The following is a 72,089-nucleotide window of genomic DNA, read 5'->3' as shown; positions in this document are numbered from 1 at the left end:
AACAGTAAGATATTTGTATAGATTTAAAAATTGGATTCACAAAAAAGGTCTATTAAATTACTGGCCCAAAACTTCCTCACATGCAATGTTTCCAAACAAGTTTTCAGTCTTCACATGATCTTCTGAACACTGTGGGTGCATACGCTACAATAGACGATATTAATTAATTACTCAGTGGAAGATGTAGCTTGTAAATATCAATTGAATACTTCAATGGCTTTGAATTTCATTTTACTTTATGGCAAATACTTTAGAAAGCTGATTTTTAAGATCTGTTTTTTTATGTATACTAATCTGTTTTTTATGTATGCTAAGTACAGCATGCATTTCAGCAGGACTATCCAGTAGATAGCTTTCAGAACTGAGCAAAAAATGATTGATTTGAAGGGAGGCAGGAATGTAAAAGAGCTCTTTTTTTTTTAATTTTCTTTTTTTTCTTTTCATTTTCATTTATTTATTTAATTTTTTTTTCTCAGTTTGTCAGAACTGAAGTGATAATTCTGGTAGAAATGACATTTTCCGTCTTCAACCTTTTGACTCTCAAAGTTGGTCTAAACCCCTAAATCACTCTATTCTATATATTTGTCTCATTCTGTAATCTTGGACTATCAGCGAACTTTAGTGCTGAGCAAAATCTGTGTACCATCAACAAGCATTCTGCCAATGTTATTAAACTGCTATCAGGAAAATGCCACAAAGTTTCACAGTGGAAAATAATTGGGTTTTTTTTGTTCACATTCATGCAATTCTACCATAAAATACGTATCATAATACAGTGAGAAAAGGGCATTAAAATCAGCAGATTAGATCTGGAATGCATTCTGTATGTATGTCTCTCAAGTCAGAAAATACCCTAGTTTTTATCAGCTTTATGATCAGGCTCTGTACCACAAACACTTAAAATCTGTGTGTGTATATATATATAAATCAGTGTTTCGATGTGTACTTCTGTTAGAACTTATCTAACAATAGAAGGAAATAGTGAGTTAAGTCATGTAGAGAAGGGGTGAAGATCTCTTGCTGTCAGAATTACTTTTTTGGTGGAATGTTGTCAGTCTAGTTCTACACACCAACATATGATGGTGATTGTACATTTATATCAGTTAAAAATTGTTCAACTAAAAGTAAACAAAAAGTTCAAGTAATATCAAAGAAAGGGATGGTACACAAGATTAATAGAAACTACTGGAGGTTGCCATTTACTGGGATGTCTAAGGCAGATGTTTATTTTCCAAGTCATTAGAGTAGTAATTAAGCTAATATGTATTTCTGAGGTATTTGGTTTCTCAAATGATATATAAATTATAACAGTCAGATTGACTCTAACTTCTTATTTTTGAGCAACTTAGAATGTTTATATCTTGAAAAAGCAGGAGTCTGTAGTCAAAATACCTTTTTTTTCTGAACACATTTAACCTAGTATCCTCCTCATGCTGTGTTTCTATAAAGACTAGCAGTATCCTATGCCCATTAATATGTTAGACATTTTTTACAACAAATAATCACTTATGGTTATTGAATCAAGAACTACAGCAACAGCAGATGAAAAAATATTTTATATAGTTATCAAAGTCAGAACAGCATGATAATTTAGCTTCAGTAGCTGCGTGTTAGAGATGACATATGGAGCGTTTTCCTTACCATCAAAAAAGCATTTGGGAACTGCATGAATGCAGTGCTCTCCAGACCTACCATGAATCTTCTCCATTCTTACACCTCCAAAGAATGATGGCAACTTCAGTCATTTTCTGAATCAAAACTGGATGAATTAAATCAGATGCAATACTTTTATACTAAGACAGCGTACTGAGGTATGCATTTCACTTGCTTTATGTGAATATCAGCTGAGCTCCAAGGCAAACTGCATAACAAAACACCACAACCTTTTAAATCTCTTCATTGATCTTACTGTAGTATTTACAGAAGAGAAAAAAGTTTGTGGATTGTAAATGATAGGTAAAAATGTTATGTAAACATATTTAAAATAACTGATTATTCACAGTTCATACACCTCTTGTGCGTGTATTTTATTTACAGTTTACCTTTCTACTTCTAGTGAAATTGGGTTTGGTTGTACTGTAAGCAGAATTTTATTTTATTTTTGATCATTTCTACTGCTCTTAAAAAGATAGATTGCCATAGATATATCACCCTTCTTCCTGTCTCTCAGAAGTGTGCTTCTACCTTTGATCTCTATTTGAAAAAATTATTTTTGATAACAACTATGATTTCACCTCCCTTTCAGACAAATCCTGGCTATTTTTATTCATTCTAGCTGCTAAACTTGATGGGAAAATCCACAAAATGAAATCCTTAGAAATATCATAGTATTCCTAGAGGGGTTAACTAATTGGTGCATTAGATAAACGATGAAAAATTTCCTTGTTATTGGTAGAGAATTGGGGTTTGATCTGATCACATGAATTGTAGTCTTGACAGTATTATTAAATTTCATTAATGCAACTTTTTTTGTATGAAAGCCTCTCAGCAGGTTTTAAAAGGCTGCTGTCAGCAGCTCTTAAAAAAAAAAAGAAGCCTGGAATGCAAATGTAGATGTTAAAATGAGACTGGCAGCAGTGAAAAATTTCATGGACTAAATTGCTGTTGTTTAAACAGATCACATTAACCTGATCTGTATGTGATTTTATAGAGAACAGTAGCCAGTTTTTAAATGCTGACTGAGATAAATTCAGAAATGTTTAGAATCTAAATTAAAATCAAGATGACATTTTACTGCCTTGCCTTTAATTTTTTAAGTGTCAATTCAGGGAGAGAAGATGAATTTTTATGCACGTATTCTTTGGAGAGCATGTTCTTTCAAGCAGAGAATATATTATGTGTGCAATGATTGGGGAAGTGAAGTTTTTTGTTTTTGTAGTACTGCCTCAGAAAAAGGTTAGAAAAGATTACTGATTTCTTACCTCTAAACAGGAACATTTCGGCCAGAACTGTATGAAAAATCATATTTTCAATGTAGATACTTAGTGCCTGCATATACAGTAGACAGAAAACATCAAGCTATAAATTTAGACAGTCTTTACAAGTAGTGCTAGTATGACTCAGTCTCTTGGTTTTTTTTTTTTTTACAAGAATGCTTAAAGATGTTTTCCTTAAAGCATCTAGCCTTGTTTGCATTATTGCTATATAACCTCATTCTTGTACTAATAAATTTGGCTGACAGAGATAATGATGAAATGATGACTTGTTTTCAGCAACAAGTTGGTGCTGGAGCTGTCCCTGTGAGACATAGCACCCATGGAGATACAGGAGGATGCTCTCAAATGTGTTTGTTAGAAGCCAGATTTGATCTGATTTTCATAGAAATGTTGATAAATATTGCTCCCCATTTTAATTTTTACCGAAATCAAGCAAGAAATGCCAAAGTGGAAAGGCAGTGGCTGTGAAGTAAGAATCAATTGAGGGTTAGTGGGGTATATCTCTACTATTTGCCCAGGGATAGTTACCACCCCAGCCATTCACCTTTTGTTTTAATAAGAAAAAGTTCTCCCAGTGTGTCATTCATTACTTGATAGAGGAAAAGCAAAAGACTATTTAAGGAATATTTCTAAAACATTTTCATGGCTGGTTGTTTGATGTGGTAGTCCTTGGATTGCTCTGAACAATCATAACAAATACTCTTGTGAATTTGCCCCTTAAATCCCTTTGTATTATGTATCAGAAATTGCATATTACATTTTATACTCAACACATTAGGATTTTGTTACATATTATATACAATACATCAAATACTGTATATTGTTACATGTATATTGTGATATACATTGTTACGATTCTATGATATATTCAATATTGTATATTATGTCCCTGCATATTATAATTCAAAAGAATAAAATATATAATAGGAAGAGGGAAGTTGGTGTCTCTGATTTTTGACAGACTTTAGCTCAAACTCTGACTTTTGTACATCCCTGAGTATCTTCAAAAATTACTGATCTGTGTCAGTCCTGCTTCTTCACTGAAGCCTGTATGCTAGTTTTAAGGAGGTGAATTAGGGCTGGTAAGGTAGCTCTTCTTAAATAAATCAATATTTCTTTAGCAATTGAACTACAAAATTCAGATTGAAGTTATTGCAATGCTTTATTTCAGTGTGGATTTAGAATGTTTTGGTTCGTAATGAAATTAATATATGAAAATTAATAACAGATTTTTTTTCATAGTAAGGATAATTTTGTTTTAATAGTGATTAAATGGCAACAGAAGTTCTACTACAAAACTTTATTTTACTGTATTTCTAACAATAATTAATTAAAAATATTTTTGCTGTCCAGTGGCAAGTAACTTCATCAAAATTCACGGTTTCTCCAGCTGTTTATGAACCAGTAGTATGAGATGAATCTAAAAGAAAAATATGAATTTCTAACTATTTGGTACTCGATTGTTACTACTTATTCAGTTTTCAGCATCTGCTTGTTACATGTATAAGAATCATGGGAAATCTTAATAAGAGTAAAATGTTGGAGTCTTTTTTTTCTTTCTTATATACTAAATGAGAAAGGAGTAGCTGAAACAAATAAGGAAAGGGAAGGTATTGAGAACATGGGAAAGAAAGTAAAATGACAAAGGAAAGCAAAAGAAAGGAAAAGGAAATTATTAGAATTGTGTTGAGCAGTAAGACTGCCAGCATGCATTTGAGACACATTAAAGATGGTAGGATGGCGTTGGTGAGGTAGTCATGAAGTAGCTGCTTTTTAAACGTGTATTCCCCTAGGTACTGCTGAAGGAATGATGAAGAACACTTGAAGGGCAGATCCCTTAATAAGGATCTCTGAATGTTCCATGTGGATGTTTGTTGCTGTGCTATCTGTCAGAGTTACATAAGCATCTGCATAGCGCTAAATACCTCACTTGCTTGCTCCAGGATTTTAATTCATTCATTTCCTGCAACTACTGATCTGGAAAATGCTGCTGGATGTTAGTAACTTTTCACATAACTTTAAATTGGAGACAAAGAGATGGATAATCAAGAATCAAAAACTAGATATCTGCAGGTGTGGGGGATTTTGGCAAAACAGAGAAATTTGGAGATATGTATATTCTTGGGAAAAAAAACACAAGAAGTTGCCTTACAGACCTAGTGACTCTAAGAGGAATCAATGATGTGTTTTACTCATAAGAGAGCTTTCTCTAATCTAGTTTTAACTGAAGACACTGATGGAGTCGTCACAACCTCCTACATGATCCATTCTGATGTTTTTCAAATCTTGATAGAAAAAATCACAGTAATATTCCTGACTGCAATTCATGCTTGTTATCTCATTGAGATCTCATTGAGTACAGATTATTCTCTCTTTCTTTGTATCAACCTTTTATGTTTTAGAATATCAGTTTTATGTCATATTATGCTCCTAAAATTTTCTTTTTTAGGCTAAATGACCTTAACTGATCCAAATTCTCCTTGATCTGCACCTCCTTTTTCTATCACTTTCCTCTCAATGTCTGTTCTAAAAAATCCAGTAAATTCTTAACTGGGTAGTGAAATCGCAGCTGAGGTTTTCCAGTATTGTGAATTACAAGAACTAATTCACTTGTCTTGACTGTACTTTCACTTTTTCTTCCTGGAATGAGTTTTACCTCTATATATTTATATATCTTCTATAAAATTTAAAATTCTCCTAAATTATCAGATTTTTTTGCTGTTTTCATTATTCCTGTATTTGGGTAATTTAATCCTGATCAATTTCTAAATTAGCTACAATAACTTTCCTAAGCTTCTACAGAATTGCATATTTTTTTCAGGAATTTTTTTTCCTATTTTTAATTCCATTCTCCAGCCTATTTACCATACTATTCAGTTTATTTTAGTCTGCAATCTATATGTATGTGGTCTATTTCTTCATTGCAATTTTAATGATGAAAGTATTGAACAAAACTGACAAAATACAGAATATACTGTGCAAGAGAAGACTTCATCATCCTTTAAATAGTATGATTCATTATTATTTTCTTTTTGTAAGAATATTCAGCCACTCACCTTATAGTTAGGTGATTTTTCACTATATTGATTGTCACAATTGTGGTAAAAGTCGTGATAAATGGCAGTTACTGTTTCTTTTCTATTCACAAGTCATGCTGACTCACAATAGAACTAAATCAGTCTTATTTAAGACAATTTATTTTTACACAGATCGTTACTCTTCACTATTGATATTTTTCTTCATGTTCCTTTCTCTAATCTTAATTATTTCATTATTTAAATTATGGACACTGTCTTGGTGCAATCCATTCTCTAGCGCCTCAGTTTCTTTCATGAATTCATACAAATGTAATGTGAAATGGCAGTAAGAATCATGTGGAGAATTTTTCAGCTACTTGAAAAGAAGTTTTTCTGGCCTCAGCAACTTAATTTTTTTTTCAAATTTCCCAACCTGTTCTTTTCCAATTGTACTATGTGATTTTTTGCTTTTGATGCTGATTCTGAATTGTTTGTTTTTTTTCCTCCTGTAAACTGTGCTACTTCCCTATCTACTAAAGTCAGGGAGAAACATGCCTTGAATACTTCTGCTCACCATTTCCTGTTTAGTTTTGTTATTTAGTAGCAGCATCCCTGCTGCTACAGAGGATAATCTCTTTTACTGTTAACATACTAGTTCTTGTTTACTTGGTTGTAATTTGCAGATCATGTTATTGCTTTTCCAACTTAGCATTTATACATTCTAATCATTTCTATGTGTCTTCCATAATCTAACCTTATTTCCTCTTTAGCATTCTTCTGTTCCTGTGCTGAGGTTGCAGTTCAGCCATGCTTCCATGCCTTTCTCTGCACTGGGACAGCCTGTACCAATTGTTTCATCTCCTCAAGAAAATGACAGATCTCTTTAGAACTTTTTCATTTTAGACTTCCCTCACATTAATTCTTACATACCAAATTTCCGAGTTCAGTTTTTAAATTCATTATTTTTACTTTTCTGTTCTTTTATTTTTTCTTTTAGCCAGCAACATTTTCAGTACGTAGTCATTCTCAGTTAAGCAGCTTTCTATGCTGAATTTTTCACAGATCTTAAGACTCAAACTCAAAATATTAGTGCTCAAGTGACATACTGCCCCAGTCTATCAGATGCTATTTTACATAGGATATAATTACACATTTTATATTGCAGGCATTAAGGGTAACTTCATATGGGAGCAAATTCTGCTATTGTAATATCTTTATTTGCTACTAGCATTAGGCTTTTTATATACAGATTTTTCAATATTTTGACTGCTTTTTGATTTCTTGGGAAGATAGTCCACAGTGATTACTCCCCTTGAAGGGATGCTGTGATTTTTCTGAAATAAAAAGTTTCATTTAATTCATTTTTCTCCCTCCCTTCCCACTGATATCACTAATGAGTCTCCAGCTTACCACTGAACTGCACAAAATTGTCCTGCCATGTAGGATGCCTCCCATACTACCCTGATTAAATTTAGCATTCAGTTCCCCTTCAGTAATATCCTTTGGCTTAAATTCAAGTCTTGTTTACAGTGAGAGGTGAAAATATCTTAGAATCATAAAATAATTTGAATTGGAAGAGATCTTAAAGGCCATCTAGTTCCAAACCCATCCTTTAAGGGTAGAGACAACTTTGACGAGATTTTATCTACCAGGGCCTCATCCAACCTGGCCTTGAACACCTCCAGGGATCAAGCATTCACAGCTTCTCAGGGCAACCTGTTCCAATGCCTCACCATTTTACCATTTTCATTGTGAAGAATCCCTTCTTTATCTAAACTGTTTCTACCCACCTCTAGTTTGAAATCTCTCAGCCTAGCACTGTACTCACTGATAAAATATCCATCCCCATTGTCTCTTTAAGTACCAGAAAGCTATGATAAGCTCTTCCTGGAGCCTTCTCCTTCTCTAGGTCAAGCATCCCCAGCTGTCTTCTCCTCTCTTCATAGGAGATATGCTTGAGGTCTCTGATCACCCTTGTAGCTCTTTGCTGTACTCTCTCCAACAGTCTGTGCCCTCATACTTTGAGGGCTCCAGAATGAATGCAGTACTGCAAAGTGGGGACTCACAAGAATGGAATAGATGGAAATAATCACCTCCCTTGACCTACTGGTCATGCTTATTTTGATTCAGCTTTGATACTACTCACTTTCCAGGTTGCAAGTGCACACTTCTGATTCACATTGAACTTTTCATGTGTCAGTACCCCACATCTTTCTCTCCAGGGATGTACTCAAATATGGCAAGAATTAATCAGGTGGTCATGTATCTGATTCAAAATGAAAGAAGAGATTGTAAACTTGTCTGTGGTCTGTTATTCTGAGGCTATTCTGGAAATGGTTTAAAATATTCATTGTTTACAAAAATTCTGTCAGTTATTCTATTGAAGAAACAGCCTGTTTCATAGTTTGCATTCAGTGACTGTTTTTGATGAAGGCTGCAGCTACTTTGACTGCCTGAGAGTATTCACTCTCAGCAGCCAGAAAGACAATATGCAGAATAAAACCCGTGGAGTCTAACAGTGCTTGACTTAATAGTACGTACTCATTTCTCTATGCATTTCATTTTTTCTAGTAATGTGCAGCTGAATGCCTACTGTTTCCTACAGTCATAATCCCAAATCACTAGATCAGTCAACTTCATGTGTCTCTAAAAACTTTATGGTTTGAATATTTATGTTTTGGGGTACAGATAATTGAAGCTGATGATGGTTTAATCATGAAGAGTTTGTGTTTGTATGGGAACAAAAAAGTGTACTTGCTCTGAGATTTCTCTCTAGTAGAAATCAATTTCCATAATATACAGGAAATGTGAGTTAAGAGGTTAGGAGTATATGCTTCCAAATTCACCAAATCCCCAAGTCAAGAATTTTATCTAGAGCTGTAAGTTAATATAGTTAAGTGATTTTTCCAACTTCAATCTCCAAGGCATAGCAGATATGCAGAATGAAATAACTTTTTCCATACTCTGCCCCTTGGCAGGTTTGAAATGATACTTTTTAACATAGTAAAATATAATGAAAAAAAAATGTTGTAAAGAAACTGCATGTTCATTTACTTGACAAACTTCAAAAATTCAGCTAGGTTGTGTACTATACAGCTTGGGGCACAATTAGGAAGTCAAAAGAAGTAAAAAAAAAAAAAAATAATTATGATCCTCTGAACACAAATTTGTAATTTATTTATTTAAAGTTTCTGTGAGTTTAGCATATTTTACTAGATAATAATACAAAACTTTCATTCAGCCGTATATAAACGTGGAGGATAGAGAATTATAATTAAATACCTACCAAAAACCAAAAAACCCAAGAATGATTTTGAATGAGCTTACATTAAGATTCCTCATCACTGTTATTTCAGACAGCCGCAGTATGGCTCTGAAATACCTGAAAATGCATTACAAATATGTTCATGTACACGGCATATTTCCTAACACATTGCATTGTAAGGAGTAATTATACATTAAGTATTTCTATGAAAAATTTCAACTTATTCTCCAGCTGACTTTAAATCTGTAAGATATGTGGAAGAATATACTTCTCATTTCTATTATTTCCATTATATAATGTTTTCAGTGCTGATAATTAAGTGTAATGCTGTTGCACTGAGCAATGATGACACAATGACAAATATTCACATAAAAAATTCTTGATGCAAAACATGATGCAACTATATAATAAGGAAATATTTTTATTTCATCTTGTTTAAATAAAGACAGATACAAAACAAAAATACTTAAAAATTAGAAAAGAAACTGGATTTCTGGTTAAACAAAAATGCCAGAATGAATATGAAAATATTGCCTGGAGATTGATACAAAATCTATTTCCTGGCTGAAGTTTTGCTATTGTGATTAAAAAAAAACAACAGTGTTTGACTTATTTTGTATGGAAAGAAATGACAATAAATAGAAGAAACCTTGTCTATATAATGGAGGTATCAAGCAAAGAATTGAAGTATAGAAGTTAATATAACGTGTTCTTTTTTCCTTTTGTTCCCTGATGAAGGTTTGGTTGGAGAAATCTAACTTCTAGAAAAATCAAGTATGATATTTATATTTGGTAAATATTATGGCATGAGAAGGAAAGAAATGTTAAGGATCATTGACATCACTTTGTATAATTCCTCCCTAAGGCTGAAAAATATTTTTGTACAGAGATTTCCAAATTTGTGACAAAGTCACAAACTCGTGCACACACACACATGCACATAAAAAAAAAAGGCAGGAGGGCTGCTCTGAAAGTAATGCCTCCTCTTTTATTCAGTCCTACGTGTCAGAGGCAGAAGTAGTACGATGATAGTGGCTGAACCTTCCCATCAGTATTCGATTACCTTATGTTGCTGTGTGACAGATTGGCAGCAGAGGGGTGGTCTGACAGAATGGTGTCTGTCATGGAAGTCCTTATGAAGCTAAGGTGTGCCACTGAATTCCTCTCTGCAGAAAAAAATGGTGCCTGGGGACATTCACTGATACTTACTGAATGTTACTGGAGATCAAACAGTGGAAGTGAGTACAGTGAGGCAGTGGTTGGGCAAATCTCAGCAGTGGTGACAATAAGAAAGACAACCCACGTTTTGAATAGCCATGAAGATTTTTACAAGCACAGTATGCAGGTACTTGTTCACTGCTAGTGGAAGTACGTAAACAATGGTGGTGTCTGGGCTAAAAATGTGCTTTGTAGCTGAGAATTTTCTTTGTCAATGTTAACTGTGCTCTTTATACCTGTTGTGGATTCCATAGAAACAAATAGAAGGCATTATTTTCAGACTAAATTATTTGTTGCACAGCTATGTGCTTTGGGCTGCATTCCAGTAACAAGACATTGTCTTTCCATTTGAAGAAACTCTCTTTTTTATGTTTCTTTCATTCTGTTGTGTCTTTTGGATTCAGATTTATATAACTGATTTAATTAAGCACATTTAGGCATATGGAGTCTCATAGGAGTTTCTGGATAAGAATGGTTACTGTTTCCTTGAATAAAGATTTAAATGCTTAGTCTGTGAGGCTTTTCTTAGAAGAAGTTGTCACTGTTCTTCAGCTTAGTGGTGACTTCATAAACCCTCTAACTCCATGTGCTCTCTGCAGCACTAACTGACTGCTCTTAGATTTGAAAGAAAGACTCTAATGCATATTGTGTATCTCTTCTAATGTATATGTTGTTTTGTAATACATACAGTAATTTTTCTACTGCACTGTTATGTGTTTGCATATCTCAAAAGACATAAGATTACTGTTTGCGTATGCTTCTGTTAAACTATATTCATTGTAAAAAGGAAGTAAAACATAGGAAACATTTATTTTCCTGATAGAGGCAATTCTTTTTTATCAGCAGTATAATTATTTACCCTTCTTGTGTTGTTCTATGCTCTTTAAAATTTGAGATAAAGACAGCTTTGTCTTTGGAGCAACTGTAAAATGATATCATTCAGAGACTGTGAGGTTGTTTACTAAGCTCTGCTGTACTAAAATCTGTTCAGAAAAAAAAACAACTAATTTTTGATGACTAAGAGAGAAGAGTGTGGAAGTTACTAGGGAAGTAAGGTACTTCTTGATAGCTTTGCGAATTCAAAAAGTATTGGGCCATGGTTATTTGCACTATCAGTGAGTTCTTGGCATGGTGTTGATTTCAGCACTTCATGAATGTGTAGCTTTTATGACACAATTTATCATCTTTACTTTGTAGTTCATGTCATAGTGTTAGATAGCTTAGAGGTACTTATTACAGAATATTCACAATTAAATTTTTCAAAGGCTTATTTATTTTAAATTGTAATTGACCATGATAATCTATCTTTAAAATGTTTAATGGTCTCTGTCTGTAAAATTATTCATCATGAGAGGATACTATCCACTAAAATCTTGGATATGGCTTTAAAATTCACAGAAAACTTTTCCTTGACAGTAAAATTCTGCAGATAAACTTGAAAAATGTCAGGAGAAACTACTTCTTCCTTCTTTCATTTCTTGTTTTCTGTGAGGTTAAAAAAATGACTCACTAATTATTTTGATAAGAGACAATTATAATTTTCTGTCCTACTTGTGTGTAACACTACATATATTGTATGCAAATAAGATCTTACTAATATATAGTACACAAGATCTCTGTTTTTATTTCAGTGGAAGGTAATGGTACTTTACCCAACATCTAATGTTTTTGCCAATATCATGGAAGGAAGATGTCCACAAAAAAGAATCAGTTTTCATATAATAATCTGTTATACTTCTTTAATATGGGTTAATCCTTGATGTCATTTTTTGTACTTATCACAATGTCAAGAACAGGAGAGATCATTCCTACTGCTTTGCATGGTCTCTTTAGCATAAGCTTTTGCTCGATTCTGCTTTTCCAATGGGTCATCCTGCTCTTTTGATAAAAGCAATCCAAAACAGTGCTGTCTTGGTTTCATATGGGATAGAGCGACTTTCTTCCTAGTGGCTGGCATGGTACTGTGTTTTGGATTTAGGATGAGAATAATGTTGATAACTCATCAATGTTTTAATTCTTCCATGGCAGTGCTTATGCAGAGTTAGGGACTCTTCTACATGTGATGGCCTGCCAGGCATGGGAGTGCACAGGGAGATGGGAAGGGATAGAACCTGGACAATTGACCCAAACTGACCAAAGGGTTATATAATCCAATATGGTGTCATACTGAACAGTAAAATCTGGGGAAAAAAGGAGAAAGGGAATGATGTTTGGAATGATAGTGTTCATCTTCCTGAGCAGCCATTACAAATGATGAGCCCTGCTTTGTCTGGAAGTGGGTGGACACCTTCCTGCCAGTGGAAGGTAGTGAGTGAATTCCTTGCTGACTCATGTAGCTTTTGTTCTCATACTTCTGCCTTTACAGTTCTCTCCCTCATCCAATCTGGGGAAAGTGAGCGAGCAGCTGGGTAGTGTTAAGCTGCCTGCTGTGCAGTCCTATACTCAGGACTAGAAATGTAATCCTGTGTTAGTAGGATGAGTGAGACTCTTCTGAGGTTTCGATTAGATACCTAAAAAACTGAGCCAGCAAAACTCACTGGTCATGTTTTAAATTCTGAGTGTATCTACAAATGTTTTCCTTATTTCCAGAAAGCTTTCCTTCCTCCTTGAAAAAATATCAGAGTTGCAAAGTCTGTTTTGACTTCAAAGGATATATAAGGTAACACATAACATGGAGCTGTTTCTGTAGTAGCTCGACAAGCATGTAAGTTATGTCTGAAAAAACCATTATTAGTATTGCTTTTACAGCCTGACTAAAACTTCCACTCGTCCTATGTCTTTTTACAACCTTGAGGTTTAGTGAACACTTCAAGTTCATTTTTCATCAGTAACTTAGCTCAAAATATTTCAGGTATCAAAATGTTTCAATTAATTACAGTGGCAGTTCATCTTCTCTGAGGAATGTTACTGTCACACCCTCAGTTTACTTTAAAGGCTGGAAAAATTACTTTGAATTGTATGTGCTTGGGCAAGCACAGAAGCAGTTTTTCAGCTGGAGATGTGATATATCTATCAAGCTGCATAAGTGAAATGTTTGGCTGGAGGTTTAAATGTACATATTTAAGACTGAGACAGTATTGTAATTATTAAGGATCATGTACTGTTTTACTTGATAGGAAAAAAAAAAGAACAAATACAAACCCTTCTAGTAATAAATTCATAGTATTTTGATATATTGCACAGATCAAAAGAATCAAGACATGGATAAAAAAATCATTTCAATATCTGCTATCTGGGAGAGATTAGGTCTTTACATAGTATTATATTTTTATTATATATTAATTAAATCATACAATTGGAAGGAAACTTTGAGATTTCTTTGCTTTTCTCCAGTTAAAGCACCATTAATGTAATTAATTCTACTTGCCTAAGCTGCTTTTAAAACTTTTTAGTGCTTACAGCTCTACATCACCTATAGCTTATTTACTCAAATGCTCTGTCCCTAACTCCATTAGAAGGGTTTTCTTATCTTGCTTTCTACCATTTAAGGCTATTATTTCTGTTTATGATCACACTGTTAAGACAGATAATTTTCTTCCTGTTTGACGCAGTGTTTTTCAGTCTTTGTCAGGCTTAAAAGGCTACACTTGCTTAGATTTCCCTATTCCTTGGTTGCAGTCTTTCCCCAGAGGTCATGGTTTTTAAGCTTCTGATCTCTCTTTTTGCTCTCTTCTGAATCATCTCCAGTTGGTAACTGTTCTTAAAGAGCAACAGCAAAACTGAACAGATTTCTCAAGAAGAGACCTTGCTGATTCTGCATCTAGTATTCACTATCATGAATCACTTCATGTAATGTAAATTACACTTCTGTTTGCACTCTGAGATGATATTTGTCCTTTCTACTTTGTCACTATTGATGTGTTTAACTTGTGGTTTGACATTACAAATGATCTTTACTTTTGAATTGCTTGCTTTATTTTTTTTTCACCTCTCATTGATGTGGCTGACTATTCCTCCAAAGGCACTTTACATGTACCTGCTGAACTGTTTTACTTAGGCTATTTTTCCAATTTCTTATGAGTAAACTATCTCTTAGTATAGATTTAGTGTTTCCTAGAAACATGTGGTCTTCTAACTCAGTAACTTCTATTTATTCTATCCTTCACAATAATAATGAATATCTTGAAGATACCAGAGCTCACAGAACTCTGTACACACTTACTTGATATGACCTTCCATTTTGCTAAAGAACTATGTATGACAGTTTTTCCAACATGTTTATTAAATTTATTTTTCAAGCTTCCTGTTTTAATGGGAATTTAGTACTATGAGAAAGTTAGGAAAGTCTTTGACAGATATTTAAGACAAAATACACATTTTTCCCATTAGTTCTCTTACAAAAGCTGTTTTCCTGTTGATAAAAATAACAGATTTGTCAGAAATTATTTGTATTTCACTTTTACCTTGACTTATATCCTTGAAGTTTTCTTCTTCTTATCCTCAATATTTAATTTTTATATTTCCATGAGCTTCAATATTTACCAATCTGTAATTCTCCAGTCCCCCTTGCTGTGAATTAAGAATACTTTCTATAGAACTGCCTAAAAAAGACTTCAATTTTCATCAAATTATTTTGGATACCTGTTCTTTTGTGTTGGGTGACCTTTAGTTTATGCAACTATTTCTTGATATCCTAGATGTCACCTGTGAGATGTGCTTCAGTTTGTATCCTGACCTGATTTCTCTCTATATGCATACAGAACTTATCTGTAGTTCTTAGGTGATCATCTATTCTACTTCCCACTTTCTTTATGCTTCCTAGAATTAAAAACATGGAGTAGGATATTCAGACCTAAATCAGTTTGTACGTTCCAGCTCTTCTCTAAGGTTCTTTCTAACTTCTGGCTTTTTTTCCTTGGAGGAAATGCTGACTTAAAAACTTCCTTCATTAAGCATGTCTAGCAATTCCCTGAGTTTATTGCTAATTATTTTCTAATAAATGTTTAGTTCTCTTTGTAAGGAGTAGGAGCTCTGACTTTATTTTAGTTGTTTCTGTTAAAATAGTTTTTATATTCATGCTGTACATTGCAATTAGGCTTCAGTATGGAATATCAGATAGGTTGCTAATCACGTATTATTTTTCTTCATCTCTGTATCAAAAGTTATCCTAGGATCTTGAGGTACAAGTTTTATCTGGCTCTGCAGGTACTAATAAAAATCTCTTTCATTAATACAGTCCCTTTGTAGGATGATTATTCTGGTTATTCAAGAGAATTCCTGCTTGTGTAAGGTCACAGCTGTCATAGCACTTATACATTTTTCATGTACTCTCATCACTCCTGTGATTCCTACAATCTCTACTTTAACAGAGACCTATTCTTGTTATATATTTACACCCTTACAGACATTCCCATTTCCTGTGGGAGGTGATCTTCTAAGGCAAAAAAGATAAATAATGCTTGATGTTGCTGCCATGCAAATTGCACATAATTTTTAAGTCAGCTATCTTTTCTATCCACGTTATTTACCTTTTGTACATTTCTAAGTATCTACAAATCCTTAAGAATTCTGTCCAATCTATTTTATTAATCCTTCTATAAAACTTTTATGAGCAATATAAAATCTCACTCTTTCTTATAATCTGTTAAATCAATATCAGTAGTCATATATTTGGGGAGTTTGCCATGAGTTCAGACTTCTTAGCATGATTAGTATAATAAAATCACTGATACTGTCAAGGATTTCATAGCATAATTTATACTTGAAATAGTAAACTATTTGAGGCTTTCTTCCTATCTTCTCTTCAGTGAGATATGGGATTGAACCATTTTAATTCTAGTATCAGCCTAGATTTTCAAAAAGTCAGTGGGCAAGGTAGTAAACACCAGTTTTAACTTCTTAACACTTTAATGTGAAACTAAAGAAAGAATTTATTTACTAGGAGTAAATACAGAATTTACATTTAAAAAAAATTCTTGAACACAAAACACCTTAGCTCTCTACAAATCAATACTGATTATTTTTGTAGCTCTCAGAACAAGAGCAATGATGTTTCCTTCCAAGAGCTTCTGTACATTTTTTTCTTTCTCTCAATTACTAACAGTGTTAATGTTATATTTATTGTTTCTTAATTTTACTGTTATCTTGTTGGCACTGACTAATCATCCAAAAGCTCTTTGCCACTGTGTCAGAGCCACCTGGCTAATAACAGAGTCAGTGCTTGATAAGTGTCTGCCAAATAAAATGCATTTTGGTTCATAAAAAGCTGTGCATAAATAAATGAATCTAGTTGGCAAAACAGGATTAAAAATTGCTTTAAGTTTTTAATCTTGAAAGTATTTATGCTAGTCATATTTCAGGAGTTAGTAGGAAGAGCAGCTAACAAAATGTTGTTTTTCTATATATTAAGCACTCTGTTGGGATCTATAGTAATTAAGTCTTGCAACTGATAAGTTAGTAATAGAAGACCATTTATGTGTGAAAGAAAGTATACATCATTTAAAACATTTAAATAAAACCAATAAAGAATATGGAGTCTGAATTGAAATTTTTATATTAGTGTGGTGTTTAATCAGAAATAAATGTGGTGCGATAAGTAGTCAGATTAGCATACATTTATATTAAATATATCCTTGAGAGGGAGAAAGGATACAAAAAGAAGCAGTGAATTGGATTCTGTACACATGCAGAAGATAACTGCAACCACTGAACTTAATTAATTTTTTTTTTTTCCTGACAGCTTTTTATAGATTTAATGAGGAATAAGTAGCTTAGGAGTACTTTCTAATTCAATATATTTATCTCTGTCAGAAAAGATCCATGAATCTAAAGCACATTATGTCCATAAGAGTCACTTTGTTCAGGATGTATGTGCAGGGCATATACAAAATGTCTCCTGTATGACAGATGAGGAAATATTCACCATAGGTACAATCTAAACCAGTTATGGTAATCTATGAGTCCATAAATTACTGAGTAACATGCATGTTTAAATTGAAGCAAGTTGTTATGACCAGCAGAACTGTGCTTAAAAAAGGATGGCAGCAGTGATATCTGAGAGCAAGTAGCAAGGAGAAGTTGGGAATGATAGATGCAAAAGAGAAAAATAGTTTTTAAATATTCACATTTTAAATTCACATTACTATTCACTTCATGTGAAAACTATTCACATAGATTTTACAGTACAGTTTTACAGCTCTTGAAACATATCAAGGCAGACTAGCCTTTTAACAGTTGCTGTGCCTTTAAGAAAAGGAAGAGAGAACAAAGTTCCTGCTGTAAAGAGGTGTTACAATTTATTCACAGCAGGAAACTAGTTCCAAGACAGCATTTAATGTAGAAAGATGATGAGGCCTTTGAGTGAGAGCTTCTGCGGAGTCCATCTAGTTTTTAGCTAGACAAAACTATCAAAACTCGTTTTGCGAATGTGTTCTCATCTTTTCTTGTCTGATTTTAAATCAGCAAATGGTGAAGATGGTGCACTGGGATGAATCAGATCTAAATCAGATCTACCTTTTTAAGAGCATGGAAATATACCAAGAGCAGCATCTACTTCATCTTTTCCATTGCTTTTTGTTCAAAACGATGATTTTGCTATGAGATGTTACAAACTCATTTTGCCTAATCCAAGTTTTCTACAAGTTTGCCATTTTGATTTTTTTTATTAACAGGTAGATGGGGTAAAAGTTAGGTTGGCCAAGCCACTGAAAGGCAGAGAAAAACACAATAAACACAAATGTCTGTCATTAGATATTTTATTACTGTGTTGAAGCATTTGATTTGCTTGCTTGTGAGGATAGACTCTCCTCTTGGGACTCTCCTCTTGGCTTAGCAGTTTTAATTCAAGTGTGTCTGCGGTCAAGTGTCATGATGAAGTTTAGCTGCTCTGTGAAATCATCTAGTTCTCATCAGTCATTCTGACAGCATGCAACTCCCTCCACTGCCACTTTTCATTTGTAACTTCTGTGAATATATTATCTCCTCCCTTTCTAGGAATTTTCAGTACTCCACTGAAATGAGATTAGAACTTTGTATTTGCTTTGATTTTCTCTGAGTTTCCCAGGAATCCTATCAAAAACTTAGGACAAGGGGGAGTAACACATCTACCTTTAGCCATTTTTTCTTGAAGATATCATTATTCCTTAATGTACAATTAAGGAAACTTTCCAAAGTCACATATTTAAAAAACCTCTGAACCCTACTCTTAATGGATTCTGAACATCCATTGAACTAGGTAGGCTAGATTAAGGATAGCAAAAGGGCCCAGAATGAGTATCTTGCCTTAGTGAGGACTTTTATATGGACATTCATATTCATAACATACCATGGTTCTTTTAAGATAGTACCAAAATATATTCAAAGTCTTTTTAATTAATACAAAAACTGAAGTCAACATCAGACTATATTAGCTCTACCCACTTCAGTATAGAATGACAATTTTCGCTGCAGTGGGAGGTTATTGGCAGGAAACCTTAAAAATTGTATTAATATAGTTTTAAGCATGCTTTTGAATTGTCTTGAAAAATGGAGGGAAGATGTAATGACTTAATATATATTATCTACAAATATTTTTCTGTTAGTCTGTCTAAAATGGACAGTGAAGAGAGATATGAGTTACTTTCAGGACTCTGCTGAAATGGCTGACAAAATGCAATGACAAAAAATGAAAAGATTATGAAGCACTATACAGTGACCTCTTCATACATATGAGTGTACATGTACATTACATAACACAGTTTTATCACTGTGATCGTGTTGCTCCTCTGTGCTGTGAAGAACAATTTCAAAGTATTCTTTTTGAACTGAGTAGCTTTTCAACTAGCTTCATCCTATCACATTTCAGAGACTGTTTCTATTTAACTATTGTGAGTACAACATTTTATTTTGCTGATGAGAAGAGACCAATGTTATTTAGTCTGGCAAATAAGAAAGAGTCTTTTCCTTTTTTGTCCTTACAGACATGATAAAACCAGTGCTATCTGATTAATCACTAACCAATGCTGGAATAATGTTATATCTCTTTATATTGATCCTTGGTATTAGTTTTTGGGACTTTGAAAGTTACAGGAGTATAGAACAGCAGGAGAAATGTAGCAAACCAAAATGTTTTTATGTTTTATGTGAAAATTAACAAATATCAAGTGTCTTTCTTCTTTCTGCATTTTTTTTTTTATTTGAATGCTGAAAACTCTCATAAGTTCGGAAACTCGCTCACCTCAGACAAAGTTACTCCACTGACAAGTAGGTGTATTTCAACTTGTGTTTTCAAGAAAAGCTCAATTTCTGTTTGTAATAGAGCTCATGTGGCAGGACCCTCAGTCACAGAATAGTTGAGGTTTGAAGAAGCCTTTTTTTTTTTTCTGAATAACTACAGCAGCTGGAGAAAAACAGCAGTTAGTTTCATACTAAGTTCACAAACCTGGCTAAAATCCATATCTCATTTAGATAAGCACTTGAAATGTTTTAGATTTTAGGAGTGCCAAGCCACCACTAATTTCATTTATATGAGTGAGATAAAAGGTTATAAAAGTTGCATTAGAGAATCCCTTTCTTAATAGAGAATGTTTTGAGAACTGAAGCATCATAATTCTTGGCTTGTTTTTCTATGTTGACCTTATTTAGCCAGGATCCAACCCAAAATACCAGCTGTGCTAACTTATTAACACATAGTATTGTTTATGGTGACTCATTACACAAGGGCATCATATGAACAGTTATCCATATCAAAGGAAGTGCCATTTTGATTTGATGTAGAATGATTATTGCTGCAAAAAAAACCCCAACAGCCACTTTGCTGAATGTTAAGGACATTTATGTATTGTTTTACATATGCATTGTCTGCCTCAAAAACAATGTAACTTTAGCTAGTGGTCTATGGGAGCCATTGGAATATAACAGACAACGTGCTCTTCTGTGTCGAACTTGAGTTTAAAAACTAAATTGTGGATTGCCAAGGTAACCAATTGAGATTCAGCAATTTCTTTTTCAAGAGCTGACTAAGAGTAGGCAAGCTATGCTTACATTGTCAGTCTAATTACAGGAATTCACTGCAGATTTTGCCATGTAAGAGTGGAAAAATTAAGAATCCCATCTAACTTTTGGCACCAGATAACGCCTTATGCTCTGACTGGAGGCAAACACAAATATATAAATAAGTAAATGCCCTGCCAGGCAAACTTATCTCTGATCAGGAAAACTTATCCTTTCCCAAAGGATACTCTACATGAATATCTACTTGAGTCTTTTATCAGCTGAGATATTCACCAGATCATCCAAATTCTTCATCAGAAATCTACCTGTTGACCGGGTTACCTTTGTCTCCTGGCTAGCTAAGTAGGCCCTTCTAATGGCACACTGCTGAGATAAGGCAGGGATCTGGTCTAATTTCTTGGTTTCTAGCACTTTGAACTAAAAAATATCAGGATATTTTCTCTTCTTTTTTACTTGCTCTGTGTTGCAGTAAGGAACATTCAGATGATGAGGAGTGACGACATTTGCTTCTAATATACAGGTTTGTTTAGAGATAAAGAACAGATAGCTGTTCCAATGGATTTCTTTGTACATGAATAAGAGTTCAAATGAAACCTCTGTCTGCTTGAAATACTGAATTAAGAAAAAATGTGTTGTATTTTTAATTTTCTGAATTTTAAAACGTCTGGGTATTAGAACATAGAAGTTCATTACCATATACATTCTTAGATGAATAGAATTATATGAGATGTCTTTAGCCTTCTATCAATTCAAAGTCTGAGTTATTTTGAGGAGCGTCTGCTACTATGAAGCCAGTACAGGGGATACTAACCAGACAGCATATCAGAGAAAAATGAACTTTTCTCCATACTACAAACCAATTAGGAATAGGGGTAGAAGATCAAATATAGTATACCATTATAAAGAAATAAACTCCAAAAAGCTGAGTAGTGCTCAGATACTCTTTACACGTTTCACATCACACACTTCCTTCTGCTTGCTGCTTTCTTTTTCATCTGTCATTCTATTATTAAAATTTATATATTCTTGTTCTAAGTTAGACTTGTGTAAGTCTACATAAGCCCTTTATCCATACACATCATTGTGTTTCACTAATTCTATTGAACACTGTGTTTAAAGTAGTACTGTTGCATGTAGGGCAATTCTGTCTTTGAGCCTAAGGAAATCTTTATATTAAATATTATTATTTTTATCTGAACCTCATATCAATTTGATAAGGTAATCCAGTTTAAAACCTTTGTTCAGGTACCCCCTTAATTTCTGTAGTAAGAAGAAGTATGAAACTTTTTTTGGGTCAAAATTCAGGAAATAGTTACTGTGGTACTTGAAGAAACCATATTAAAAGAAGGCCTTTTAGGCAAAAGGACTGTCCATCTCTTTGTTTAGGGTCAACTAATTCCTATTAAATTGGTAATAAACCATTTGAAAAATTTCACAAATTCCCTATCACGCTGCAAAATAAACTGTAGCTCTGTGACTATCTGAAAGTATGGTAGTGTTAGTATGCAAGTTGGGTTTCACTGGAATAATACGAGATGTGACAGCATGACATTAAACACAGCACCATAATACGCTGACATGAAATATTACAGGCTGCATAATTCTGACATTTTCTAACTTCTGTATGGATTATCATAGAAATTAATCTTTAAGAAGTGTTTGGTTATTTATTCCTCTGGACCTGGAAGCAGCAGTCTCATTGGGATACCTGTTCTGTTTGCAAAATGGAGACAATGCTCAGGTGCTTCATCATGCGCACAAGGACTTGGATGTATTATTGTGAGGACAGGAGGCAGCAGATATAGCTGCTTTAAACCAATTTCAGTTAGCTCAAGAAAAGTAGCAATCATTATCCAGGAATACTGAACTAATTGCTTACCTCTTTCCAAGGATCTTAGCTTGCCAAAAACTCCAAAGGAGACAATCTCCAAGTAGAAACACTACCATTGTGGCTGCCAGCTCTTCAGTGAGGTTAGGGAAGGATGGATAGAAGAAAGGATGAAATTTTTTGTCAGCTCAGGTGGAGATAATGTGCAATATGTTTTCTCACATTTTCTTTCATTTTTGATATATCAGATTTGTGCCCTGAATACATAAGAATGGAAGAGTCTTCTACTGCAGGCTCTTGGTTTTGTGTTTGGTTTATGGTCTTTAAACTTTCTTTTTCTAGTTTTGTACACCATATCCAACTTCTACACTGCTTAAGGGGCATGTGCTATTAAAAACGACTGTAGAAGTGTGATAACAACTGGAATAACTGTGAGCTGTGAAAGTGATGAAGCCTGGCTTACTGTGGATGGGCTTTTGATACTTGTGGAGCACCTAATTCTAGACGAAGTTCTTCTTGCTGCTAGAGTACTCATATTAGTTCCCTGTTGTATGGCTCTTCAGTGACTGTTATAAAATTGATATCACACTTTTCCTTGTCAGGGCATTAATAGAGTCATTTATCTAGCTTACTTGCATGACCCTTGTAGATTGTTAATGCCTCTGAAGCATCTGTTCATCTGTCAAATTGGCTGAAATTGTATGAAAGGTATTAAATGGAAAATGTGTATAGACAATGATGTATGTGTTCATATAAAAACACATTAAAAGTGTGATTACGTGAACCTCATTCCTTTTGATAGCTGGTCTGAAAATGCAACCTAAATTAAGACAAACAGGACATATTCCAAGGGATTCAGCTTTAAGAAAAGAGTGAAAAACATTCCTTGAGTCTGGGGGGGGGGGGGGGTGAGGGGAGAAGAGTAGAGGGTGGATTTTGCTGCCTAAACAGAAGAACCAGGTGCTACTTTTAGAAACACAAGCATATTTTACCTGGCTTCTCTAAAAGCAAAAGAAGCTTTTATTTATAACAGTACTTGCAGCTATCTTGGATAGCTAGGTCATCTAGGTAACAATAAATGCTTGTATTTATGCAATTGAATCACTCCCTTGGAATTCTGTTTAGAATAGTGGTAATTGCAAAGTCTTTGACTAACTGTTGCTTTTATGGAAATGGTGGTGTTGCTAGTCAACGTAATTTGTGTCCTATCATTCTGATGCAGACTTTGTCTGAAGCTTCTGAAAGCAAGAATCTAGATTTTATAATTGTCTTCTATTATTATCAACTTTCTGCCCTCTCACCCTGTGCTTTGAAGTTCTGATTTTTTTTTTCCTTTTCTATGTAGGCTTTCCTCCAGAACTAAGAGTAAGTTCAGGAAAAATTGCTAATCCTGTCCCTGAGCTGAAAGTGGATCATGCCATCCATATAAGATATTTCCTTATATGTAATCTCTTCAGGTTTCAAGTAACATGACTGAGGAGAAGGAATATTAATCAAGATGTCATCCTCCACTTTTCCCTCAGGTCTCTAAATTGCAGCATCATTGACTTGATGCACTTTATTTTTATAGGTTAAAAAATCCCTTAGGAATTTTCCAGGAATGATGGGTCTTGGAGAGGTTTTTCTAACTCTTCTATTTATACTTGATTTCTTTTTTCAAAGTTTTAACACTGTGAGTTTTAAGATGAAAATGAAAGCATTTTATTTTATAACAAAAATAAAAAAAACCCCAAACAAATAGAGAAAAAAGCTACTCTTCCTGTTGAAATATTTGTATTTGGGGAAGAAGATTGCAAAAGATCACTGAGTGATGGAAAATAATATTTAATAAGTCATGACTTTCTAGGCTAGTACAGTTGACTGGGTGCTTGTTACTCCAAATACATGTAAGTAAAATGCTCTGGATAAAATTTGTAATCTGTAAAGTTTGTAAAAGAAGGTTTAGAATACAGGAGTTCTTATGAGCCTCCCAGCTGAATTCTTAGGACTCGTAACTTGACTCAATCAATTATTGCTTTAGGCTTGGGGATTCCATAATAAGAAACAGGCAACTAAAATTACTTTATGCTGTGCTTATATTTTTTTAGATGAATCTATGTACTGTCTGAGACCTAAATCTTCTTTAAAATATTCTCCATATAGTCTCACAAATCACATCTGAGGAAGCACTTCCTTCAGACAGGCATAGATCACCTTCCTAGTACTTGTTTTTGAGAAAGTATAATTTATTTGTGTTTTGACAACATGAAACCTGCTGTCTGCTCTCCTTTTATTTATAGAATAGAGACATTTAGATAAATCGGCTTTAGAGACTCAAGATCATACTAATATACTCACAATAATATGTTAAAATGAGAATGGGGCAAATTCCTTACTTTTAAGTCAGTTCAAAGATAAATTGTAGTTAAAAATGTGTTACGTGTGTAGGCCACTACAACCTTTTCCCCTTTCTCTTTAAGGGTATGTATATACTTATGTATTCTTTAGCTTGAAATTTTATCCTCCATTTTATGCATCCAGACGTAGAAGGCCACAGTGGGTCAATGAGGAGGAAGTTATTGTACAGACTTTCATTAAGCAGACTCGGATTTACAACTCCTAACTGCTTTTGATTTTTATCTATTTGTTTATTTATTTATTGTGACAGTGATAGACAGTGATGCACTTTGGTGCTCCTGAGCCTGTTTGTATTTGACTTATTTACATTTGAGTATTTTCCTTCATGTAAACCACTGCAGTTATAACCATGCAAGTTCTAATATTCATAAGTGTTTTATCATATTCAAGTCCTTTCATGCAATTTTTCAAGTTTGTTCATTGCTTCACCATTATGTCATATACTTTTCTTTCTTTTCAAGAAATTTCATTATAATTTTCAGACTTATTTTATCGAAGCTAATTTGAAGGATTTTCATTCTCTGTAGCATTATGATGTTCTCTTAGACTCATTCACTTCCTTTAAAATTTGATCTGCTGACATGTGACTGTATTATATTATTATTATTTGCTTCTGCTTAAAGTGAATTCTAGTTCTTCCGTTGCTCACTTATTCATTTTTAAACTTTTGAAGTCTCACTTTTTTATTGTATGGCCAGAGAAGATTTGAACTTAAAGATATTCCACAGAATCACAGAATTTCAGTTATTTGAAGGGAATTCTGGAGATCATCTAATCCAACCACTCTGCTAAAACAGGTTCCATAAAGTAGGTTGCATAAAAACGCCATCCAGGAAGGTTTTCAGTGTCTCCAGAAAAGGAGATTCCAGGTAGTTTTTTCCAGTGCTGAATGATATAATGAGGACATAGGCCACAAAACTGCAATTTTAGAGGTTGTATACCCTCTGTATTTGAAATATTTCAAGATTTGACTAGACAAAACCTGGGCTGACTGGGCACCATCATTGGGAATGCTTTTGTTTTGAGTTTGAAACTGGCCTAGACAGCCTTCATCGTTCTCTTCCAGCAAGACTTTTCATGTGCTCTATTGCTGTCTTTTGTTTTTCTTCATGGATTGCTGAGCCAAAGTTATAGATTTCCATGTTTTTTACCCTGTGCTTTTATTGAACTGCCCTTTTCATTGCCATTTCAATTCATTTCATTTCAATGCTATTTAATGAGAGAAATGCACTACTCTGCATAATTCAAGAATTCTTTATTTTGGTTAATTGTGTGTGTAACAAAGGCAGTGCAATAAGACTATGTATCATTGTACAACTCTGAGTGTTGAGTCACATCCTCTAACACATGATATTAAGTAGACTCTGTCACTTCAAGTGTGGCCACCTGATGAGTCTGTCAAGAAGACTTATCAGGTAATTTCTCAATAGTGGCAATATAATTGCAAGTGTTCTCCTCTCTAGCTGAGACATTTGCAAATTATTATTTTCTATGATTTTGGCACAACTGGATGCTTCTGAAGTGTCTGTCCACTATTGCACACATACAGTTATAGCCTTATGATCTCACTGGCACTATCAAAGGCATGATGGGATGCAGTGATTGGTTACTAACTCTTGGGGAAGTACCAGCAAGGAAAGGAGACACTGTTTTTGAGAAAGCAGTGGGAATGCCCAGAGCAGTGTCTTGGGGCAGATGGTAAGCCAGCTGAGAACTTAGTGGTCAGGATTAGTGGGCACATCAATTTAAGTGATATTGTGGTGGGTATCTGCTACAGAAAGGCATGGTGAGGAAGAAGAATCAAATGACCAACTGACTGGAAAGTAGTGTGGCAGAGAAGACCCTTGGGATCCTGGAAAACATGAAGCTGATCATGAACCAATGAATTTTCCTTGCAGTAAAGAAGGTTAACAGCAATCCATTCCGTGTTAAGAAATGTTTGCCGTCAGATAAAGGGAGGTGATCCTTCCTCTCTGCTCAACACTGGTGAGACACATCTGGTGTGCTGGGCTCATATCTGAGTTCCCCAGTATGATGGAGATATGGGCATGCTGGAGTCCAGGAAAGGACCTTAAATATGGCCAAAGGATTGTATGTGAGGAGATGCTGAGAGATCAAGGAGTGTTGAACCTGTAGAGGAGAAGAGTAGGTTCAGGAGGATCTTACCAGTGTGCATGAATACCTTTCTTGAAACACAGGTAGTTTTGTTTAAATGTAAAGAAATATTTATTTATTGAGATGGTAGTTTAACACTGAAACACATTACTTAGAGAAGATGTGGCATTTTCATCTGTGGAGAAGTTCAGAGCTGAATTGAATATCCTGCTGTAGGTGACTGTCATTAGTGTAGTGGGAGTGAAATGGATGATCTCTAGGGGTTCTGCCTTTTCCAGTCATTCTATCTGTGATTATAGGAAGTAAAAATCTCTCAGGGTAAACATAAAAAGATTATTAGCAAGTTTACATTGATTAAAACCCAGTGCAGACTACTGCTGCTGCACAGTCTCAGTTTGGACTGTTGCATGACTCCATGTATCAGCACCATAGTTCCTAAAAGGAGATGAAAAAGGAAAATGAAGCCATTGGTTTCTGAAGTATTGATACACAATTAATTTACTTCATTAGTGTCTGAATAATTCTGAGATGAATGAAGAATGGATTGAAAGCAGCCCTGAGGAGAAATACTTGGTCGTGCTGGTTGATGAAAAACTCAGCATGAGTTGGCAGTGTGCTTGCAGCCCTAAAAGCAAAACTTATCCTGGGCTGCAGAAAAACAATTATGTCCAGCAGGTCAAGGGATGTGAATCTCTCTCTCCTCCTTTCTAATGAGACCCTACTTGCAGTACTGCTTTCAGTTCTGGGGCCCCTAACACAGTGGAGATGTGAATCTATTGGAGAGAGTCCAGAGGAGGGCCACAAAGGTGATGAGATGGATGAATCAGCTCTTCTATGAAGACAAGCTCAGAGAGTTGTGTTGTTCAACCTGGAGAAGAAAATGCTCCAGGGAGACATCAGTGCAGCATTCCAATACATAAAAAGGACTTACAAGAAAGCTGGAGAGCGATTTTTATCAGTAAGTGCTGTGATAGAAAAAGGGGTAATGATTTAAACCGAAAGAAGGTGAGTTTAGTTTAGATATTAGAGAGAAATTCTTCACTATGAGGGTGGTGAGGCACAGGACCAGATTACCTAGAGAAGCTGTGGATGCTCCATCCCTAGAGGTGTTCAATGGATGTCAGACTGGATGGGGCTTTGAATAACTGGATTTAGTGGAAGTTGGTCTTGTTGCAGAAGGTGGGTTGGAACTAGAAGATCTTTAAGATCCCTTATTATCACCCAAACCTTTCTATGATTCTATTATTCCAGCAGCAATTACAGTCTCTGCAGGAGCAGATGGTATATTTTCTCTGTAGTAAACATGAGGTTGGTTGCACATTAATTATAATGGGAATGTGTATAGATGACTGCCAAAGAAAAAAGAACATAAATCCAAACATTTACTTGTCTTATGGTCACTAATTGAGTAGTCAGAGAATCACTTCAATGTTACATCAGTGTTGTCAATTTGAGCTCTTGGATTAGCACTGAGATGACATAAGGATAGGATCACATTCTGTAATAGGTACATATAATTGCTACAGAGACAGTTTCCACTAAATGTCTGGAATGTATAAGATTAAAGAAGAATATTTTCGTGTGTAATTTGCATGAATTGGACTACAACAAAAATGGTTCTTAAAACTGGAGTGAGCAGGTTGTTTAAGCCAATTTTCTGAATGCCTCTTGAAAGTACTCCTGGGGAGAGGACAGGGAAAATACATTTCAGAGCCAATCAGAACTTCATCAATAGCTGCACACATGCTGGGTATCAACCCTTTATTCAAACAGTGGTACATGCATTTTCACTAAACATAGAAGAGAAAAATAGAAATTAGGCTGTTATGAGAAAAACTGATTTTCATTTGCAGTTTAGGTAGTCCTGCTGTTTCCAAATAATCATTTTAACTAAGTAGCTGTTTTGCACTTGGAGATGGTTGTCTGTTATGATCTTAGTAAGAAGGGCACTGGGACTCTTTAAATTATCCTTTAAAATACTATTTATTAGAGATAACTCTGTAAAGAAGGAAAGGGTAGTTCAGATAATCTTACATCTCTTTAGGTGCTGGGAACTCCCTGTTGTGCAGATTGGAACGAACTTCAGATAATATGCAGCAAGACATGTAGACCCTGGTCTTGAAAATGGTGACTCAATTTTTGTCATTTGAGATTTTTGAGAATTTTCTTACAGGAGAACAACCCTGTTTATCATTCCTACTGTCACACAAAATGGATGTTCCTATGAGAAATTCTTGTTGCACTTTTAGTTATGAGCAAGGATAAATAGGTGTTGCATTTTCCTGCCTTCAGTTGGCTGCAGGCTCTGCTATTGTACCGTGGTGGTGGGTACTCATCCAAGAGATGAGTGCCCAATAGTACAGGGATGAAAGCCACACTGCATGTACAGCACAGCACAGAGCAGTTCTGAGTGTACCCAGGTTAACTGCTGAGTGTTACCACCAGCTGCTCCATGTATGGTGGTCTTCCAGGAAGGACCAAAGCAGCAGTAGCTTTTAAATATTCACCTTAAATTGTTCACAAAACATTTAAAAATACCATTTTATCTTGAATTTGCTCAGGAAATAGCTACTTCCTCCTCTGGCAATGTATGAATAGGCTAGATTGTATGGTATATACATTTCTTGATTAACTTTTTTTCCCTCCAAAAGAATATATATTCTTCCATGATAAAACATTTATTTTTTTAATACAGATTTATATTCAATATTTTTAAGTTGAATTTTGAAAATGTGTACTTCTCAAAAGAAACAAGTACAATTAGTAGAATACCAAATCCTCCAAAACTAGCTTGATTTCAGGATTCAAATGTAAATCATGAAAAGTTATGGAAAATGTAGACCAAGTGAAACATTCATTCTAATATTATGTAGGTGAAATCTCATCCAAAGTTACTGACTAATTGTTGAAGAACAAAGAGGAAATTTCTGATAGAAAAACATATAATTAATTATGTAAAACATTAGAGTTTCTCACTGGTTTTGAAGCCTTTTGGCAAGATACTTCTGAAATTAACAGTAGCTTTGGACTTCCTATATGAAATAAGGAAAAAAAAACAATAATAAAAAACTACAAAATAAAAAAGCTCAGCTAAGTGTTATTAGCTTGTCAGTATTAATTGCAGTATACAGGATTGCTTTGTGATGGAATGAGAAAATCACTCAAGGGTAGGAACAAAATGCTTCCACTGGAAGTCATTTTAGGTAACTTCATTTTAGTTCTTGTTAAAGCTTTTTCTTAAAAGCTGAAAAAATGACAAAGAAAAAAATCTAAACAAGCAAGTGAAAAGATCAGATGGATAGGTGAAACAAACATGATATTCTCTATAAAAGATAAGTACTCAGGGCAACAAGAAAGAGAATTTTATCAAAATTCTTTTTCCAAATTCAGGACAAATCAAGGAAAGCTTATGCAAGGCAGCATCCAAACTAGAGACTACAAAGGAGAGGTAAATCAGTATGTCGATTGTCACAGCTGGACTTTTTGCCTGTGTGAAAGGAGCTACACAACCTTAGCTGTGTTTGCGCCTGGTTAAAAATAGAGACCTCTCAAAGCTGAGGTGAACATACCAATTGCTACAGAAAGGAAAGTGTTCAAGCTGTGTTAAGCAAGATGAAAGCACAGGATTTTATTTGCTATGAAGGTGAATGCAGAAGTGATGGAAATGGATGGTAGAAGCTTTAAGGATTAGAACTACTGACATATATTAAGCAGAGATAGGTTCTGGTGGTTTACAGACAGAGGTCACTATGAAAAGCTGAGAGTTGATTTAAGGCCAGTTTATATATTTGTGAAGGACTTGTCACAGCCATTGATGTCCTGGCTGCAACTGGATCCAAAAAAAAAAAAAAAAAAAGAATAAAAAAAGGCTATCCTGTGCAGTAGGTAGTGGTGGAAATATCTGTGTTTGAGTTATTGTTTCACCATTTCATTTTGCCCAAGGCTGAGCAATAGAGCTGGGTGGTGCAAAATTAAGCCTTTCATAACCCTGTTGTGCTTTGGTATTTTTTCCTCCTTTTATGTCTCCTTATTTACCTTTCCATGGACTTCTGTTGAGATGTAGACATGTAAAAGACAGGCTCAGTAATATTTCCTGCCTTTCTAAGGAAGGGAAGTGGACAGAGAAGTATGGATAAAGGTAAGCAGCTCTCTCTGTTTCTGCTACTGTGGATAGGAATGAAGGTAAAGTTAGCTGATACTTCTGCAGAGGGGAAATCAATTCTTTCCCTTCTGCACAGTAGATCCTCCTACACGGTTCAGTACTTCACTCAGCTGCAACAACAGAAACTGAGTGTGATACTTCATTTTGGAAGAATTCATGTCATCTCTTCAAGCACTGGAAGGCGTGCAGGTTGTTGCCCCAGCCAGCAGCCTTAGGTAATTGCCTTTTTATCCTATTCTTCAAGCCAGGTCTGGCCAGAAAATTGACTTTTTCTTATAATTCAGAGTAAATAATTGTCATCCTTAACAAAGCACAGCTGTGGCTGAACTGATAGGAAATGTAATAATGTATGCCATTTAAAGCATTTTCTCCCATTTTACTTGAGTTCTCTCATCTTCTTTGGAGGTATAAAATCAACAGCTTTGCAGTGATTGCTTTGTCAGACCATAAAGTCAGAACTATCCATTCATAGTTGAGATGATTTGCTTTCATCCTTTTTTTTTACTTCAAGCTCCTGTTATTTTCACCTTTAAACAGCCTCTTATATTTTTAATCATTCAAATATAGTAGTTTTGATTTCCCAAACTCTAAAATTTCCAAGTTCTTGCAGATCAAATATTGAGTAGCTAGGTTTTGCTAAACATTCATTCAAATCCAAACCTTCTCTAAAATATTTGGCCAACATTCCAGTTACCCTTTAAGCTTACATTTTTGTTCAGTTCCAGACACTGAGTTCTCTGTGCATGTATTGTTATAAAAATGAATGTCTAAAGACAACATTTTTAATTGTGACTAAAACATAAATCGGTCCACTAGAAAGTGTATGCCTGCAATTGCATTTAAATAACAATTTCTAGCCAAACATATTTTGGAGAAGTTTCCAAGTATCTATCTAATTTGCGGGGGAGATAGGCCTGTGTTTTGCAGTAGAAAAGCAGAGTGAGGTATGGATTGTGTAGTTATGGGTGTTATAACTATGTAACTATATAGTTTTGATAAGAGATCTTCAAAGTTGTATAGTTTTGATAAGAGATCTTCAAAGTTGTTAGGAAACAAATAACATGAAATAAAAACAAAACAATCCACATCATTTCTTATACTTTGGTGTATATATATGTGTTTTTTTTCTAAATAAAATGTTTTAGTAAAACCCTTCTTGTTTTCAACCCAGTTCCTACTACCTTCATTTGATGGCCTCTTGTTTACTGAAAGATATTCATCCTACTCACTCACTTGCACACTTCACATTACAGCTTTTCACATTTAAGAGACGTCTCATGGAAACGCTGAGAGCTGGGAGAAAATCTTTCTTATCTCATTCTCTTTGTCCAGATGTACTGTATCTTCATTCACTCACTCTGAAAAAGAATGCTTGTAATTTGTCTTATAATTTGACCAGATGGCAAGAGGCAGTATAGTGATATGAGAAGAGGCCTATTTCTGGTACATGCCTGACAAGTTCTGAAACACAGCTGAATTGCCAAAGGACCTGAAGATATATATATATATATATATCTTTGATATATAAAGTTGAAAAAAAACACACCTAATCAACAAACCACTTTATTTCTCTCACTGTGGTCTTGAAAATAGCTGCAGCTGGAGAAAGTAATGGTCTGGACAACAGTGAGTGAAAAGTTGTGACTTCGGAAGTTCAGATCACAAGAATGTCAAAATTAAAAGGTGATGGTGAACTGTGTCTCAAAAAAAGGGAATAGCTTAAGTCTTAACTATGAACAAAGCTACCAGCCTTGTGTCTCATCACACAATTTTGGTTGCTTAAAAAATACAAGTCTGAAACAGTGAAATGACTGTAGGAAATCATTAACCTTGTTTGTATTTGCCAGGCTTGTTCTTTTTGATTATTCAGTCCAAATCACTTATCAGCTTTGTGGTTTAAAATGAGTTACTCCACCATTCTCCTGACAGGTACAGAATTGAAGAAATGATAAAAGATGATGATCTGGATTAAAAGATTTTATGAAGTCACTGAGTCAATTATCTCCTGTTGAGTGTGCTATATTTTATCTTGAGCTCATCAAAGTCTCTTTTTGGACAGAAACACGATTTTTTATGTGAAGAAATGTGCTGGAATGCAAGCAGCTATACATAAGAGTACAGAGTCTGGATGAATAGCCACTTTTCTCTCTGTCTGGGCAAAGTCTATGACTGAGCTCATGGCTCTGGTGTGCAGAAATGTTACTTCCTTTTCTGTACAAACTGTATTGCTTGCAAATGAAATCTAGGGGTGGTGTGCCCTGATCTCAGTGCTCTGGAAATATGAATGTCTTCTACAGAGAAAAGGATATTTTCTGCACTGTCTCTATAGATGTCTGATCTCGACACTACATCCAACTTTTATAAATCCGTAGAAGCAGGGAATTATTGTTCTCGTATCTCACTCTCTGTAATGATTTTCCAAATAGTATGAATAACAAAACGTCATCTGTCTGATAAGGGCTGAAATAAATCTTTTTGGTCTGTTCTTCACTGCATTATCAAGAGGCCTGTTAAGCAGTGCTGTAGGCTCCTGCCTGCAGCCAGCCTGGGAAGCTGCTCTTCCAACGTGCAGGGATCTCACCATTGCTAACAATTTCAGGCCACCTGCTTTTTCTGCTGTGATCTTTTTTCTCCTGCCTTGTGGTGTACCACCTTACTTTATTAGTTATTCCCAGACCTACTTCAGTTTTTTTTTTTTTTTGCTTTTAACACTGCCCACCCCCCCCCCCCCCCCCCTTTTTCTAAGTTTAATTCCCGGAAATGTAATTCAGAGGGACCCTAAGATTTAGTACACTCCATTTGGTGATATCTAAGTCACCACTTTTATTTTACTCCTTAATTCTTCCTTTCCTTCTGAGCATAAGGCTGGTCCATCTATTTAACTTCAAAAACAGCACATTTTCTAAATCATGCATCCCTAAAAGGGTATATTGTACGTACATTATACCAATCCACGTACTTTGAGTCTTGTCAGGGATACTTGTGCATTGTGTGGTGATGTAAATTATATTCTTTTGATGTGAAGTACTGTTTCTAAATTATCTTTATTTTTCACTTCTCTACATTCTCCATCAGTTTGATGGCTGTTACAGCAACCAGAAATGAAAGAATATTTTTTTTACTCTATCTGAGTCTTACATCCAATTACTAATTATTATTTTTTCACAGAATTGTAGGGGTTGGAAGGGACCTCTAGAGATCACTGAGTCCAACACCCCTGCCAAAGCAGCTCCCTAGCCCAGGTTGCACAGGTAGGCGTCCAGGTGGGTCTGGAACGTCTCCAGAGGAGACTCCACCACCTCTCTGTGCAGCTGTGCCACTGCTCCGTTACTGCACTGGGAAGAAGTTCCCACACACTTTTGTCCGGAACTTCCTATGCATCAGTTTGTGGTCAATTTCCCTTGTCCTTGTCCTTTTGCTACACATCAGCATCTTTTATTGATGAAACGTATGCAATTTTTACTAAGAAATTTTCACAGTCACATTTTTCAGAAGCTGGAGGTTACACCATGTAAAGGGCTGTCTAATATGTACAACATTTTCTGTGCATTTCCCAGGGGAACTGATAACTTGCATCTTTAAGACACTCTTAAAGGTGGCCTGAAACTGGTGCTTCCTCCAAATTCCTCCAATACAAGTGGGTTTTTGTTTTTATTTGCTTTGTTTGTTCAGGTTGTTTGTTTTGTTTTTAATTTCACTTGTTTGGTTAATGAACTGTCATGTTCATTGGCTGAACCTTCAGCTGGAACAGCATCTGTGCAATATACTGCTACTTTACACTAAGCGACAAAGTTAGAATTTTAGCACCTTACCATTTCATCAGGGCATCATCAATTTAAAATGTTCCCTGAGCCACTGTTTCTGACGCTTCATTTGATTGTAAACAAACTACTTACTACAATGAATGTGGTCAGGAATAACTAGAACATTGCGCTAGTCTCCAGTGCTCGTTTTATCTCAGATGTTTAAAACTTGGTGGCTACATGCTTATTGTTAGTGGCTTTGATAGCTGTGATTCCTTCTCAGGTCTGTTTGACTAATTGATTGCTTAGCTTCTGTTATAGAAATTATGAGGCTGGTCTGATTCAAATGCTATGAACCCATTCCTATATTAGTATGGACTTTATTTCCATAATCTTGGGATATTTGAGTTAAATAGATGAAACATAAATTCACTCCAGTCACAATAAACACATACATTTGTTGTAGAAATTTCCACAGAATTTTTTTATGATTACTAACTTAATACATCAATATGATTTCCACAGATATTTCCTAAACATTCCCAGTGCAGAGGCTGTCTGAATTTGGAGGTCCAGGAGGCTTTGTGAAATATCACTCTGCTTCTGTGTTGGGATGGCACCCAGGTATGTGTTATCCCATTCTCTCTCTCTAATCAATTATTTGAACGAGAGCAAAACATGAGACAATAGATAATGAAAGACTCATTCAGTGATCAGGATGCATAACTCAGCTCGATTTGCAGTCCAGGGCATGTGATGTTTTACAGCTTCCTCCAGTTTTTGCATTATGATTTTAAGGCAAGTGGTATTTACTGATATATATACCTGCTGTCTGTCTGATCTGCAGTCAAACACTGTTTGAGAGACTTTTTATTATGCTGAAACAATAATTTTAAAGGAAGACAAATATTCTGCAAACGATTTTCAGTTTTTCATGATAGTTACAACTTCTTGCATTTACTTATTTATCTACAGATAAATTATCTCTCTGTCTGACTGCATTTCTATTTAATTTTAAAGTCTCTCTTGCAAAGTTCTCAGGAGGTGAATGAGCCAAGTAAATGCAACATACTCACAAGGAATAGATTTTGCATGTTACTTTTATAACACTGTGTGTGTTATCTGTGTGATAATTCATTTTTCAACACTTACAATTTGTTTCAATAATAAATAGGGGAAAATTTTTATAATTAAGTTTTTAAACCCTGCTGTCCTTTCTAGACAATGAACTTATTTTGTTCCTCTCAGTATCTTTAATTTCTTAGTTGTTCAGGATAAATTATGCAAGGTGATCTTGCCAGCAAAAAAATAGCATTGAACTAATCTGGATTGGTGAGTCCTTTACTTCAGCCTGAAAATAAGTGAGAAATATTTACCTCACAATCCAAAGGGATAGTTTGAGAGGAAAGCTCTCTCAGTATGGTACAATTCCATGCTTGTAGCACTGTTCTTTGCCTCTTACAGTGAAAGGTGAACCAAAAGATTCTCTTGGCTTTGTAAAAATTTGTCCCTCATTGAACTGGATCTGTGAAATCTCTATTCCTTTAGGCTCTTCTGAAGCACAGTCTATTACCTATCAGCTCATAACATATCATGGCACAGTAAGGAACTGGCAGGAGGTAAAATAAAATCTTAGCCCACTGATGTGCTTGATGTTCCTTCTAGGCAAGGCAAATAATTCTTCAGGCTTCATTTGATTTTTTTTTTTTTTAATAACTTAGTAGAAAACATATAGCTGAAATTCTGAAATTACTCTAACAGCATTTCTTGAAAAAACCTCTATGAGACTTTCATAATCCTGTGTAGTCTTCAGTTGTTATGCCTATGAGGAAAAACTATATATATTTAAAACTAAATTATATTTAATTTAGTTTATATTCAGATTCCTTGTGCTCTTTGAGTATCCAGTCACCAGCTCTTTTCACCATAGAATAAATCTGTCTTTCAGATATATTTATACCCATTTATATCTTTTTCATTTCAGGATTTAGGGATAATTTTTAGATTGAGTTGCTAGTAAACTACTCATTTTGATTAAGAAGTCAGAAAAGTTACAAAGACTTTTTATTCTAAGCTCAAGGGATCTACAGTGCATCTTCAATTTTTTCTGATCTGGGTCTGGAAGAAATCGCTTGCTATTACTTTTGTCTTCAGTAAAGTTTTCTCTTTTTACATGCCTCAAGAATTTGAAGATGAACATACAGGGGGGTTTCAAGCAAAATTACTAAGTTTTCAGCTAATTACACACACATTTAAGCCCTAACTTACTGCTGCTCTGTACATAATTAAACTTCCTTCTATCAGATATCCCTACATTAAGACAGGTTCATTGAACAACGCAATAGCATTAGCAATAGCAGAGAACACTGAAATCTTATAGCTATTCATAGAGTGGAGAGAATAGAACTCCTTCCATCCAGACATGCAGATGTGAGAAGTACTGAGCAGTCAGCTAGTCGACTGTCTGTGCTAATACACAGGTCTGAAGGTCTGCAGTTCAACGGAAATGTGCTTGGCTGGCAGCTGTACCTCCAGGAAACTGAGAATAAAAGGATCCTGTAGCTGTGCACTAATGATGCAGCCCTTGATGTTCTGGAAGATTACTCACTCATAGTGAATTATATTTTCTGGACCAGATATTAGTTGTTTGCCAGATTGATATCTCTCCACAATACCAGCATCTGTTGTATCACTAATAAAACATAGAACACTAGCAATATATGAGTATATCAATAAATAATCTACCTGGTGGCAGTTCCTGACTGACAGTTTATGCATACTCCCCTGTGCATGTCTTCTCATCAAGATCTTCAGTTGCCTTTTCAATATATGTATTATGGAGCAGTTCTCATACAATTTTAAAATCAGCTATGTTTCATCTACCACTAAAGGATGGAGATGGCCAAGCATCTTCATTTGTAGACTTAATTTACCTATCAGAGATAGACAAACATTTAAATTCTTACACCCCATTCAGTTTTTCAGACTGAATATTCTTTCATATTTAAATGCCATGAAGACAATATACATGATCAATATTTATTTAGAGGAAGCCTTTCCAGCTTACCACAACTATGTTTAGAGCAACAGTCAGTTCAGTCCTCATTCAGTCCAAGTGTTTTGTCTAGCAGAAAAAACTGCAATACTCTGAAGAAGGTTTCTATAAATAAATGTTGATATTCCTTAAATGTTCTAATCAATATCTTTATATTCTTGCCACAGAGCCACCACTGTAACAGGAAAATAAAATCCAACTGACAATATATGAATAGCTCTTGCTAAGCAGTAAGCAAAAATGCCATAAATTATAATAATCTTCAGATGTAAAGATTGTAGAGGCCCCCAAACATGTCTTAGTCACATCTTCTGCAATATTTCCTAAGATTTATAATGAATGCTCAGATGTTATCACATGACTGCTGGAACTGAAGTCCTCAAAAGAGCACGTATATAGAAAACACGTAAAGATTTGGGCAAAAGAACCAATATGTGGTATGAGGGTTGCAGGACACATCATGTCTACCATGGCAGCTTGATCAAGAAAAAGTCTGGATATTTTGATTTAAGAAAGGAAATATTTTATTCTTTGACACCTGCTAGCTCCTCCCAGCTCCTCTGTGTGTCACTGAACACACCATTCATGCCATCCTGACAGAATTCAACTGTCAACCAGCTTTCTTCAAGTGCACCTTCTTCTTGCATCTTCTGTCATTAACATAACAATAAAATAAATTTGTACTTCTGTTTTTAGAGCCCCTCTTCTTTTTTATTTTTTTTTCTTTCCTTTTTTGCTTTAATAAGAAATGAATGTGGAATCAATATGACTCCCAAGGGAGTTGTTAAAATGACAAATATACTGAGGAACAAGATCTATGAAGTTTTGCTGGAGAAGGAATAAATACTATATGCATAGGTTACGCTGAAACTAACGACTCCTATTTATTTCCATGAAAAATACTGTAGATACAAAGAGCACAATAACACTATTTGATAGAGCAAATTCTCAGCTACAAAAGAGTTTTTCAACATAATCACCACCACTGATTGTGCATTTTTGCCAGCAATGAACAAGAGCCTGCATGCTGCATTTGTAGCACTCTACCATCAGAAGTAACCCACGTCTGCTGTTGCCATTGCTGAAACTCACCACTCACCACCTCACTGTGCTCACACTACTGTTTGGTTTCCGTAAACGTTCAGCAAGAAACACTGATGGATGTCAATTGGTGCCATTTTTTCCACACAGAATTATCCAATTGTATCTTTGCATCATATGCACTTCCATGTCAGACACCATTTGTCAGACTACCCCTCTGTCTCTGATACTGTGGGCCGACATAATGACACAGGAGGCATTAGCTTCGTAACAGCCCTCATAGATTTGTGCTGATTGCACATATCTGATAGCTGTTTGTTGCTGCTTTTTATGCATATGTAGACCAATTATTCATTAGAAAGCAGATCTGTGGTGCTCATAATAGCTCACACTAGCCCTGTTAGCCAGCCTGGCTAATGTCTTGGGCCATGAAGAGATACGATTGATTTTAGCTTGCTCTTCAGATATTGAACAATGAACTGTGTGCTTGTTCAGATGACATCACCTTGGCTGCAACTCACTCCTTTCTGGTCATCACAAGCCAAGAGATGGAGAGGTCTCTCCAATGGCACTTGCTCCTAGATAAAGCACAGAGCACAATAGCTAGTTTGATAACTGCAATAAAATTGTCCCAGTTTTTCTAGCAATGAGTAAACCTAAGTCCAAATGCACATTCAGCCTTGTGTTTTTAATAATCAATCATATATATAGCATTAAAGACATGTTCTGATTGCTTACTATTTGTCAAAATATGGAGTCTAATTCTTCAGTAAGCTGTATGTTTAAAAAACTTATAACCCAAGGATCATTTACATTTTACTGCATGGCTTAAATATAGGAATTCTACTTGAACTGTTCTAACTTTCAATTTTACTGGTTTATGTTCCATGAATGTCTTCTGTGCTTGTTCAGTAATTTTAGATGATTATTATGGTACTGGATTCCTTCCAAATGCATAGTATAACATATTTTTCTACAATCTTATGAAGAAAGCAGATATAACTAAATATTTTTATATTTAAATGACATTTTATACACAAATTCGTATTTGATAGCTAAGGATAAAAATTACTTAATTGAATTTGGTAAATTTCATAATGAAAATAATTACTATTTTTTAAATAAAATAGTTACAAGGTTTGAAACTTGTCTCCACAGAGACAATGATATTATCATCCATCTCCTGATTTGTGGGAGACAATAAAAAGTTAATTTAATTGAAGTTGGCCCACATATTTATATAGCAGAAGTAATTTCAGAAGAAATTAGACCTAGCAGGATCTTTTCAAGGGAAAACATTAATTTCATCAGAAAATAGAACATATTATTCATACATTCAACATACTTTTCACATTGATATTCTGACAAGATTCACCTTCTTTATGATCTGCCTTGTCTTCCAAGAAACTATATTTTATTAAAATGTAAACTGTAAAATCTTTTTTTTTCACATTTAATTATAGTGGAAATATTAAAATAATAATAATAATAAAAACCATGGTTTGAAATTGCCTGGAAAATTTCTTTTTTTTATACAACTTCAATTTCATTTAATTTGTTTTTGACTCCCATTTTTAAAAATTAAGTAGATAAAGCTAAATAGTTTATATGAAATGAATTAGAATAAGCATTCAGAGAACACTTTCAAAAGAATAATGAATTTAATGTTATTTTTAAAATGATGATTACATAGGAAATTGGAGTAAAATCCTTACTACTTTTTTCTTTATAAGTAAAAGTGTACTTTTATGATAGTCATTTCTTACTCTCAAAGGAAGATATCTATGTGAAGTAGAAAATAAAAATTTCCATTTAAAAGTAGTCGTTTTTTTGGTGAGAATCCCAGGCAACTGTATGTAAAATGATTTACTGGGTCAAGGCAAAATTGAAGAAAATGAGAGTATGCCTTATATAATCTTTTTATAATCTTCAGTAAACATCATAAAGTCAGCCCTGTAATCTACTTATTCCTTAGCATCTCTGATTTGATTTCCCTCTGAGGGAAGGCTCTAGGCACTAAGGACCAAAGTGCAACTGCACAATTCTGTGGAGCCAAAGAAAAAAGGGATCTTTTATCAACTCATCCTTCCCCAAGAAAGCTATATAAAGCATAATGATTTGTACACCTGTTCCCAGAGAGAGAATAGAACAGCTTTCTCTCTAATGGCTTTGGTAGCTGAGTGTAGAAGATCAGCCTATTTATAATTTTATCTGAATCTCCAGTTGAATGGGGCAATAGATATTACTGAAACATATTTCATAGTTGCATTGGGCTTAATACTTAGGGGCTGGGAGATCAGCAGGTGTCTGAACCAAGAACAATGTGCATGAGAGATGGATATACATAAAATTTTGTAGTTCTTTTCTCAATTACATCAGAAATTATATAATGTCTCCTTAGATTCTGTTTTGATCACTGTAAGACACACCAGAAAACATTGCCATTGCATTGCTTAAGTGTCTAGAAGCACATATGAGTTGGAAATCAACTGTTTTTTCACCCTGAAAAAATTGAATGTTTATCAGCAGTCTTTGTTTGATCACAGTGTATTTGATTCTGTTCTTTCAAAGTCCTGGTCATCAGCTTTGCATTTGATTTATTTAATTCAAAAGAGTCTGAGGACATGAGATTGAAGAAAAATGTGGTCCGTACACAGCAAGGCAATGAAAAAGGAACTGTATTTCAAGGCAAGCAAATGTGTGTGGATGTTTGTGTGAATGCGTATATGTTCACACATATAACACACACCTGTTAAATATCCCCTATGCTTTCCCCTGACTCAAGGCCAGTAAAAAACATATACCATTCTGCACTTTTAAGAACTGTGTACCATAGCTTTTCAGAAAATAATGTGTAAGTAAATAAAATTCACAATGGAATACAAGAGTGTTCTCTTCAAATGAGTTTCAAGGCAGGTAGTATGAAGTTATACAGCCAGTGTTACACTGTTACACAATGAACTTTAGTTCCAGAAAAAAACTTCCCAACTTCATCTTTATCTGTATTGCACTCTGAGCTGAAATCTCTCTCTTACCTGAAAACTATTCCTGTATTTTGCTCATGTATGCAACGTATTAAGCTAAATAAAGTGCTAATCAGATTAGGATTTCCATGCAGTACATGCTGCTGTCATTTACAATGCATAAAGAAGGATAGAAGATGCAGAAATTATTAACTGAAATCTAGTTTCGCCACAGTAAATTCTTTTCTCATTTTTCATTTTTCATTTATTATTACTCAAGAATAAAAAAAAAAAGAGAAGAAATGCCTGGGTCACACAACACTTTCAGTTACAATAATTAACACATCTTAAAAACACCCTCCTCTTTCCCAGTCATATGCTCTAAAGAAAATAATGGGAATCTCCGACCATGGCTGAATTCTTGGAAATATTATTACTTCTATTTGAAATGTTAAACCTGAGTAGATAAAAGACTTCTATTTGAGACAGAATAACTCTCATCTATGTCACACGTATCATTAATCTGACTTCACAAATTCATGTTATTGCACAAGAACTCACCCTGATTTTTGCCATTTATCTTGTATAAAATACGTACTGAAAGCTTTCTCTGAACTAATTTCTAGCTAAATGCAATATGAGTTAATATCAAACTAAGAATATTGCCAGTATCACAGTGTCATTATCCAGACAAGCTGAGTCCTTACCTGAAGATGGAAAACAGCATATAGGACTATAGGACTAACAGACACCTTTCTTGTAGATAAAGAAGTTTCAGAAAAAAAAAATTGCATTTAGACATCTAAAAATTTCTGGCAACTTCCTTCATCAGATATTATTGAACAAAGCAAAGTCTTACTGGAGAAAATAAATATATATTTTTTGGAGATTTCATAATTCATGGAAGGATAGGAATAAAAATGAACATAAAAATGAACATAAGATCAATGTTACAAATAAAAAAAGATTGCTATCAGAATTTCAAAGAGATCTATGTATCTGTAAGCAAAGCATATATACGTAAGAGTCTAGATAATGAATAGACAAAACTTACTAACTCATTTAGACTGTGCTGAGTGAACATATAATAAAATGGCAGGAATTCTGCGAATTTTTGGGTAATACTGTAAATGAGAAAAAAAAAGTTTTAATATGTTGTAGTTTTGTTCATATCAACGTATAAAGAGATGAAAGAATTATCAGTTCATGTCAAGAAGAATTTACCTATTCTCAGCTTTCACTCCAGAAAGTGCTGCTCAGAAATGGTCTTCCTTCTTATAGTTCCTGCAGACATTCTCTTTGCTGTTGCCAAAAACAGGACATAGTTTGCACCTGGTTTCTTTCTTGGGGCAGTGACATTTTTACCTCTTTGAAGTATGTTCAAAGGTAGCATAGAATTCAAAACATTTCAAATTTATAGTATGGAGGCTCAGTTTCCTTTCTCATTTGTAAGATTAACTCTAGTTATTTGTGAAAGGAAAAATCACAGGCTGACACAGCTGCCCATTAGTATCAGCAAGAGCTGGGTATGAAATAATATTGCACACTGCAAAACTCAGAGCTCCAGAAAAGCTTTATTATTTTTACTGCAAATACTTTATACTACCTTGGAAAAAAATCAAGGAAATTTCAACAGAGAAATGATCTATCTGCTAACATCTGTTCATAAAAGTTATGAAATTGAACTCTTGCAACACCAAAAAAGTAATAATTATTTGTGCCTATAAGGATTTTAATAGGAAATATATAAACATTTTGAAACTCTTAGAAAATTTTATATTCATCTTTCCCTTTTGTTCTCATTTTTGGCAATTTTTTTCTCTCATTTTTTGAAATACAACATTTGTTGAGAGCTCAGTTTCTCTTCTCTACTCCTCTGAACTCTTTGACAGTAGTTAATGTCTAGTAAGTTGGGTGAGAAATGATAACTTAGAGAAGTAACAGACTTTGTATCACAGCTATTAATGAAAAACCATATATTGCTAACAGTAGTAAAACACTTCTGCAAAACCAGATTGTTTTTAGCTTGAGGCCACCTTATGCCTCAAGGGACATCCAAGTAAACACAGTTAGATGAAAGGGATATAGAACATGCTCTGCTTATGTTTGCTTTGAGGAGTATGTGGTGGAAGCTCACAGGAAGCAAGAAGATTGCTCCAATTACTAGATGAAGACAAATGTACATCTGGACTTTTGGAAAACAGCATATGAAAAGAGGGATGCCTGTAGATACAACACAGTTTTCTGCAAGATAGATAAGTCTTTCAAAAATTATTTCAAACCTAGTATAAAATTCAAAACAAGAGCTGAAATGATCCTGACAAAGCATTAGATGTGTTGGCACAAATTCTTTCTTCACAAACTGAAAAGATGAAAATGAAATTTGCCTAAAGAGCCTCTGTAGTCTGTTAGGCTACAAATAGCACCTAGGTCCTCTTTGGATACTGGTACTGCAGGAAAAAGAAAACGACAGTTTAGTGTCAGCTGTTTTTCATCAGCAACTGTGACAGGGCTTCTAGTCTCTGTCTCAGATACAATTCAAACCTACAACAGTAATCCATTTCTGCTATATGCAGTATCATGAAGAAGTGTGGTCTCAGTTACTGAGTGCATATATTTCTCTGTGCAATTGTCTTTATTTCATCATAACCTAATTTTCTGTTCCATTACCCAGTAAATCTGAACTGAGATATCTTAACCAAATTTTTTTCTAGATAAAAACACTCAGCACTGGAATCCAAAGACTCATTCTCCAGCAAGTAGCACATAATTTAACATTTTGTAAGTGATTTAAGGTTGCAACTGTGGTATCTGAACAATTCTGTCCCTATCTTCAGTCTCAAGCACTCTGTAGAAGTTCTTGCTGGAATTGCCAGGAGGGATACTCAGAGAGTGGTACAAAAAGTAAAGGTGCATATTTTTATGTGACCTAGAGATTGAGGCCCACTAGATAGGAAAATGATTGGACTCGGTTGATGAGAATGGGCACTTTTATTGGCCTACTGCTAAAAAAAGTTTGACAACAGACAATGGAAAGAGTTAGCTAGGAAAGGTGTGAAGAAGACAGGAAAAACTATATAGTTTAAAATATCCTGTCAATAGAAATTTTAAAAATAGTAAAATTAGTTTTCCCGTAATATTCTAAATGGATTTGATCTGGTCTATTGAAAGTCAGTCTGCTCTGTGGTTAGGACTCAGTTAGTTTGCTAAATCACATTCTAGATACAACTCTTCATATGTCATCCAGTTGTCGCTAATAATCTGGCCAGCGTGAAACATTTTGATCATATTGCAGAAGGGAGATGGAAAACTAATTGAAATGGAAAAACATATTCCTTCCACTGGGGAAATAAGGGAGGAAAGAAATATTAGCTTCTGTGCTGTCATTCTCTGAGCATCCAACTTTAATAAAACAGATGCTTTATAAACAATAAAATTTAAAATGTAGCTCAAAGATTAGACCTCTGTTGTCTTCTAAAAAATAAAAATGAAAAATTAAGGATAACAGCAATCTGAGATTAGTCACATCCTGAATTCTTCACATAAAAGAGAAATATGTTATATTACAGACATTAGTAAAGAAGAAAAAAATATTACACAGACACAAACTGTTACTTATAATGTAGAAACTATAACTTCTCAGTAGCAATTCCTACCATCCCATGAAAAGCATTGTTCCTGTGTAATATCAATTGAGAAACAGATTTATATAAGAAAGGCCAGGGAGAACTGGGACCAGCCCTGGGGTAAGAAGTAACTATCTTCCCAGTTTGAGACAAGGTTTGGCCAAAGTATACAGCTAGAAAAGTTAAAAGGAACCCCACCAAAATCACTACATTGGTGTGAACATATATTACATTCAACAATAAAAAGAAACATTATATGTATCTATCTGAAGACAATATATTACTATTAATACAATGGAAATCATGGAATCATAGAATCATATAATGACTTAGGTTGAAGAGGTCCTCAAAGATCATATAGTTTCAACCCTGCTGTAGGCAGTCACTAACCACTAGAGCAGGCTGCCCAGAGACACATCCAACCTTGCCTTGAATGCCTTCAGGGATGGGCCATCCTCAACCTCTCTGGTCAATTTGTTCGAGTGCCTCACCACCCTCTGAGTGAAAAACTTCCTCCTAACATCTAACCTAAATCTCCCCTGTCTTAGTTTTAAATCTTCAGAATCCAGTCATTCAATCAGTACAGATCTGGTTGTTATGGAAATCATACACTTAGAACTGTTATACACACACTTTTTAGCTCCTGCCCCTTTTTATCATGTTTAGGATCCCCTTCCTAATCATCTGAGTTTTGCAGTTGTGAATACAGTCTGATGGCAATGCTGGAATGTTACAGTGAGTTGTTAGCACCTGGAGTCCTTCTCTGGGATTAAAAAGATGTTCATTTTGATCATTTCTTCTTCCTCATTCTAGGATACACTTAGAGTAATTTCTGTTCTGTATTTGCTGTCATCCTGGTAAACCTCTGCTCATTCTTACTTGATCTGCAGCCGTACATCATTTACACCATATGATGCCTGTTGCATATGATAGATAATAATACAATTATTGTCCGGGTCTGCAGTTTTTCTGTCTATAAGTGATCTGACTATAAGTGAGCTTTTAATGGCTGTGGGGTCTTCCAGTGCCCAATCTTTAATGGCACTGTGTCTATCTTTCTCTTCTCCACATCTTATGACTGTACTGTGAAAATACCCCTCTTATTGTTCCAGGTCTGTGTTTCTCTATTCTCATTATTTCAGGGCTGAGACATGTTCCACTGAATAGAAATTCTTTTGTGAAAAGAAGGACTTATTAATTTGTGTGCAATTTATGGGACACTTGGTCGTTACTTTTTGTAGTGGTTATGGACGATAGGCACTACTGCATAAAAAAGGTTTTACATGTGAATTACATGGCTGTTTGAACTGTAATAGCTTTTAAGGTTGCAGTAGGCAGCAACTTTGGAAAGTTTTAAAGGAAAAGGAAGAAAGAGATGCAAGCATCTCTTCTAGTGTCATCACATTGTAGATGTTCAGTGAGAGATCCTACACTGCAGCTATTCTAAACACAGCACCTCTCACAAACCTGCTGCACTACTGGGATTAGCGCTGCCTGAGAAGGCCCTGGAGCAGAAAGAGTCCATATCATCATGAATTCAGCCAGTTTCATTTCCTCTGTAATGGCTCAGAACACTTCTCACTCAAGATAACAGCAAGTCTTTTATTAACTTCAATGCATTTGGATTGGAGAGATGTGTCCATTTTATAGTAGCACAATGTAAAATAATGAATGGTTACTTGTTCTCCATATTCATAAAACTAAATCACATAATAAACAGATCTCAAAAGATTTCCAGTATCAATTGATGCATGGAAGTTGCCTGAAAATACTTTTAAACCCTGAAAATATAGATCTAACTGAAAGAAGATCTATAAATCACTAAGATCATAAGATGTCAGCATAGGATTATGAGTATGTTTTTATTTTAATTACTAATCAAGATTATAAAGAAACGTGCACATTTGCTTTGAATTTTTATATCTCAGTTAACACTAAAAAAGTAACAGAACAACATATGCTCTAAAACATGCCTTAATAAAAAGTCACATACAAATGTTGCATACTGCACCCTTAGTCTTTCTGTTCTTTTCTGCCACCTGTCATTTTTCAAAGATGTATTTTGATTCTATGCAAGGTACTTATTTTCCAGCTTGAATTCTTTTTCCAATGGATCAAAATTCCCATGCAACTGTAAATTGTAACTTAAATGTGTTGCTGTAAACAAAAGCAACCCAGCCATGTTTTCCTGTTCTGTTCTTACTCCTGTGGGAGCACAACAGATTCAGACATTCTCTTTCATTGCTTCATTGGAATTGAAACGAACACATTCTTTTGTTAATTGTTTCCAAGCACGTACTCTTTGTGGATGAAAGTTTGGCGAGGAGCACAGTTCTCATTTCTACTATATGAATAACACATATACAATCAACATAGTATATAGTATTAATATTATAAAAGTACAGAAATATTAATGCAAAATTACAACTACTATTGAAGAAGTGTCATGATTACAGTAGCTTCTAAGAGAGTCACAGAGCATCATATCTGTATGTGAGTAAAGCTCTGAAGATTTAAAATTGGCCACCTGAGGAGGAACAGAATGAAAAAGACATTTCTGATCTGCTGGATTGTGTGATCACATTGCCCCTCTTAGTTATCACTGAGAAATCTTTGAATTGCAGTAGATCCTGAGACATTGTACCAGGCTTCCTGGCTGCTGTAGTTCTGTCAGAGAAGCCTTCCAAGCCCCATTTGAAGTACCTTCAAAGAACAACCTAAGTAACTTTTGTGATGTACAAGATGAAGCAACAAGGAGAGTGGAGACAAGTAAGCCCCGAGAGACTGTAGACATAGAAAGGATGACTAAAACAGGCAGGTAATCCCAAAATTGTCCACATAACTCAGTTCAGGCTTAGAGTACATGTGGTTTATTTTGTGAATGGCATTGTTCAGAACAGAGAAGACGGGAAGGGAAGGGAAGGGAAGGGAAGGGAAGGGAAGGGAAGGGAAGGGAAGGGAAGGGAAGGGAAGGGAAGGGAAGGGAAGGGAAGGGAAGGGAAGGGAAGGGAAGGGAAGGGAAGGGAAGGGAAGGGAAGGGAAGGGAAGGGAAGGGAAGGGAAGGGAAGGGAAGGGAAGGGAAGGGAAGGGAAGGGAAGAATTCTCAAAAACAGATGAAAAATGTGAGATATTCAGATTGCTGTCCATATATTCCCAGACTAGTCAGGTAGTTTCAGACTGAGGAACTGAGTTTCATGTGTAGGTGTTTCTACAGGAGATATTAATAATTTCTTTTTAAAAAGATACTGAGGGAAAAAGAGGAAAGAAAGGTAAAATTAGAGTGAGGGAATTCTGTACACTGAACACAGGAGCTAAGTAGCAAATGAACAAGCTGATTGGTAATATCCTCTCTGGTCTGCTGACAGCATGTCCACAGGCATTAATAGATGGGCTGCCCCTTTGAGAGACCTGTGACTCAGTAGCCCCAAATGCTCATACATATTGAGTGATGGTGTTAAGGAAGAAGACACAGTGGCTTACAACTCTTCAAACTTGCTCTGACAGGAATACTAGGAAGGCTGCAGGCAATTTAGTGATGAATGTATCTCTGCTCCTGCATGAAAACTGACATTGATGGAGAACCAGGGGGAGAGAAATCTCTTTCAACAGGAAGTTATAGAGAAAAAAAATGAGTGAGATGGAGCAGGCAGCAAGAACAGCAAACTGAATCATACTGTATTTAGAAGCGTATGTCCTTACAGTTTTCCAAACACACCTAGGTATGGCTTTGCAAAAGTGTGCTACTTCTCTGGTCACCAATGATAATATCTTAGTTGACTAAAACATTTTTTATTTAATGAATTCTAGGAGATCTTTTTTGTTGTTGTGAATGTCTCAGAGGAACATCCTTCAACACTGCAGGGTACTTGATCTTTTATATTTTTTAATGAAGGAAGCAAATAAGAAAATAGTTTGTATTGCAGCACAGAAGAGAATGCTTGTCTCTCTACTTTCTAAATAGAAGGAATAATTCCATTATATCATGAGCAAGTTGCATAGTAATAGTCATGAATTAAGAGGTAAAATAAGAGGAGAGATGGAATGAATGAAAAGTAAAATTAATCTAATTATATAGAGGCCATTTCAGTTATTTTGTAAAGCCAGTTGTAGATTTAACACATTTGAATTTAATACTCATGAAATTAGAAATTATAATTATGAGTAAAAGGGCCTAAATATTAAAGAATTTCCTGATAGACTCAATTAAATTGAAACAATGTGTCTTAAGCCTAGGACTATAGGCTACTAGTCAGTCACAGCAGCTACAACACATTGGGGTTGGAACTTTATACAGAACATGATTGTTTAGGTCCCTTCCAAGCCATTTTATGAAATCTAGTCTAAGAAAAAAAGAAAAAAAAAAAAAAAAAGAAAAAGAAATATTAACTACAATATTGCTTAAGCTGCCTTTATTCTTAAAATTAATGTAATTATGCCTACATCACAGGGACTGAATTCAGAAGAACTGGTGTTGTATACTATCTTTTAAGTATGTTTATCAAATATGAGAACTGCTGCTAGAACTAAAAACTTTCACTAAACCTGCTAATAGCTCATAGAGGTAAACATCAGCAACTTAAACTAGCAATAAATAAAAGAGAGATAACTTTTGCAAAGTATGAGTAAAACTTTCAGAAAATAATGTACATAATCTGTACTCAAAGCTACTTTCATTTCATTGGGCTATCTTTAACATTTTTGTTTCATATTGTTTTCTTCATAAGTATGTATCTGTATGTGTATTGCTCTATAATAAGAAATATTATTTTGCCTATATTTCCATGCCTACTCTCAGTGTTCTTGGATTTAACATGATATACTGTCTTTCTCTTGAAATGTGTAAGATGAACTGCACACAGGCTTAAAATATCCTGATTTCCAACAGCTCTGTGTTGGTTACTTGTACTTAAACTGGCTGAAAAATGTTACAGATTGAGAATAATGTAGAAAATTTTAAAGAATGTAAACAGCTGTTAAGAGTTGAACTTAATGTCTGACATCATGTTGAACTTGTTAACCAAGAGAGACATAGGTGCTACTTTTACATGTAGAAACATCAGTTACAGTTTTTCCTGCAGAGTATTGACTAAAAACATGTTTACTCAGCAAAACACAATGTAGCAACAACATCTCATCTGCTTGACTGGCACCACTCAATTCCTTATTCCTAAGGTTAAAATGACAGATTATATAGTAGTCAAAATTGTAAATAACCCTGTGCACCACTTTCCCCAGGAGTCTGTATCTTCTGCATCGTTCTGAATTACTGTTTCCACAACCAGCAATCTTTCTAAAGTCTTTTGCTCTTTTTTTCCTTTAAACTACATAAACCTCCAGCAGAGTTCATCTGAACAATATGCAGAAAGAATACATGAATCTTTTGACATACACATTCATTAGCAATGAAAGCAGCAAACTATTTTACAGCATTTTAAAATACTAAAAATAAAAAAGGGTAGGAAATGTTATTACCGTTTTCCCTGCATGGATAGAAGGAGGAAACATTCACCAAATACTCAGAAAAGCAAAAGCAGTGGTGAAACTCTAAGAACAGTTATCCGTTTGTGAAATTACAAAGCTTAGTTTCAGAACATATCTATGTTGTAACTGCAGTCAGTGCTACTCAGTACTCATTACTGTGATTTCCTTGTCAAGATTATGTTTAATGAAAGGAATAATTATGTAGTCCATTTTGATAATTCAAAATTGTAAATAAAGAAAGATCTGTGCTACTTTTATTACTGACAATTTTTCCCTTTAAAATCATTGCTCTCCATAGCTTTCTTTCAGGCATGAGTGTGTTGTCTTTTCCCAGTAATTTCAACTATCAAAATACACTGCATAAAATTGGAGTCTTAGACAATTATTGAACATGCTGAATTCAAGCCACATTTTCATCTTGCTGTGTTCACTGAACACAGCTATCAAAGGTATCATTTTCAGACCTTTGACACTCAATACAACTCAGATCATTCTGTATAAATAACTTTAATGCAGACTGAGACATATAATTTATTTTGGCCTTGTACACAGAAAGTAAACACAGATTCCAGTTTTTATTACTTTTCATTATTAAGAAATAATTCTAATTGTCAAGAAGAATGTCTGTAGTTACGCCACTTCCATCTTATTCTGTATAATAGTATACTTGATATAAACTAATTCAGTATAAAAAGACAGAAATAGTTCTGATGGAAAACAAACAAACAAACAAACAAACCAAACAAAAGGGTTATCATTTTTCTTGCTGCTCGTTCTGTTCTCATCTCCAAAGTCTGTTGACATTGCTAGTCCTGATTTTCCTCTGTAATGCTCATTGTGTCATCATCTACATTATTGAGACATCTTAAAGAAAAATGAATGCATGTTTACTAAGAGTGGAGGAAGATTAAACATCTGTAGATAACGTTTTGATCATCCTTTATGCTTTGAGGAACATATAGCCTAGTGATAGGTCCAAGCACAAACAAACTTGCCCTTCTGCTAGTTTATGTGAGCTCTGCTGCAATTAGCTGCACATGAAACAAAAAGTAATTCTTAGTTCTAGGGAAGTTAGACTACAGACTGCTCATCTGTCGCCCCAGCTTCCTCAAGGTGACAGATAATATCTGTGCTCCATGAAGGACTCCTGTCTCAAGGTTTGCAATGTGTACTTAACTTCTTCAGCAAACAAAGTCAGAAAATTTCTCAGAGGAATTTCTAAATTACAGATTATGTTTTTTAAAGCCATGGAGAATTAGAAACCTTAGAGAAGGAAACTGACTAGCAAAACAGCAACAGAAATTCTGCACATAATTTGTGCTGTTGTATGTAGTATCAAATTTCTCTGACAAGTACTTTTTGAGTCACTAAATAAAAATATATTAGTAATAACTTTATTTAAAAGGGTGTTCATTTGTGGATACCCAGTCAGAAAACAAGTAGAATATTCTAAATCCAAAATGAAGTCAAGAAAACAAAATGAAGATTACAGTGAAAGTACAAGGAACATACTCTTCACTGAATAAAATGGTGCTCAGTTACACTCAGATAGTTCTCAACTTGTTGCTGATGATAAATATAAACATATCAACTTTCGTGATGTATTAAGTATCAAAGAAATGGGACTGAGTTGAGTTTTAATGATGAAAAAAAACCCCACAATAGATGATCTTATATAATGAAATGTAAAAATTATTAAACAAACAAACAAACAAACATGGCCACATGTAAAGACAATCTAGATCTCCTCACTGAGACACAGAGCTAGTTTATCCAAAGTGGTCTACCATTACTGCAATCTATACAGTTTAGATGTTCTTAAATAGCTTGATCTTAGATAGTTTGAATGTTAACAGGAAAAAATAAATAATAATCCTTTATTCACTTTTCTTTGTTAGTTTCTATATGTGAGAAGGACAACACATATTGTCTGTGTATGAGATGACTTTATTGCTGTGGAAAACCAATCCAAGGTTCCAATATGCTATTCAGAAAGCATATTTTAAATGCTTTTGAAGAAGAAAATGATTATCGAACTGTGTCTAGACATTTATTTTGTTTATAATTGATTCCTCACAAAATATACAGGATGATTTTTCCCCAGATTTAGTCTCAGTTGAGATAGCTATTACTGTATAACCATCTTCACCATCATTGCATTTTAAGAGCTAGAATTCTGGATTTCTGTTTTTGACAGACTCAACAATGTAATGAAAATATAAAATAATAAAAAAATAAATAAGTAAAAACATGAAGATGATCTTCGGTACAAAGAATTTACAGCTTAAGAAAAGGGATTAGAAAAAGCAGATTGAGAATGTTGGGAAAATGTAGCTTGACCCAGCAAGCAACTAAGCACCATGCACCCATTCATTCACTCTTCCTTCCTAGTGGGATGAAGGAGAAAATTTTAAAAACAACAATGTGGAACATACTGGTTGAAATAAAAAAAGGAAAAGGGAAAATAAGTAATGAAAATAATATAATATATATTTACAAAACAAGTGATGCAGAAGGACTAGATGGTCTCCAGAGGTCCCTTCTAACCCCTACAATTCTGCGATTCTGTTTTCTGTGAAATAATTGCTCGCCACCTGCCAAACAACACTCAGCTAATCCCTCAGCAGCAGCTAGTCTGCAGGCAAGCTCCCCTTAGATTTGATTTTTTCACGTGATTCTGTATGGTATGGGATATCCCTTTGGACAGTTTAGATCATCTGTCCTGATTCTGCCCCCTCTTGTCTCCTCATGGCTCCTCAGATCCCCTCACTGGTAGGACAGTAGAAGAAGCTGAAGCATCCTTAGCTCTATGCAACACTGATCAGCATCAACATTTGTGTATCAACACTATTTTTCTCCCCAGACCAAAATATAACAAACACTATGAAGGCAAAAACTGTCCCAGCTGAAACCATTACAGAAATACTGAGACAACATTAAGCATTCAACAGTTTAATGGCCTTAAATTACTGATAGGACAATATTTTTGATCATATTCTTGGGTGATTCTTGCTCCTTTTTCATATCTGTTGATAGGACAGAAGTACGGATGTCAATGGTTATCCTCTTCTAACTGTATTTATCTGCTAATACTATTAATAAAATAATGAACACTTGATGTTATTGTCCAGATGTTTTTGTTACTTTGTTTTGAGAATGCCTATGAAGGAAATAATCTCTGTTTTCATTAGTGTTTGAAAAATCATTAGTTCTGAGCACAGCAGTCTGAAACTTATAGTATTTTTGATCATGCCAATTCCTGAAGTATTTTTTTATCTCTTCCTTTCTGAATCTTACTGCTGCTTCAAATATAATTTTGAAGTTCCTTACTGAATTGGAAATAAAAGCATATGTATACACGAAGCCTAAAATTTGGTTCTGTACATTCAGATACTTAGAACTCTACAAAATCAAGCTCTGATTTAAGGTTATAGATCTTTTGAAGAAAATCTCTGCACAGATCATCTGAAGACAAAATTAAAATATGAAGTGATGACATATTTCTTATTTAATTGTTTCTCACATGGTTGAGTTGCCCTCAGAAGAAAGATTTTGCCTTTTCTATTTAAAAATTTAGAGGGACTTGGGATTGTGTCAGCTAAGTATGCTTCATCCAGTGTTTTGAGATTCTTAGACGCCTTATATTCATCATTTTTTTTTTGTTATTGTTAATTAATTCCTAACAGCCACAAAGAACATTCCTTAAATGAAGATTCTTTCTACAATTTCTCTTTCTCCCAATGGAGTAAAGTTTCTCTGTGAGAAATGAACAATAAGAAATACTGTACATTCTGCACAGGAAAGATAACTCCACATATTTTGTTTTTCATACTAAGTTATTTTTATGTTCAAGTATTTATTTTCTCTGAATGGCAGGTTGCCTTGATCTCTGTGAGAAACAGGCTTTTTGATTCTGAGAATGAATCATCAGTTAAGATAATTGTTCTTAAAGCATTTTTTTAATTGTTGTGAACAAATGGATTGAACTTCAAAAACTATCATATGTTTCTGTTCCTCATTCTGCTTGATATAAATCCAACCTCCTACAGAAATAACTAACAATTGAGTTAGTGCCTTGTCATTCCCCTTTTTATTTCAGTTGCAACAGTAATCTACATTACCTGGTGAAGGAAAAAAATCTCTCTGTCTTAAATAGAAATTATCTTTTTCTTTCTTCTGTAGGCAACTTTTTCATACATGACAAGTAAAAGCTCTACACAATATTAAACTGCCCTAGAGTCTAAAAGAACTCTTTAGAGAGAGATAAAGAGCAGCAAACATTTGTGAATACAAAGCAAACATTGTGATTATGAAAGATTTTGAATAAATGAATATGCAAAAATTTTTTACCAAACTAGATTTTTTAGAAATGAGAACCATCTCTTTTCATCATATAACTTTTACTCCCTTGGTAGCTGCAGTTTTCAGCCTTGACAACACAGTCAAGGTGTAGTTTTACAAAGTTCATCCTTCATGGTTCCATCTGGACCTTCCTATACTGAGTAGCATCTGCTTTCCTCCTAAATGGACCCACGTGCAGTAAGTGGATCCACTGATGAGATCATAATATGTTGTTGACCAGTTGCCCTTCTACACACTATATGTAAATGGTCTTAATAAGAAAGGTTAAAACATTGAAAGTTACATCAGAAGTTGGATATTCCTGTGTTCTTCAGTTCCAGAAAAAACTTCTTATTTGCTGATGAACATTGCTATGAAAGTTTCCTATCAGAATATATTTCTTTCTTTTTTCCTTTTCTTTCTTTTTTCTTTTCTTTTTCTTTTTCTTTTTCCTTTTTTCTTTCTCTTTCTCTCTTCCTTCCTCCCTTCCTTCCTCCCTTCCTTCCTCCCTTCCTTCCTTCCTCCCTCCCTCCCTCCCTCCCTCCCTCCCTCCCTCCCTCCCTCCCTCCCTCCCTCCCTCCCTCCCTTCCTCCCTTCCTCCCTTCCTCCCTTCCTCCCTTCCTCCCTTCCTCCCTTCCTCCCTCCCTCCCTTCCTCCCTCCCTCCCTCCCTCCCTCCCTCCCTCCCTCCCTCCCTCCCTTCCTCCCTTCCTCCCTTCCTCCCTTCCTCCCTTCCTCCCTTCCTCCCTTCCTCCCTTCCTCCCTTCCTCCCTTCCTCCCTTCCTCCCTTCCTCCCTTCCTCCCTTCCTCCCTTCCTCCCTTCCTCCCTTCCTCCCTTCCTCCCTTCCTCCCTTCCTCCCTTCCTCCCTTCCTCCCTTCCTCCCTTCCTCCCTTCCTCCCTTCCTCCCTTCCTCCCTTCCTCCCTTCCTCCCTTCCTCCCTTCCTTCCTTCCTTCCTTCCTTCCTTCCTTCCTTCCTTCCTTCCTTCCTTCCTTCCTTCCTTCCTTCCTTCCTTCCTTCCTTCCTTCCTTCCTTCCTTCCTTCCTTCCTTCCTTTTTCTTTCTTTCCTCTGCAATTTAGAGATTATTACTGAGCAGAATATCTAAGAAATAACATAGATGGAGGGGAAAGATCTTGACAAATTCCAAAAGAAGAAAAAAGTAGTGTTTGTGCTATCTTTCTCTTACCCACAAAGTGTGAAGATCGTATTTAAAGCAAAGACTTTTATTCCAGAGCAAATTTATTTTTCCTTCAGAGGTAGAGAATGAACAGAATAGCCTTCTCGTGATCCATGTTTCAAGTGGTTGCTGTGATTTGAAGACTAAAAAATAAAAAAAGCAACATGAACTATAGCTAGAAGCCTTTGAAAATAGGCAGAAAAATAATTAAGTGATAAAGCACATCAGCATGTGCCAATATTCACCCCAGGAGGCCAGCTACCACCTCTATTTTCTTTTATGTAGAAAAAGATTTCAGTTTGCAAGGAATCACATGGCCATAATCAGATGCCCTAAGTCAGATTCCCTGCTGTTGTGCAACAGCTGGGTGCTAGCAGAAGCACAGAATGAGCAGTAACAGGCTTTTCATTCTCACCCTATAGAATGAAAGTACTTCAGGTAATTTAGAAAAAGAGATTTTCAAAATGTTTCTAATTTTGAAATATTTTCATGAAATATTTTTTGAAAATTATTGTAAAAGCTATATTTTGCTTTGTTTTCTTCTGTTTGACAGGATCTAGACTCCTGGGACTAAATTTTGCCATGGTTATTTGTGATTGAAGAATAAACTTCTTCAGTAGAACTGGTTTTGGAATTCTTCTATTTGTAATCAGTCACAAGACTTTTTTTTTTTTTCTGCAAGAGTTACTTAATGAATTGACAGAAATTATGAATTATGTAACTTAGGGAGATTAAAAAGGATTATCTAGAAGTCAGAAGACAATGTTATATAGTGTTTACAGTTAGTGAAATCCAGAAATTCTTCAGCAGGAAAAACATTTAACATAATGAGTTTGTTCCCTGTAGGGAATAATGAGTGCTACTGTGATTTGTTTGTACTGGACAGCTTTTTTCAAAGAATCACAGAATTGTAGAGGCTGGAAGGGATCTCTAGAGATCAGCTAGTTCAACACCCCTGCCAAAGCAGGCTCTCTAGAGGTGCTTGCACAGGTAGGCATCCAGGCAGGTATTGAATGTCTCAAGAGGAGACTCCACAACTTCTCTGCATATCCTGTTCCAGTGTTCAATCATTCTTACTGTGAAGAAATTCTTATGCATATTTGTGCAGAACTTCCTATGTTTCAATTTCTAGCTGTTTCTCCTTGTCCTATTGCCATGCACCACTGAAGAGTCCAGCCTCATCCCTTTGCCTCCCACAGCTTAGATATTTATAGACATGAATCAGATCCTCTCTGAGTCTTCCCAAGGCTGAACAGACCCAGGTCCCTCAGCCTTGCCTCATCAGAGAGGTGCTCCAGGCCCTTTATCATCTTTGTGGCCCTCCGCTGGACTCTTTCCATGAAATCCTTGTCCTTTTTTTTGTACTGGGAAGCCCAGAACTGGACACAATACTCCCAGTGAGGCCTCACCAGGCAGAGTAGAGGGGGAGGATCACCTCCCTTGATCTTCTGTACATGCTCTTTTTAGTATGCCATAATGCACCCCAGGATGCCATTCAAATAGATCTGTTTTTTTTTTCTCTCCATACTCTCCAGGTAATACAAATAAAGCAAAGGCCAAGATGTTATGGTTCTTGTCTCTGGAACTGTGGAAATGTAGTCTGATTCCTTATGTTGTCAATGAGACCCTGGGCAACCTGATCTAGTACTTGATCTAGTGGCTGCCTACCCTGCCAGTGATAAGGAGCTTGGAATTCTGTGATCCTTGAGGTCCCTTGCAACCCAAATCAGACTATGATTCTATGATACTTATTATTCTAAGGCAATTTAATATTTATGTGCAATACCATCCTCACTGTTGACATGTAACAAAAATATCCTATCATTCTAGTCCTTCACATATAAGATAATGCTTAACAGCTATTGGATTTAAGATAATTTGTGATTATTAAAAATTTAGTCACAAGAGAGTTACTACAGGATCTATCTATCACGGAAGCATCAAAGGAAAAGTGTTAGTTCAGAAACAAAAGGAACATTCTGTTTTAACATTTAATCAAGAAATGCATGCAAAATTAAATTCTACTGCATAAAATTCAGAGTGGATGCAGGATAATACTAACATTCATGTCAGTTACAGCAAAAAAGAGAGCAAGAAAAAGAGAATAACATTTCTAAGCTATTTCACAAGGAGAAGTGAAACTATTCTTAATAGACTATGTAAGAAAAAAATCTTAATGTAAACAACTCTAATATAGAAATAAATGGAGAAAGGCTGATAATAAAGCCAGTTCTCTCAAGGGAAAGATAATTTTGGAGAGGATTTTCTGATCCTTTGAAAACCTCACTTCCTAGAAACAATAGTTTTAATGACCAGCCATCAGCATTTTGAAATAATGGAAAATGTAAGTGAGATGCATGTAGTGGACTGAATAAAAGATGTGTCAAGGTAAGAGGGAACAGAACTTAGTCTAGGAGTAGCTTTTGCAGGTAGCAGATGCGCAAAGACTTATGCCTCATTCTCTGCTCCTGATGTCTCTTGTACACCAGGTAGTCTATCTGCTCGCAGCTTCAGTGTCCCTGTACAGACTGCAACAGTCAGAGCTGGGACTTGTTCTTCACTTAGCTTTATAGGATAAGATGTGTTTGTAAGACATCTGACAGATAATGCATTCTCATACAGATTGTTATTTCTGTGGATGGCAGTCGCTCACCACCTTGTCTCTGGGCCTGTGGACCAGTAGATCAACCTAAAACAGGTATTTCAGTCACCAAGAACACTTTTTCCTAAAGTATAATTTTTTTATAATATTAGGATTATATTCACCCCGAGAATAATAAGGATCATAACACAGGTTCATTTCCCAAACTCCTGTAAGTTTAACTTCCTTTCTGAGTATTTCATAATCCTCAGGGAGATTCAAGGGGCAAGACATTTCTCCTAGGTTGGAAGATCTTCCACTGGGTGAGAAGACAAGTTTTTATATTAACTGTAATCTTTCTGACGTTTTCCCTAATATAACCTCATATAGAAAGTGGAGGTTATTTAAAAATTGTTATTGGAATGAATCTAGTTGCAAAGTAGAAATCTATTATTTTACAGGACAAGGAATAACACAAAAATACAGAAGATGACAATAATAATAGCCCTTTTTGACAGTAATGTTAGTGAAAATGTTTCTTTTTCCTTGAGGAAAAAGGATGTTATTGAGTGATTCCAAATATTGTTGTAGATTGCCATACACATGCTGTACCATTTTTTTTTTTCTTTCTGGGGACTTCTGGGGACCTTTTTTTCTAGACTGACAGTTTGTCTCCTGTATTCTCCTAGGCTGTCATAGTTCTTCTTCCTGACATTCTTTTTTATTTATTTATTCATCTTTTATATCAGTACTCAAAAATACAGTGAGTCAACTCTATTATATTTTAATTTTGCAAGAGTGACACAAGAAGCCTGATATTTTGGTATTTTGTAAGCCTTCCAAAATACATTTTCAAATAATTTTATTTCTGTCAAATTTTGCGTGCATTTTTGTAGAAAATATCCCAAGTAAAAAACTCCACAGCCACAAAATTCAGCCACCTACAGTGATTTCTCTCCTTTTTTATTTATTTTTTCTCCTCTAGACCAATTATTTGCACCAAACTTTCCACTCTTTGTTATTCTATGCTTACGCTCTCATTTCAATAATCGTGGTTTACTTTCTGAATTATTTTAAGCCAGTTTTATATTTCTGGTGTAGCTTCTAGACACTATTCCTTTTAAGTTTCTGTGCATACTTTCCCAGGAACAGCTTGGAACTGAATTCCTCTTGCATTCTACCTACATTACAACTGCATTTGGTACTGCCTAGTTTTGGGAAGTTATCCCAGAAGAGAACAGGTATGAGCAGGAGTTCCTGCAGCTAAAACCAGAAGCAGTAGCACTTCCAACAACCTCTCCAACATAATCACCCCATACATTTGATTTCATCAAGATCTTCAGCTCAAAGCTCAATCCTTCTGTTTATCTCTATTAATTTTACACTTTTCTCTTTGAAAAATCTCTCTTCTACCCAGTTTTTTGGGTCAAAGCATGATTAAATCTATTCTACAACTTCCTTAGCAGCTTATTTACCACTCTAAGGTACACAGCTTCTGGAAAATGGATAGCTCTCCTGTTGAGTGCTCACCTGTTTTCAAGACATCTTGGAGAGCACTTGAACTGTTTTGTAAAGCAAGTATGCTAGCATATTTAATTTTCTATGAATATCTTAATAAATAAATAAATAAATGAAATACAAAGGCTTTCTGGCGCCTGGCAGAGTATTCTTCTAGACATTAATCATCATACTAATCAGACTGTCCAATAATTCTCATCCTACAGACAGCTGTGACAAATGGCACAGCCAGTGCCCAGGCAAATCCCTCCCAACCATTTTAATGTGACAGAAGTAATTAAATGCATTAGCATGACTGGGGCTGTCTACACATGGAAATAATCAACATAATTGCCATGGTGAGAGAATGAAACCTTTCTGACTGTAAAGATGCATTTCAGAGGCACATGCTGGTTGGTAATTTGGGAGAAAAAATGTGTTAGGTAAAGAAGAATACACAAAAAAAAGCCAACATTGAAATAGAGATGAAATATGCTCATAAGAACCTCAAAAATGTAAAGTAAACCTTTTTTTCTTTTTTTTTTCTTTTTTTTTTCTTTTTTTGAGGGAAGGGGAAGGCTTTAAATTCAAGAAGTTATGGTTCCTTCAAACCTCACAGTTTAGACATGTCCTTTTATTTTCATTCTGGTCAATTCACCAAATGAATTCAAACCATAGTCTGGAAGATATTAATTAATAACTAAGCAAATCCCACCTCTGAACCATACTCAAATGTGTATATCAGACAAGAGTGAGGTACAGAATAATTTATACTGTTATCTCTTCACTAAATATCTGATTGTACAAACTTGCACTACACTGAAATTTCTTCATTTCAGAGACACCATCAGCAGGACACTGAATTACCAGCAGATTGCGACCTCACTTACTTAGAGACAAGGAGGTAAAACAGGTTCTTAGAAAAGATGTAAAATCAAGGGAATATCTGCTGTATATTATTATTTATTTTTATTTTATTTATTCCTTCAAGCAATAATATGCTTGATTACCTTGACAAGAGGAAGCATTATTATTCTCCTTTCCCATTTATATTTTAAGTCTTATCTCTGCTACACAGAATTCTTTCATTCAATCAAAATTACATTTTTTATGAACCTTGTTTGCATACCTTCCTGACTTCTGTCTTTAGAATTTCATAAGAACAGTTTAGAATTTCCTAAGATCGTGAGAAAGAGAGAAAACAAATGGTTAATCTCTCTCTCTCTCTCTCTCTCTCTGTCTAATGGAAGATAAATCACTAGTAACGCTTAAGTGAGATTTTGTAAGGAAAAATTTGGATGGGACAAATGATGTGAGAGTGTAATGCATTCATTTTGAAGTAGCAGACATCCAAATTTGCTAAGTCACAGCAGACAAGTAATATACAATAAATTAGCAAATTTCAAATACAGCTCTTCTCACATCAAAAGAAGTGACTGAATTAACATCAGGCTACTACAACAAGGATAAGAAGAATCCAGCTGGCTCTTAAATTATACAAAGAAGCATTATCACCTCATTAAAACTGTGAAGTAATAACTGAGAAAAGCTAATTTCAAATGATATTAGAGAAATATTCAAATTTTACTTGTATGTCCTGAAAGTAGTGACAAGTAGGAAATAGAAGGGATTGCGCTTCGTATAGAATTTTTTTTTTAAGGAAATCTTACTCTTAGCATTTGAAATAATCTTGAAGTAAGAATTACATGTTCTGTATAAAGTTCTCTTCTTCAGAAAAAAAAAAAAAGCCAAAATTTAGTTTAAAAAGATCAGGGAGAAACTGTCCAATTGAGGAAAAAAAAAATCAATCTTTTCTAATATATTTAATGACTAACTTAGTAACAACATGATTCATGATTTTTTATCAGGAGACTATTTATTATGAATGAAAATGTCACAAATGTTTGCTCAAACTTCAGTTTGGACTGATGTTTCTGTATCGAGTCTTTTCTGAAGGTAGAGAATTTCTGAGAGCAAAACTAATATAATGTAAGTAAAATACCTACCACATAGCATGAATAGCAAATTACTTAACACACTCTTACATATATGTGAGATGTACCATGTGACAAAATCTCAGGTATAAACCATGCCTTGAATCACATGTGATAGACAAATGTATAATTTAAGCTTAATAACTAATTATTAATGACTAGAAAACCTGATGTTGCTTGTCAAATTGCTTGCTGTGAGTCAAACTCAGTCTGAGTGGAGAAACAGTCAAGACATTGCTATTTAACTTAAAAACAGTATTTTCTGAAGTCAGTGGGATTATGTGAGTGAGTGGTGTGGGGGGCTGGTCCATGTGACACTTTTCTGCAATATTAATTTGTAAATTTGTGCTCTCAATTTGTGAAAAATTTTTGATATTTTGGAACTTTAATTTAGAAAATCTCTTTCCCATGGTTTTCATAGAAATGGAATCTCAACATTAAAAAAATAATAATAAAAAATGATATAGCAACACCACAAATAAAGCTATGCTCAAAATAGCAGTAATCTATAAAGTGCTCTGGATTTCTGTGCATTTGAAGGCAGAAGAGAATCCTGGTGTTTTTTTCTCCTGGCACTGTGTAGAGTCAGGGGTGTACCTGAATTCTGAAAGCTCTGCTATGCATCCAGGGCTTACTGTAATAGTGTAATGGTGAGGGAATTTAGTAGGATGTCAGCAGTTTATGGGCCAGTTTGGCCCAGTTCCATCACTAACGTGGTGGAGTGACGGACACACCCACGGACTGACACCCTGGGAGAGGAAGGGGAAAAGGGTAAGGAGATGGGCTCTTCTCTAACTTAATTTTCATTAATCTGAAAAAAGGACAGTTTAAGACAGTGCTGAGATGTTTTTACAGATATTCCTCCAGGAGGTGGAAGAAGAAAGATAGACACTACAGTTTAATTCAGTTAAAGTACTGTAGTTTGTGTACATCTGTCATAAGTGGCACATCATTCCCATTGACTCATCAGATGACACTGTCGGTCTACAGTACAAAGTTAAAACTTTAATGTCAAGATCAAACAGGTTGAATTCACAGGTAGGGAGTGTCACTGATAAAATGTACATATAAAGAAAAAAGAGAAACAATTTATGACAGAGGATTTTGAACTGAAAATTAAAATTCAACTCAGCTTTTCAGATCAAGAGTTTTTTTCATCTCAAGTGAGGTGAAAATCTCTACTGAAACATAATAACAGAAGGAACCTTCACTATTCATTGATTTAATATTTCCTAAAAAGAACTGAAGCTTTCATTGTTTTATTCATTTTTGGACAGCCAAAGGCACACAATATTCTACTGCAAATTATCCTGATTTTTGTTTTTAATCTTCTTACCCCACAGTTCCAGCCACAAATAGTTGGAAATATGCAGAATTACCTAATGAATATTTTCAGACTTGAGAAAATATATTCACTGGAAACATTTCTGAAGCAGGGTCATTGGACAACACAATATTCATCTTTTATAGTATGTAAATACAAAGCTTCAAATTCAATAATAATATAAAATGTGAATACATTTTATGTTAAATTTATTTTAATATTTTTAATATGGATCTACTTCATTTCAAAATATGTTACTACAAGCACTGCTATTACCTGGATATCAATTCATTTTCTTTTTATTAAAGTAATTTGTTGAAAATCTTATTTTAATGCAAGCACACATCATTACGCTTATTTGTAGCAGCTGCAAAATCAGGGCTGAAGTTCACAGATCATTTTCTGATTTTTTGTACAGCATGCCTTATGACTACATGGAAATAGATTGGTATAAACCAAGACTATTATAAACTTCACAGGTTCCGATCAGGCTGGTCTTGTTACACACTTGTGAATTGTGAGGAAAGACTGTCTTTTAAGGCATGTAGTCCTGTTTGCATCTGATGATGTAGCTTAGCAAGCTGTGCTTGTCTGTAAGCCTTCCTGGGCAATGGAAGAAACCTCAGAAGTTATGGCCATTCAAGAGCTGAGGAGGAAAGGGCTCAGGAGCCTGTAGAAGGCTTTTCCTACCCTGATCAAGAACTGTCTATCCCTCCTGGGTCTGGCTGGAGGGTTCTACCTCAGCCCAGCTCTCCAGCACTAGTGGTGCTCTGCACTAAGAACAGTTCCTACAGTGAGGTTTGTACTCACACGTAGGAGAGAACATTCAAAAGCACTCAGATGAGGGTGAGCTATTTTCTGGAGACTTTCCTCTGAAGAGGGACTGTTCCTGGGGAGATCCTGCTGATGATGCAGGTCTGGCTTGTAGCTGTTCAAGCAGACACAAACAATGACTGAGGCTTCTGGCTGCTGCAGTCAGGCATGCAGACAGGGGCAATATAGGTGGTTCACAACTCTCATAACTCCTGAAGCCTTCTTGGGGCTTAGTTCAAGCCATCTTGAGCAAGATTTTGCTTCAATACTGCCTTTATGAATAAGTCTGATGCTGGTTGCCTTCTATGAGTTTCATAGAATCATAAAACGCTTTGAGTTGAAAATGACTTTGAAGATCACCTCTTTCCCATGCCCCTACTATGGGCAAGGTTGCCAGACACTGGATCTGGGTTGCCTAGGGTTCCATTCCACCTAGTCTCAAATGCCTCCAGGGATGGGGCATTCACAGCTTCTCTGTACACTCTGTGCCAGTGCCTCACCAACCTCTGAGTAAAAAATTTCCTCCTATAAATTTTCCCTCTTTTAGTTTAAAGACCATTCCACTGCAGACAGCCATTTAAATAAGCCTTCACACATTTTTAGAATATTTTAGAGCTCATGTGATTGTCAAAACAATATTTAAAATTAATAGTTTTTAGGTTCTACCTAAAGTACCAAGTGCTGAATTAGCATAACCAGACATTCAGACAATATGAAAATAAATTCAAGTTTCCGTTTTGCCATTTCCCAGCTGAAGGTTAGTAAGATGAATGGCACATTTTTCATCTCTCCCTGTTGTTTACTGACATTCATGGACACTAGGCAATGCAATAATGTATCTGCTGAAGAAATAGCTATTGACTTCCTAAGCAATGCCATATGTACTGAATTTAAGTGATGGAAAGTGTTGCTTATACTAGAATTATTACAGTTAAGTATTATACTTGGAACAAGATATAGAAGTAACTAAGCCTAACTGGATTTTAATGGTTAACCTTGTGTTATCAAATCATAATAATTTGATGTGTGCAGTATGATACATTTTTCTAGTTTCTGAAACTAGTATTTTGTAAGTACCAGTAAAGACACTGGTTCCCCTTACTTTCACTTCATCTGGAGGAATTGTAAAACTTTCCAGCGCCTTCAGGGCAATGTGCTCCTGAGCACATGATGAGATTGAGATTGTTTCTGACTATGATTTTTTTATTTGGGGATTATCCCAAAAGAATCACAGAATCACAGAACTGTAGGGGTTGGAAGGGACCCCCAGAGATCATGGAGTCCAACCCCCCTGCCCAAGCAGCTCCCTAGCCCAGGTTGCACAGGTAGATGACCAGGTGGGTCTTGAATGGCATTTTATTAACCTGCTGCTAAATGCAATATTTGTTATTTACAATTCTTCAAATAAATAAACATAACACTTCTGAAGTTTTAACAAAATTTTCTTTGGGTAATTCGTGAATTCTATTGGTAGCTTGTGGTATAGAAGCTGCTTGCTACTCTAGTATTCTGTTTTGATGGGGCTTTTTGAATTCTGAAACGAGATAAAAAATCCAAGTTAGATAATGTTAGGAAGCAAGTTAAAACTCTTGAAAAAACAAGCTTACCAATCAATCTAAAATGCACAGCCTCAGATTAATAGTTAATGGAAAAGATATGAAACATTGTCTAAAAGAAATAAAGGAATCACTTAGGTGTAAAAACATCACCCAAATTTGTTGTATTGCAACAAAATTCATAATAAAAATCATGCATAATTTATTGACTTTTTAAGATTATATTTCCAAAAGAAAAAATATGAAGACTATATTTTTTTGTTTCTTTTTTGGGATAGGAGGCTTTGCAGTTAGACTTTGCATTGTAATGTTATGCAGAAAAGAGAAGAGTCATGGACTTCAAATCAGGCCACAGGCACCAGAGGAGGACGTGGCGCAGGGGAGCCCTGACTTTTTCCACTGCACCTGCAAAGTGTGCAGGAATCTAGAGAAGTTCCCTGCCTTAAGAAAATGTCCTCCCATCTAGCAGCCAGATGCACTCGCCCTCTGAGTAAATGAGGAAAAAGTCCAGAGTACTGTTTATTTACTTGAACATATTCCCAACAAATTTTGTAACAAAACCCATGGGGAAAATAATCTCCAAATTTCTGTAGTACTTTCTTGAGGACTAGGCCATGAGGGAGCTAATTCTGCTCTGTAAAGATGAAAATATGAGTTTGAAAAATGTACCTGAAGTCCTCAGTAGAAGTGAATTCAGTGAATAGAGACTGCAGTTCTCTGGAGTGTGAAAACAAGGTTCACACCTCAGAAGCTGATCCTCATTTCTAACACCAGTATCGTTGTTTATAAACACAGGGCAGTGAATACAAAGTGTCCTTCTTAAATACACCTCTTTGAAGACATTGCTTAGTTATAGCCATTCCTAAACATGAAATACTTTGCTCATTGAACTTTTACAGTAGAAAAATCTGAGATGTGGACCCCAGTTTGCATGTCACTAGAAACAGAGAATCTGACAGGAACTTCTAGAGGATAAGTTAACATATAGATAACCAATATGAATAGCAAGATTGTAAAGCTTTAAAGACATTCATCAGTCTTATTAAATCAGTACAATGAATTTTGTCTGCTGTGGTAATTTAATGTCTCAGATTCTTAGCATGCAATCTCTGTGTGAAATTTAGTGGATGTTCTTGAGGTAATTGTCTGCTGCATGTATGACCACTAAGTTAAGTTTTTCTTGAGACTTTGGGCTTACATATCTGAATATTTAGGAGGCATATCAAGAGTAAAAAAAATAATAGAAAAAAAGATGAATTTAATAGAAAGTGTTTTCATAAAGCTAAAAAGATACAACTGCTTGTATAAAAAAAATCATAATTCTGGACTAACTAGAAGGCACATGGTATAATACAATTACCTTTCAGTACAGAAGAGCCATTTTAAAATTCTGAAAAATACATCAGTTACTGTTGTCAGTGTTCTCAGCACAATAAAACTACTCTGACAATACTGCCTACTTCAGTAAGAAATCCCATAGAAAATGAATAAATAAAGGTCCTCAGTAATTCTGCTTGTATTAAAAATGCATTTTACATTCTTTATCCCATGTAAACTTATCATTGTTTTTTGCATGCCATTAACTGCTGACATTATTGTAAACTTTTCTGAATACTGTAGTTAGTAGAGGTACATTGTTTTGGTGGAAAAGTCCTATTTAGTTTGATTTCTATTGATGTTCTCATGAATCACTGACAATGCCCTTTCAACCTAATTATCTGGAGAAATTTTCTACATTTTCTTATCTTGGAACAGCTGTCTATGTTTGCCTTTCACAGCTTACACTAGAGTTTTTTATCTAATGATATGAAGAGGACCAATCTGCCTGATGTCACAGTTAATTAGTATTCTAACATTTGTGTTGCTTAAGTATTTTTATTTTGCTCTATTCAAAATCAGTCGATAATTCCTTTTCTTATCCAAGTGATCTGAGGTTAATAACACTGGCAGACAACCAGATCTTCAAAGAGATCTAGACATTTTACTGGGATTAAAATATGCAAGTTCAAGCTCTAATCATGGGGGCATAACTGCAGTGCATGCATCAGATTCATCTCCAATTTTAATGTCTTCAAACAGTTGTGGGGCTCCTCTGTGAAGTCATGGTACATCTTCATCTACTCTACCCCCAGCATTTCTACAGAACTTGTTATTTCCTATGGCCTCACTTCATTTTAACTTCGAATGCTGCTCCACTTTCAAAATCCATCTGTGATTTTCTAACTCCTAAGAGGACCCAAAATATTTGCAATCCTTTCTGGATATTCTCACCGTCCCTTCAGGAAGTCTAGAGGCCTTTTTTACTTCTCATATCTAGTTCCAGTGTTAAGCACAACTGTCTTCTATTCCTCTTAGACTTCGAACACAGATAAAGATTTGGTTTAATAATCTAAGTAAATAATGATGCAAAAATGTACAGCAAAATTTTGTGATTTTAAGATTTCTGTTCTAGCATTTCCATTCTAAAATTCTACTCTTGTAGTAAATTATATGAATTTATTACACACTCCTCTTTTTCTATTTTTTTTCTATTTCAGTTCTATACTCACATAATAAAACAGACAAACAAAAAAAAACCAAAACTGAACAGCTTTTAATATAACTTCTTTTGAGACTACAGTGTTGGAAATGTGGGACAAATAAGAAATATGTTACCGCTCACTCAGAACTGTATATTGCATTATTAAAATGTCCTTCATTATGCGATTAGTCTGTCCTTGACTCAGAAGTCTATCTATATATATGCTTGAAAAGAGAGATATTAACTGCAGCCCTAGAATAGTTTCTGCATTTCAGAACACCAGAGGAGAAATGTAGCAGTATACTTAATCTGACAAAAGAATGGGTAGATCTCATAAAGTAATATGTAATAACCCATGATAGGTAGTCTCATCACACAGTGCTGGAGAGATGCAAGCAGTTCATTGAACTCACCGTTCACTAAAGCAAATAGTTTTGCCTTTTTCAAGATTACTTAAAATAAAAACAGTATATTTCAGGAAAAGAGTTCAGTGCTAACCCAGAAATCCCCAAACAAACTTTATCCACAACTACTTTAACATCAGATCAGTTATGTGTCCATTTTTCCAGTTCTAATTTGACAAAAAATCCTATTTGATCAGACTTGAATAAATAATCCCTGCTGGAGTTCTTGTATCTTTGGATAATTCCTTTCTGATTCTAAACTGTGCTGCAGAATGACTTCCAGTGCTTAATCAAACACACCAGTTGAGCACCATCAAGTACTCTGCCACCTTGAAGTACGGGTACCCCTCACTCAATCACCAGCTGCAGTCAATTGCTAGTGCTTCGAAAGGAAGGATGAATATGTAGAGGAAGACAAGAATTTACAAGTCAAATTATGGCCCTGACTCTTACAGCTGATCATCCAAAGCCCTGAAGAATGAGATCTGATTATAATCACAGTCCTTATGCAAGGCTGGAAGTGTTATGAGGGCATGCTGAGGGCAATGAGATCTATCTAACTCTATTTGTGTTTAACTGATGAAAAAGGAAGCATAATGGCTCAGTTCCCATATGTCTTTGGTTGCAGGAAGAAGAATGCCTTTCTGAAGTGAGGTTAAAGAATAGCTTTCTGAACAAAATATGGGTTTGCTTTAAAGTTATGATTTTAAAATACATGTCCTTCGTGATTCAGAAAAAGAGACTGAATGTTTGTTACATGAGTACTTCTGTTCCATATTCCATGGATGAAGACTGTCTAAGGAGGGAAGGATATATATTATTATTATATATATTCAGAGGATTTGTTATGCACAAGAGTTTTAAATCCCTTATTTCTAAACAGAATCGTCCATTTTTGGTTTTTACTGTTGCCTTCACCATGCTTGTTTAAGTTTCCACTTTCTGTGACTCTTCTTCTGACTTACCCCGTTTGTTAGACTCATTTTCCCAATTGGTATAGAAATGCAAAAGATTTTCCTGTAGACAATATTTATGTTAGTATAGTAAACTAGAGACATCAGTTCTGGCTAAGCTTTGGAGCCCAGTCATGACAAAGGAAACAGGAAACAACAGAGAAATAAGGAGACAGTTAAATTATTGTTCATGCATTTTGATGAAAACACTGCTCATTGGTTGTCAAGAGTTTCTTAGGCAATTTGACAGAAGAGATTTTTCATGTATTTCGAGGTTATTCAGCACAGGAATTAATGAGTGTTCAGAAAAAGTTTTGTGAAAGTCAGATATAAACAGAAGGCAATTTTCCTTTTTTATTCCTCTAAATGCATTTTTCAGAACACAGTGTGCTTTTTTTTCCTCTTCTTCGGGTAATATTCAAGTAAATATTTGTAATAATGGGAGATAATGTCGTTTTGAAAACCAGAATCATATATTTGTTCTTCCTACCTTTCATCTCCTTAATGACATTTGTCTGTTGTCTATTGTGACTGTCTGTTTTTCAAACGGTTCCAGGTGGGTTTTAATGACAACTGACAGCCATCTTTTAAAAAGATTTAGCCAGAAAATGTGCTGTAACACATGGCTAGACACACTAGCAGTCAATCAGCCACTTACAGTGCTAAATTTGAATAAAGACCACTATATATGGATAGTACACTGAACAACCTTTGTGCTGCGCTACTTGTTATTCCTCTCCAGGTGCAATACCTGACTCTTTGCTGAATTCTATGGGGTTCCTGTCAAACCATTTGTCCACAGTCATGAAGTTCCTATTTAGGGCAGCATAAAATAATCTTTGAATTCCATTGAGATTTTAAATTAGGTGTCTGGATTGAAGGTCCAGAATAGTAACCATTTCTCCAAGGAATTCCTCAATTACCTGTGATAGCATTAGTCTTTTGTGGAAAACATATAGGACTTCTACAACAATTATCTTTTTATGTTCAGATGAATAGTCTCATCAGCTGAAAAGAATGGTTAAAAACTAACATACCTGTGACCCAACTTCTGTAGAAAAGAATTATTCCCTTTAATATAATTTAAAAAAATATGGATAAGAAATATGATTGCCTTTAGAGGAAATTTAGCATTCAATTAATCAATAAACACTGCTATTTTTCTGGAAATAAATGTTATTTTAAATTACATAATCACACAGAACTTGTTTAATTGTTTTAAGAAGGGACATGTAATGTTAAAGCTTATTTTTTAGGTAAGAATAATTGTTAAAGCACTTTGAATGTAGTTCTTTTAAGGAGGAAAGATTAACCTGTCATAGAGTTATTTTATTTTTAATTAATAAAACACTATTAAAGAATAATCAGTCTTCTTTTTAATCAATATATGAGTCAGAATTCCTTTCAACAGATTGCATTAAACTGTAGGGAAAAAAAATTGCAAACTCAGGCAAATAAAAATCAGGTAGGTCTGATATGTGAAACAGTGGTCATGGACATATATAGGAAGCTTAAAGCATCTAAGATTAAAAGAGTTTAATTACAGTAGTAGTATACATTGAGAGAGATATTTAATATTATTGTGTACAAACAAAAACAGCAAGTGGAAGCAAAGAAAAAGCACATTTTTATTTTAATTCAAAAACTCATCAGGCGAACTGAGAGTTTTCAACCTTAGAAGCTAAATAAAAAAAATAGTAGCTAATTTAAGAAAAAAATATTTTCACATGCACAAAAGATGATTTTGTCAGTATATTTAGCTGAGCTTTGGAGAAGTGTAATTTTATAGGGTACATCACTAATTTCACTCGTATGAAAGAGAAACTACTGAAAAGTTGGTCACCTAAGTACGTAGGGTATATTGTAGGTATTCAGATATTTTTGTATTGCCTTGAACAGCCAAAATTTCAGCACAAGTCTATTCTTGTTCATAAACACAACACTAAGTGCTGACATTACACTATATAAGTTATGTTAATTTTATTCATATGAAATTTTATTTTCTAGTATGGCAATGCTCTGGTGTGGAAGGAAACCTCTACACACAGCTGCTGAAATGAAATTTAAGCTTCTGATATGTGAGTCACACAAAAAAATCCCAATTTGAAAGGGGAGATTCATGCTTAGTCTTCAAATTTAATTCACATCCCCAG

This window comes from Cyrtonyx montezumae, unplaced genomic scaffold (genome assembly GCF_038088225.1).
Source record: "Cyrtonyx montezumae isolate F1298 unplaced genomic scaffold, pur_monq_1.0 scaffold_0, whole genome shotgun sequence".
NCBI lineage: Eukaryota > Metazoa > Chordata > Aves > Galliformes > Odontophoridae > Cyrtonyx > Cyrtonyx montezumae.
This window is presented reverse-complemented; position numbering follows the sequence as displayed.